This window comes from Nelumbo nucifera, chromosome 3 (genome assembly GCF_055504915.1).
Source record: "Nelumbo nucifera cultivar China Antique chromosome 3, China Antique-T2T, whole genome shotgun sequence".
NCBI lineage: Eukaryota > Viridiplantae > Streptophyta > Magnoliopsida > Proteales > Nelumbonaceae > Nelumbo > Nelumbo nucifera.
The window spans coordinates 15,739,695-15,800,033 of NC_142651.1; the positions used below are offsets into that span (position 1 = coordinate 15,739,695).

A 60,339-nucleotide genomic window follows, 5' to 3' on the forward strand; every position below is an offset into this window, starting at 1 on the left:
TTGGTATAGTTAGTCGGTTTCTCTCTAACTCTGGCAAAGAACATTGGACAACAGTAAAATGGATATTCAGGTATCTTAGAGGTACTTCTCAGATATGATTATGCTTCAAGAATGGTAAAGTCATGTTGGATGGGTACACTGATGCATACATGGCTAGTGATGTTGATTCCCGAAAGTCCACTTCGAGATACTTAATGACTTTTGCAGGGGGAGCAATTTCATGGCAATCCAAACTTCAAAAGTGTGTTGCATTGTCCACTACAAAGGTTGAATACATTGCAGGTACAGAAGTTTGTAAAGAGATCCTATGGTTGAAAAAGTTCTTATAAGAATTGGGTATGAAGCAAGAAAGATATGCTCTCTATTGTGACAGTCAAAGTGCTATCCATCTCTCTAAAAATCCAACTTTCCACTCAAGATCCAAACACATTGATGTAAGGTACCACTGGATTTAGGATGTGTTGGATATGAAGTTATTGAACATTGAGAAAATTCATACTGATGAGAATGGTGCAGACATGTTAACAAAGTCCTTGCCTAGAGACAAATTTGACTTCTGCAAAGAAGTTGCGGGCTTGGTAAAGCCCCCCATATGAGCTGGAGGAGGAGAATTGTTGGGTGTGGGTCCAACCCATATAAGGGGCCCACTCCACCTTTATTTGCTCCCAAAAAGAGTCGTATAGTGGAATCCAAAGGCTCCCACTTTTCTGTTTTTGGGCATAATGTTTCGTAACCACCCGAACTTAGAAAAACAAGAGAGAAAATAAAACACAGAACCAAGGGTTTCTGGGTTTTTTGAGTTTGTGAAGAAGAGAAGAAGAGAGTTGATTTTTTTGCTCCATTCAAGGCCAAGCTCAGAGGTGTTTCAAGCTCGTTCTTGATGATATTAAATGCTGGAGTTAAGACTCCCACTCCAGTTCAGATTTGGTGATTCTTCCTTTCTCTATTTCTCAGTTCAGATTTACAGCAACTTGGTGACATTTAAACCTCTGTTTGTGTTGTATCCACCTTGCATTTGGTGATGTTAATGTTGTTCTTGTGAGCCAATGATTATTTTCTTGATGTCTGTAAATCTCTAGTTGCAACTAGAGAAGACTATTGTACCCTTTAATTTCTAAATAAGTGGAAGACTTTTACAGACCATAGGTCCCGTGGTTTTTCCTCGATTTTGGGGTTTTCCACGTAAAAATTCTGGTGTGCTATTGCGTGGTGACTATTATCTGTTTTTCTGTTACTTGGCTGAATTGTTTACTTGTTATTATTATTGTTGGCAAACCCATTTTGACACACAAACTTAAGGGAAAGGTTATTGCTGTCCTGTACTGTAGTGTATCTTCCCCAACAAAGTTTTCTAATAATTGACACTGGTTAGCATCTGTTAACAGGATGATAGAAGAAACTATTTTACTCTTTATTTTTCTTCAAATTTTCAAAACGGTAACATTTCTTCAACGTTTCTTATTATTTTGACTGATGTAGATTATATTTCTTTTAACTTTAGAAAAAGTGGATATTAATTTTCCTGTAAACTTGGACCTCCATATCTATATATTTCTCCTTAGTCCTTGGTCTATAACATTCTTTGTAAACAATTAGCTCACAACTTTCATCTATAAAATTCCATTTTTTTTAAAGATTTTCTCCTTTGCAATGTCCCTGCTTGATTCCAAACTTGTTTGTGAAAAATCAAAGGAAGTCATGAATCCCTGCAAAAAAGACTATAGTCTGTCTCCTTAAATCCCCCTCTATTCATCATCTGTCGTGTATTTCACTCTGTAGAAACTGAAGTTCTTGCTCTATTTTATTAGAGCTAGGTATTGATAGTCTGTGACTATGAGGAGATAAAGAGAGATCAGCTACCGAGAAAACCACTTGTTCCAATCTCATGATCTCATAGACTTACGAAAATTGTTATATTTGCCTTAGGCTATGTTTGGTTTGAAGGAAAAGGTAGGGAAAGAAAGGTAAAGATGGGGAAACCAATACATTCTATTGCTGCAAGCGACACACGGAATGAGGAAAGTGTCTGCTTCTCCAATGTTGATGACCGATGAACGATGATCGTGGCACTCCCAGTTCGGTTCGATCCATTGCCAATGGGTCAAATTCATGACTCTATTCAACAGCGTTAAACCAACCAGAAATTGGCTTTAAACAGGAGAATTGTAGAGATGGTTCCAAGTAGAGAAGACAACGCCTACTTCTATTATAAGGACTGAGAGGTGAGTTCAATCGGCGCTTGTAAAGATGTTTTGAAAATTTGAAAAATAATGAAGAGTAAAATAGACATTTTAAATCATAAAAATGTCATGGTTAGGAAGCTTTTTTCGTAATGTAAAAGTTCAAGAGATCTTTGTCACTAAGGGTGTCAATGGACCGGTTTTGGACTGGACGGATTGGATGGACCAATAATATATATTGGATTGGATCAATTCGGTCCAAAATATTTATTAGATTGGACTGACCTGGTCCGTTTGTAATAAATTTATATTGGATTCGGTTGAATTAAATCAATATCCGGTCCATTGATATAAGATTAGAATTTAGGTGTCAATGGATCAGGTTTGAGTTGAAATCAATATAAATTAAAATGAATTTGAACAGATTGGACAGTTCAGATATTGAATTGGATCGGTCCAAAATAGTCCAAAATATTCATTGGATTGAATTGGACCTGATCCATTTGTAATGAACTCACATTTGACTAGATGGGATTTGTCACAAATGAAAGTACAGGGGTATTTGTCACTAACCCCACCAAACGCGTTTTTGTACTTTACCCAAAAAAATCTAAATATTTCCCAACTGTCAACAATAAAATTAAAACTCCATGTAACTTTTCATGGTGCTTCATGTGGATACAACCATCAGAAAATTTTGGTCCATTTTATTTTATTCTCTCCCCTCTCTATTCATATCATTCCTCTTGTAGAAGATATATCAATGGATCGGATCTTGGGTCAAACTGGTTTTTGTTGTTCTAAGCCATTATATAATTAATCTATATCTATATTATTAATTTACTATTAAAAGTGTAAATGTGGTTTAGATTCTAAATTTTTTTTGACTAAATATCTCTGTTTTTCAATTTGGTCCCTTTTATAGTTATCCAAGGTCAGAGCGTTAAAAGGGGAATTTGGAACTAATCTTGACAGGATAGGTTTTACTTCTAAAAACCTGAAATCTGCCTCAATTAAATAAAACCAACCCATACTCACCCTAGCATTCTCGACAAATCAAAATGGCCTCACAATAGAGTTCTCATCTACGCCCCAGAAGGGGGTGCTCCACAGCACATCCCCATCTTGTATTGGGAATATCTCCTGATAACAAGTATGGGAGATGATGAGACATTATTGAGAGATGTTCCCAATACAAGGTGGGGATGCTGTAGGGCGCAGATGTGAACTCCTCGACCAATAACGAGCACAAACAAGGTAGGTAGGTATATAGGTTAAGGGTCAAGTTCACTTTGAACCGAAATATGGCCAGAAGGCCTTGCCTGTAGACTGTAGTGTACCATTAATAACAACCATATAGAATTGGGCCGAGCCCATAACATAAGTGGGGTTGGGAGTTGCATACGAGTAAAACGAGTCTATAGTCTATATGGAGCTGCATTATTTTATTTTATTTTCTGGTAAAAGGGAATTCGTAGATCTATAGAAGGCACAATGACCGATAGAATTAACAGATTTCGCTAGGATGCAATTGGGCCTGATTAACCTGAACTGAACCTGAGAAAGTGGGTTGGGTTGGGTTGGGTTAGACTTCGGGTTAGGATTAGGGTTCATCAATAATTTCAAGTTTCAGGTGCCGTATTCCCAATTCACCATACATACATTGTTAAGGTTGACCTCAACCTGACCTAACCCTACCTGATTTGCACCCATAAAAAAAATCAAGAGCTCCACCAAACCATTCCCCTTTAAGAATTTAAGCCCAATGTATTCGGATTCATCCACCTTGAAACTTGAGTTTGTAGGATGGAGATGGATTCTTGTTTGGGCTCTTGGGAATGACCAGATTGGGGGTGTGGGGGGGGGGGGGGGGGGGTGTTTCCTTTTGGTCTAATAATGGAACAGGTTTAGGCCCTTTTATTCAGTACTTGAATGATGAAAATGTTCAAGACCTCTTTTTGAATCAAGTTGCGGATGCTCGTGGTAATTGGTGTTTTGATAATGGTTAATTAATAAAATTTAAGGTGGCCATCCCTCTACCTGTAGTAAATTTAGAGGTCTTAAAAAATAGAGGATTGCAAACAATATCCATTTGTCCGAATTCTAATTGTGATCCAAATTCATTGTATGAATTGTTTTTAGTTTTTACAAAATTATCATACATTCAAGTTTCATTTAAGTTATTTTTAATTCATTGTATTCATAGATTATAGGGTCTACAGTGTATTTTGAAATTTTTAGGGCACCACACATCAGAATTTCAACCAATCACATTTTCAAACATCACATGGTTTAGTTAAAAACAATGTTAAAGATATCATTGTGGTTGTTTTATCATTGGTTCGTTCACATTTGAGTTATGTTTCAACATTTCCATATATCTGATTGCAATCCGTATTTGATTCAAAGTTGATAAATGAATTAAATTAGGATTTACTTATATCCCATTCAATTTGATTCATTTGCAACCTTAAGGCTATGTTTGGTTTGAAAGGAAAAGGTAAGGAAACCTATAGAAGGTTTGTAAAGATTTCCTTATCTTATCCTTCCTTTCCCTACTTTTTCCTTCAAAACCAAACACAGCTTAAAGGAAGCTAAGATGATACATATCCATCCTTCAATGCCAAGGATGAGAAGTGAACGTGATCAATTGCAAGATTTCACAACTACTTTCAAACTGAAAAAGTCTAAGCTCAGCTACCTTTGCACTTCCGATACAAACACAGCAGGCTCATGAAAAATTCTTGTCTTTTTATCAAGTTATTTCGTGGGCCTGCCATGTCTTTAGCCCATTTGCAGAAACAGCTGGAATGACTGCTAGGAGTAACATTGTTTATAAGAAAGTGGAACCGATAATATATGTGGACTGAACAGATATGTAATGCTCAGCAACTAGATACAGAAAAGTGGTTTTTCAGAGAACAAAAACAGTAGTGTTAATCACTTTTAGAAAATTATTTGCACAAGGCTATAAATTTACTTCTTATCTTTTTTTTTTCATCAAGGCTGCATTAGGTCGCATGATATACGGAGGAAAAGGAATGATTTTCTTGGAAAATAACATTTGATAAATTGAAGCAGTTGAAATGATATCCTTTTGAAAATATTGGCTTCATTCGATTGCATATGAAATTAAGGAAATTCGTGGATCTTCTGCATGCATTATTGGTTGCAAGTAAAATGGCTAAGGAAAGGATATCATTTACCAGGTGCAAAATTGTACTTTTTGTCTCTTTTGCACTTTCCAGCAGCATAAATTTTGCATCCCAAAAATTGATGCAAAATTTGCACCATCTTCTTATCTCAGTTCTTTCTCATATAAAATGGGGATCATATCATCGTTCTACCATACTCCTAAATAGTTAACCTTCCTTCTAACTCTCCAATCTCTTTCATTTAAAGTAAAGGTCACTTCATTTTATTTCTCATAAACAAATAAGACAAAGTCAAATATGAAGCAAAAGTAAATCAGAATTTAACACCTCAGACTTTTTGTACTTCTATGCATTTACACCAATTCAAATGAGATTTATACTGCAAACAAACTGAGCCCCGAGTCAAGCAAAACATCAGCAAAATAAGAAATACGGTTCATTTTCCAACCAAGGAAATCATTTATTTTCTTTCATTTGGTGTACAACCAAACGTAGACATTTTACAATAGAGTAATCAACCAAATTCTTATTTTACATGCAGCCAAACACCAAACACCATAAAAAACAATTAATTTGTTTTGCTTCATTCTACATGCAACCCAATGAAGCCTAATTTCAGAGGAGGGTGGGTATGCTCTATGCTGTATTCAATTAACATAAATACAAAGGTGGGTATACAGTACTCACTCTAACAGTGTAAAACGTGTCCTGGTACTATTTATATCCGGGTTCAACCATTCAATAAGAGGACCCTCACTTTCATTGAATGCTTCACTGCTTCTAGCTATATATATAACTTGGTTAATTTTTGGTATGAGATAGGTGATGAATGTGGCCTTTAGGAGGACAACAGAGCTGGTCATGGTTACCTTTAGTTTCATAGTAAATTTGAGTAGGGCCATGCTACTACGGTTTTATCCAAGATGACCATCTTAGGTGTCTTTCTAGCACAAATCCTATCACAATTCATTTATATTGCAGCCATGAATTTCGGATGGCACCTCAGCTGTTACTTGTGCTAAGTCAAGTCTATGTGTCACCGTCTCAAGGGATCGGGTCAAATTACCCTCCATTAGCATCCATCCTTACTAGTAATAAAATCATTGGATTGATGACATTGAGGAATTGATATTTGATAGAGGGATTTTTTTAATGGTTTTGAAAAATGACCCCGAAATGGAATTGTTTTGACCACCGGTTTTTGGGTTGATGATTCAAACGGATGACCCATTTTAATAAAAAATTAAAAAATGACCAAAATCGTTGAACGGGTCAATGGTTCGGCTGCCTGAGTTAATGAGTCATTGACTGATTCAACAGTTTTTTTGTTAGGAACCAGATTTTGGGTAAAACAGAACCGATTGCCTGGTTGATTCTCGGGCTGAACGGTCTGACCATTTAGGTCAATGGCAGTTCGAAAACCATGGATTTCTTTGGTCCTTATGAAAGGGCTTTACTTGTTAATGGTGGTTCGAAAACCATGGATCTCTTTCGTCCTTATGAAAGGGCTTTACTTGTTCCAATTACATTGGAGTTGGAGGTCCAATTAATCTTTCTACAACCCTAACACTTCATCCTTAGCTATGTTGGCCAGGGCTGCAAGTTAAGTTGCCAGCTTGCAAGAATTTCCACTACATTGAGCTCAGATTAGGTTTTAGATTCAAAAATTTAACAAATTCCAAACCCAACCCAACTCAAGTTGCATCTTTACTCAATGCCCAAGAAGGGTTTCATGAATAAGCCAAATGCAGTGTACAATTTTAATATTTTATGCTATCCTCATGGCTGATGCAATGAGAAGTCGGTGGCCTACAGCGACCAGTGTTAGCGGCCCAAATTGATACTTGGAGGAGACAATACAGCCCACTTGATTAATGACTAGAGTGAAGCTTGCTTGCCATATGATCATCACATAATAACTCAAACTAGATTGACAACACTCTAGCTGTTTTGTCTGTCACGAACCGATACTTGTGTTGAGTGAGAAGAAGGATTAAAAAATGGATGGTTGAGAGAATAAGTTAGCAGATGGATTAAGATTAACTTGTGGGTGTGGGTGAACCCTAGCTAAAACTCTTCCTCTATGTTCTAGTTATTGTGCAATAAGTGAGAAGAAATAAAGAGCATGAAGGGGACAATTTAGCCCCACCTAATTTTGTGTAGTTGATATTTATAATAGAGTAGGCCATTAAATGCTTCCAGACGGATCATAACTGGGCCAAATATGTGAAATGGAAACTTATGATAAATCATGTCCCATGGGTAAAGGACTTAATGGTCTGATTTGACACCAATGTTTTAACAGAACCCATGCTACAAGCCCACAATATGGCTACCTCATGACTCATTTCCCAATTGAATTGAATGCGAAATAAGACTCAACCATCAAAACTCATGTCAACCAATCTATCAGCCAATAAAGCCTTTTTCCAACTTGTTTTGAGGTGAATACATTGCTTTCTATATATCAGTCCATGTAGAGAGAGAGAGAGAAAGAGGAGTTGAAATGACCATTAAATGGGTATTTGCACAAGAGATTACCAATGTAAAAAAATAAAAAATAATTGTTTGTTTAACATAATCTGATTGTCATTTTTTTTCCTTGAAAATCTGAAGTACAATCATCTTATCGTGTAGGCTTTAGGTATAAGCCCATATATAGATTTGGATCCATTCGACTGGAAATCGTGATCCCAGCACATGGACTGATGGACATGGCAGCTCGAAGCCCACTAGATATTATAAGGCCTGATCGAAGAAAGACCCAAACCCAACGATGCCTAATAGCTAGCCAGTTCATATCTGGGACCTATTTTTCTTTTAATCATAATTATTTATCTTTCTTCTTTACACTGGTTTTAAATGAGAAGTACCAGTCTAAGGTCTTGGGTCACCCCCATGCGAGACCACATATTTTTTCATTAACAACGCCAGTTCAAGAGGCCCACAGTGATATCCGGGGAGGCAATCCGGACCTGACATTTATATCATCTTATAACTACTTTGCATCATCTCTCTCTCTCTCTCCAACTGCAGCATGAGTGACCAAAAGAGGTCCCGTGTCTAGCCTCACCTCTACTTGTCAGTATTTAGTAGGAAGTTTGTTAAAGAAATTCAGTCTTTTCTTTCAATAAGCAAGTATCCATAGAAGTGGGGTTCCTTTGTTCAGTTGCCATGCACATCTCCCCTTAATTAATGAATGCTTTATCTTGTCTATACAATATAACTTCAACCAAAAGCAAGAAAGAAGAGAGCTGACTCATGGAAGCTGATAGGTAGAGAAATTTGCAACAGTCAATGAGGCCCATTAATCGTAATAAGCTAGAGCAATCAACCTGGCCAACTCCTGGGGGACCAATCCAAGTTGCTCTGCTGCCTTTCACTCGAAACCATTAGCGCTGGGCTGGATGCAATTCAACATGGACTCAAGTCACTCAACCACCACAATACGATCTGAAGTTATGACTACAGGTCCAGGACATCATCGATTGAATTGAATTTTATCTATTCAATCTTTAGAGCATTCAATACAGTAGGCCCTTTCATGTTTCTTGGAGCTAGCTAACTTCCTATTAATTCATTTCTGTTGCCCAAGTCAATACTTTAAACAACTATAGCCTCCTTTACTTGACCGGCCCCCTCAGCCAGCCTTTTTTATTTATTTTTTGACTTGGGCAATATCAAAATATCAAATCCAAAAGAGAATGGTTCAGTTTTGGGTCCTGATCATCTGATCAGTGGTTCAGATAGCCCAGTTTTGGGGATTAGGCACTGGCATTTTAGGACCAATTAATAAGGCAGAGGGAATGGTGTTTAACTTAGGTCTTGGCAAGGACACATTGGTATTTTGGTACTCCCTAGAGTACTGGTAGACAAAACCCAATTCCTCCCTTAGGTTTCCAAAATATATGAGCCCCTTCGTACTCTACCTAAGGTGAGTGATGAATACTAGAGTTTTATACAAGGAAATATTAAATAGAGAGCTTAAATTTTGAAATGAATAGAGCCATTCTTGGTTATCCATCACATGGGAAATTGACTCGTGCCACTTGCCACAGTGGTTCTAAGTCCATGAATAAATGGACTGTTGGACCACTTTATTGGTGTCTTTAAGAACTCTGTCATGGATTGGGCTGAGGAGCTTTCAATACCCTAATAAGAGGATCAAAGACTTGGATGAAACGGTGGACCACTGTCAACTTCAAAGTAAAAAAGTAAATAAGAAAGAAAAAAAAAAAAAAGACGAGAAAAAGTGGGTTTGAATAGCTTCAGCAACGGTTTCTTGATTACAGAGATAAAACCGTTTATAGCAAATTACGTAGGTTCCTTTGTCTTCTCTTTTTATTTTTACTATATGTGATAGCTTATAAAACTATTTCACATAGTGATATTATTACTTCTTCTGGCATGCTTTTGCTACTACTAGTGCTGTTCTTCATAAAATCAATGAAACCAAGGCCATTCTGGCTGGTTTTCTGCTGGTCCGGCTATATGTTTATCTGCATTGCATAATGCAAAACCTGGGCTTATGGGCTTACTTTGTTTTGCTGATAGTGTAACTAAATACTAACTCCAGAGGTTAGTCCAGCTTCCAGCTAAGCTACAAGATCAGTACAAATTGGCTTTTCGTGAAACTTCACAGTTCTTAGTTCTTATTAAAAACACTAGAATCTGAACTATTTTGCATGCCCATACTTTGGGAGAGAGAGAAGCAAATATACTTTACTTTCATGAATTTGAACATTCATATATCCATGCTTATCAAATACTCTCTTTTTTTTTTATCTTTTTCGATAGGCAAATGGGCTAAGGAGTGGGATCTGCTCACAACAAAAATTGTAGTATCCACACATCTCACCATGAAAATGGGACCCACCACATCTGTGATATGCGGATACAGATCTTGTTGGAACGTGTTGGAACATTTTTTGTTGAGCAGATCCGGCCTCATAGACTACATGATAGGCGTAACCTTCCCCAAAACCCCTAGACACTCCAACCCTGGTAAAGGCAAGGACTCGAGCCCATGTCTCCATTACAATCAGTTAGAGACTTTACCAGCAAGTTAGTTGACACCTTCATGTGTATTAAATATACACTAACCAGGTCTGGAAATGGATCAATAATGGGTCTTAAATCTGTGGGCCTAATTGTGATCGGGTCAAAAGATGGACTTATATCGTACTAATGAAACCCAGTACGACTGGTTACTGAATAATCATCAGATGCTGAAAGAAACCCATATATAAGGGGCATATTTGTTATAAAAAGTTTGGGAAAGTTAGTGGGATGCAATCAAACCTGTTTTCGAGGGTTCTACAAGCATTAATTCTTCGTTGGAGGAGTGGTGACTGGAAATTGGTAAGAAAAATTAGAAAAAGAGAAAAGTGTGCATTCTTATTCTGATATATCTGAAAAAATAGAAACCGAAAAACTTTTAATAATATGTCAACCCTTATTCAAGTGGTGATTGATAGAGTTCTCTCGTCCTTTTCGAAATACTATGAAACCAATATGAAGTCTAATGGAGTTGATTCCCATAAGTTGTGGAAGTATGTTGTTTGACAACTTCCGAAAGTTGATACTATCAAAATAAATTTCGATGCATCCCAACTAAACAATGGGATGTGCTCAGTTGCACCCATAGCTAGAAATTTTATGGGTGAGGTGGTAGATTACAAGGCTTACCACTTAGGTTTTTCAACCATTAGCTTGGCGGAAGCATGGGCCGCATGGGAGGCCCACAACTTGGCAGTGAATTTTCCAAACCATTCCGTCATCATTGAAGTTAACTCTTTGTTCGTGATATCCTGTCTGAAGATTTTTCTTCCCAAGAGAGTACATTAAGTCTCAATCTCAATGACCTTCCAGGAAATAGCTTTTATTTTTGTCTGATTTATAGGGACGTGCTACCCCCCGCCTTGTGTAATCCTTTTCAATTTCTATTAAAAAAATTATAATAACTGTTCTTTTAGGTGGAAGTATTCTTAATAACGTTGTAAGTTAAACAATTTAATCAGTCCATAAATAAGCTTGTCTTTAAGATCTATTTAATTGGTGATGCATCATTTTATACATGAATTTAGCTCCTATCAACCTAGAGAGAGAGAGAGAGGGTATTAGTTGCTTCAATTCTTTGAAATTCCAAATAAAAGGATTTAAATTGAAACTAACGAAAACGGGGATTTGATTTAATTTTGAAAGCAAGAGAAAGAGAAGATTTTGAGGAAAAAAAAAAACAGCTTATCTATTTTTAGAAGTGAAAAAGATACTAGACACTTGAATACCAACCAATGCTAATACAGAAGTTACATAATTCAGCTACACTGCTTAAATGTCTTACAGGGTGAACTAACAAAGATGGCAATTTAATGAAGGTCCCTTATCTGAGGAACTGGTTCTATTAAGTGATTCATGAGAATGGAATATGGGCTTGTGAATAGAATGATTATGACTTGTAATAAGAAAGGCCTTATACCCCCATTGAACTAGAACAACTAAACAGATTAATTTTCATTAATTATTTAGGGGAGTGATTTGAGCACATTCCATTAAGTGAAAGAGTAAATGTTTTAAAAGACAAAAAACACCCACGTCTTCTACTTTGCTTACAAACACTGGTTTCTTGGTCTTTTTTATTTGGGATGTATCCAGTTTATTAAAAACCGTTGTGTCCAAATCGATTATTAATCAGTTCGATAAGATAGACCCTGAACCGAAATCAATTATTAATGGGGATTATCAGGTCTGATCCAATAATTACCTATGATAATAACAAATTAAAACTTTATTTTTGATAATATAACCTTAATAAAAATGACAGTAACACAATAAATTGTTTATATATGTTGACAAAAACAAGTATTTTTTACCAAAGTTATCTTATATATACTGTCTATGAAATTTACCCTTTTAAATATAAAATATAACAAAATTTACAATTTACAAGAATCAATCACAATCAAATTATTAATTAGGGCAAAACCATAAAATTAAAACCGATATAATTTGCTTGGTCAGTTCAGTTCTTTTAGGTAGACCTAATCCATTGACAGCCCTAGTAAATAGTGGTCATTCAGAGACTACATCCTAAAGAAAAATACAATCTCTTAAAATAATGAGTCTACTTTTTTTAAGCCTCTGTAACATTAAAGAAAAAATGGGCCTTTTAGTTATTAATCGTTATGAGCCATCTAAAACATGTCTAGCGTTTAATGTATGAGTTACCCATTATCAAATCATACTTATTATCACTTTCAGGCAAAGGCTTAAGTTAGTTGCATTATACTCAGCTGTGATGTTAAGAGGCTTGACGCTTGCATTATACTCGGCACGTTTGAACAACAGTGGATGTGGGTTTATGTATTAGCCTTTTAAAGGCCTCCCGAGTCCCGACTGTAAAAGTTATTTCTCTAAGAGTGCATGCGTTTCGTTTTGAGGCAATGATGCCGACGGTCGACGGTAGGGTTCAGGCGGTTTTTTTTTTATTTTTTATCAGCGTCATGTTCCCGCTTTCTTATTAGTTATCATGCACCCTTCAACTCAATGAAATTAATGGTTAGATTTTAGCATGCAAAAATGTTAAATATATATACAATGCAAATATATACAAAATAATACAAAATGCAAGTTTTACACTCTTCATGTTTAAGGCTCAATTTAAAAAGAATACAAATATAAATATGGTGCGTACAATACAAATACAAATTAATAAAAAATAATACAAAGTATATAGAATGCAAAACCTTATATTTTATATTTATTTGTATTTATACTCTTAGAAAGAATATAAATGTAAATATATAGAATGAAAAACCTTACATTTTGTATTATTTTCTATATATTTGCACTGGAAATATTTATATTTATATTCTTTCCAAACTCAGCCTAAGAAGAAAATTCTCATAAAAATAATTACTAATATAGTAATGCAATTTCTAACTATCTATTAATGTTTTATCTCCAGCAGCAGGATGATGAAGATTAATTGCTGTGGGTGTGTGTGCTTGCCGTGGTAACCCGGGTTTGTGCATGCATGGCAGATCTTTTGTCAGCTTTCAGCAATTACTATGGGCATGGCAAGAGGGAAAAAACAGCCACTTTGGCTGTTTAGAGAAAAACAGTCTCGGCTGTTTTCCAGTTCCCTGCACATGACACATTACCTGGTCCTTAATTGTCTTTTTCTGATTAAAAGAATATTGATTAATTGTAAATATTCTTTTATCCACACTCATGATTATGCTGTCTAAATATACAAATAACTTTGGCTTTTGAGACCAAATAGCTTAGGCCTAGGGTTGTAAATAGATCGGGATCAACATCCGATTCAATCCGATATCCAAATTGTTTGAAAATATTCTGATTGTCCAAATTGTTTGGAAATAAATCATATTCCTAACTTTCCTGATTTTCTCGATTTATTTAGCAAAAATGCCTGAATGGTAGAGTTGAGAAACACACGAGTTTTCAGACTTAGAGAAATTAAAATTAGAAGAAATAATCGATACTTACTTCTTTGGAAAATGTTCATTTTCCACAGCCATTTTACATGCAAATTAACACTTTAAAACAGCAATATTCTTTTAGGAAACAATTAGTTTTTCTTTCTTTTATATGCAATTAATGATTTGTTTTAATCTCGGTGGCCCATGTTCAACAAGTACAAATGCAAATTTGTACAGTATAAATACAAGTAAAATAATACAAAACATAATGTTTTGCATTTTTCATAATTGCATTTGTATTCCTTCCAAACTGAGCCTCAATTTGAAGGAATACAAATGCAAATATATAGAGTGTAAATACATACAAAATAATACAAAATACAAGATTTTACACTCTACATATTTGTATTTATACTTCTTCCAAACTGAGCCTAAATCCCTAAATTTCTCCAAACTATGGACTCATGTCAGGGTTATTTTGCACCGGTTTCTAAATTTTGTTCAAAAGAATGCTCATATCATATATACTTTGTTGATTTCTCATGCTAATAACCCTATTCCAATTGAAACTCTTAACTTGAACCGAGCCAAACAGTAAGGAAAAAACTCATTTTAACTCAGGAATTTTATTAGACTTCTTGTTACTTTAAAAGCTTTAATAATAATCTCCATTTTTTGTAGACCATTTTAAAAAATTTCAATAGTACTGTTTAAGAAATGAAATATTTCTTTTTTGTTCCTCCTCCTCCTCTTCTTCTTCTTCTTCTTCTTGATATGTTTCTTTTTAGTTTCATGAAACTAAACAACAGGGATAGCCCATCTGGGAAACCCATAATCCCCCCAACTCTCTACCAATTAGCCAGTTGGCAACTACAATTATATTCAATAATTTCAAAAGAAAATATATAAAAATGGGAATGAAACTACTTCTGAGTTCTGATACCATGTGCTGTAAGTGGTGTCCCAAGTCTGAACTCTGAAGACGGCCTCTGGGTTCAGTCCATGTTACCCAGAGCAGAAATTTGCTGATAAAACCAGACCGATCGACGACTGATCATTCACCCCCATATAATCCGAAATTTCTTAGCAGTTTCCTAAATCCAATGTTTTGCACTGTTGGGTCGGTTTCGAGGGTCAGGAAACGTTAACAATACAATGGAAAATTAACTTCATCACTAATTGGAATGGGGAAGAAGGCTTAATTAGAGTCATTGAATTGAGTTTGGTCCCCCACTCTTACCGTGTGTTTAGATTTGCCTTTTTACAGGGCCATAAATCCAGGCTTAAAGACACTGTCATTCCAATCTTTTACGTGTAAAATACATTACCCACCGTCGACTCGTCGTTACTACTTCCTGGTATTGTATATCAACTCCCCGATAATGTACATTAATGGTTCTGTGATTTTTTTTATTATTTCATTATTCTATGTACCAAACCAGTACCAGACACTTTGTACTCTTCAATCATACACTTTAATTATCTTTGCTTCTCTATTTAACCTTCAACTCTCGAGTGAAAACCCTGGTTTTTTACATTTCATAATGCACACAAGCCTTATTAAATGTACAAGCTTTGCTTAATTTTGGACCTTTCTCTTTCTTTATGTATATATTCTTATTGCAAATATCATATCACTCTTGATAGATATTCTTCCGCAGCTTTTATTATCCGCCATTTCAGATATTAGTTGGGCATTAATTCTTTTTAATATTATTTAATTTTGTTATTATGCATTTTTTTCATCGGTCCAGATGAGCTGGAGACAAAGTTATAAATACCCGGCTGAATTACCTATCACAAGTGAACACGCCGGTGCTCGCTGTGGAATCCATCTGTAGTGAACAGTGGCATATTCAATCATGATAGATAGTCTAGCCCAATATGCATGATTTTGTCTTTAATTAATTCATTCGCTTTTTTTATATATAATTGGATACATTTTTTCAGAAGAAAATCAGACAAATTTGAGCAATAATCTTTATAGGCTAGAAAACGAGGGCAATCATTTTAGGGTTGGATTGAAACTATGAAATCATAGCCCTCCATGTATTACTGTGGCCCCATCTTAATGTCAATTCGTCCAATTCATTCAAGGTAGGGTCACAAAAATGAATCAATGGTGGCTCAGCTCATAGGATATGACTCGTTATAGTGGGGATACATTATATCAAATCACACGCCACATTTGTAGTTTTTTTTTTTTTTTGAGAAGTGCCCATAAGCCTAATGCAGATTTCTGATTTTCACACGCCACATGTGCAGCCCTAAGTGTGGAACAAGTGTGACGTGTAGTCATTGACAAGTGTTTACCAAGGTTTGGACAAAGGATGAGGCCGGAGCTGGCAGGGATCAAATCAATTAAAGAGGCTGACCCTACTGTCCTTTCCACCCAATACCATCTAAGTCCCTTTCAAAACTGACCACAAACACTAATGTTTGCTATTTTTGCCTTTTCCTGGTGGGTCCCCTCTCTTTTTGTCTTCTCATGATTAAATTCAATCAATCAAAACCAAGCGTACCCCACGACACATGTTCCACTATCGAGAGATGCTCCTTCCTTCCGTTATAAATCAAAAAACTTACCTTTCCACGTGGAGCTCGGTAACATCACAATATGCCGATGCCGATCCTACTTCTTTTCTAAGGTAAAAACAGCAGCGAAGCACAATGCTGCAGTACTATTGTACTAGGGGCGTTTCAAGAAAGTTCAAAGATCCCTATGGGTGGGTCATGGGTGGGGCCTGCTTTAACAACCCCTTGCATGACTGCAACGTGTCCCGATCAAGGTCATCATTGGTGTGTACAGTGTTACGAGAGCCATCGTGTAGATTCGCTACACAGCCCCCAATTGGCCATTTTGCCCCTGTACATATTTTTGGGGCTCGCTTTAGGCTTTACGCTCCACAATCCACATCGTAGTGGTAGTGGATCATTTACTACTTGCCACTCGTGCAAGCTCATTTACTGGATCAAGTCCACTGGGCCCCTGGACTACGGACCCATATTTATGAACAAGACTTGTATTAAATTAGCTGGTAAACAACTGAAAAGACGGTCATGCCCCTGTGTTTCTTCAGAACAAGGTCTCCGTAACGTGATGCCAGGGTAAAATCGTCTTTACATTTCGCTTCTTTATCATCGTTTCTATGATTGGGGAGCGGAATCGCATGACGCATGATATATTGCGGTGGAGTTGGTGATCGAATTCACACCAAACTCCACGGTTCCAAAATAAAGCAAACCTATCTAAAAGTGGCCAGTTTTCTAAAACAACAATAATTATGTCCCGAACTTGTGACCCGGAGTCCACCCATTTACTGTATGAAATAGGGATTCGAGAGCGAGTTAACTCAACGACTCGGTCGGTATTCTTTCTCCTTTGAATTAGGATTTAGCCATTTAGGAGTAGGTGCGTGGCGGCTCAGAGTGGATTGGGAATTTGGCGAGGGAGTTGAGCAATTTAGACTCTAGAGGACTACTCGCGGAAAAACGTATATCTGTTGTTAATGTGTGAATTCCATAAAAGCTTTGTGCAGAGAATAGTCATTTCAAATCCTGGGAATCGAGGTTGATTGGACACTAACATATACCCAAATCCACGCTCGCCATGTAGTAGATTTCAGCACATTCACTACACTGAGTTAACTTGTTCACGGATGGATGGACTCGGTTTGGGTCTTGACTCTTGACATTCGGCCTCGCCCAAAATGGGTTTAGCCGTAGATGTTATGTATATATGTACAAAGACGAAAGTGACCTCGTAGCCTAGGTAGCCTAATCAAGAACTGCCTGGTGCCTGCCAATGGGACTTGAACAGGCCATATTAATAATTTGCTGCACTACGTGTACCGTTGTGAGGCTGCAATGTTGCACTGGAGGCTGGGGCAACCATCTCTTCTTCGTTTATTCATTCTCTTATTATACTGAGTAAAACTGCAACATGGAATATGTATTGCTTCAACTTCAATCAAAGGAATCTAAGGGCATTTTTGTCATACAATTTCGCACATACTCTGATCAGAATTTATTTCTTTATCCCATATATGTCGCTGACCTTTCTTCTTTGCCCATATCTGTACTTATCAATCTCTCTTCCTTCATGGTGTAACCCTTTTCCTGTTGTTGTTGTTGTTCTTCTTCTTCTTCAAATCAATTTTCTTCTTTCCGTTCAATTCTTCCATCTTCTGTGTCATATATGCCACTAAAAGAGGCATAAACCTCTCACCTTCTTCGCCTGTTTAGGATCCAAAATGGGCCGATCTCCTTGCTGTGAGAAGGTTGGCCTGAAAAAAGGTCCGTGGACGCCTGAAGAAGATCAGAAACTCCTAGCTTACATCGAAGAACATGGTCATGGAAGCTGGAGAGCCCTACCGGCCAAAGCTGGTGAACCTTTTTCCGATTCTTTTCTGTGTATTACAAGCCAACTTCTTGATATAACTCGTTTGTCTTAGCTGATCAAGTACATATCTCGTTATAGGTCTTCAAAGGTGTGGAAAGAGCTGTAGACTAAGATGGACTAACTACCTCAGACCTGATATTAAACGAGGGAAATTCAGTTTACAGGAGGAACAGACTATCATTCAACTACATGCTCTTCTGGGGAACAGGTTAACTGTTCTTGTCACACTCTAGATTTTGTTGCCTCCTACACTATGCACATGTTTGCGTTAATATTTGTAGTGTAGCCATCCTCTTTCTTCTTGTAAAAAATCTGGAATATATAGTTATCTGAGCTTCCCTTTTTTTTTTTTTTTTTTGGGGGGGGGGGGGGGGGGGGGTCTTCATCTGTCATTATATTTAGGATATATAGCTTTTTAACCTAGTAATTCTCTACTCCTTCGATGATGGGAAACTTGATAGAAAAAACTTCAAAATCAATACTTGGAGTAAAGAAAAAGCTATGAGGAACAAATAATTCTCCACCTTTCAATTACTTTTCCTTCTTCGTCAGTATTGGTTAATGGGTTGATTTCTGCTAGGTTGTGATAAACTATTGAGTTACGGCTTACTGTACAGATTATTTATATTATTTGTTTAGATGAACTTCGTTTTTGATGGGGTTTTCCTTCTTCCTTTCAAATTTGTTTTAACCTCCGAATTGTAAGTTCAAAATCACACCAACTCTCCCTTTCGGTGCATGTAATACGGGCTTCCTCTTAATTTCTTAACCACTTATTATAACCTGCAACCTTCACAAATGTTGTTCGGAAATGGGTCCTTTAGGCTTTAAATCTCTAATTCGAATTATGACAGAACGCAGAAGGTAAAAGGGGGGGAGGGTCTAGGAATTTAGATGAGGTTTCTTGTCTTTGATCTGAGTTCTTTTCTGCCTTTAGATGGGTAGAACGTTGAAAATGTCTTCTAGGGTTTTATATGTTATAGGGTTTGGCTTTCATCTTGGCTGTTTCTATCTGGGTGCCTTTACTGCAGGTGGTCGGCTATAGCAACACATTTGCCCAAGAGAACTGACAATGAAATCAAAAACTACTGGAACACCCACCTCAAGAAAAGGCTAGCCAAGATGGGAATAGATCCGGTAACCCACAAGCCCAAGAGCGACGCCCTGAGCTCGGTCGACGGTCAGTCCAAGACAGCAGCCACACTAAGCCACATGGCTCAGTGGGAGAGTGCTCGCCTCGAAGCCGAAGCAAGATTGGTTAGAGAATCTAAGTTGAGGTCCAGTTCGTTTCAACAGCAGCTGGGCTCACCGGCTACGGATTTGGCTTCCACTTCGGCTCAGCCTCTCAACAAGACATCAGCTCCTCCGGCGTCGTCTCTGTGTCTCGACGTGCTAAAAGCTTGGCAAGGAGTGTGGTCAAAGTCAACAAAAAGCGGTTTGATGTCTGGCATAGGCAGCGGCCTTGGTCTTGAGTCTCCGACGTCTACTTTGAGCTTTTCTGAGAATGCAGTGCCGATCCCAAGTGTTGGATTCGGTGACAACCCTACGGCTACAGTGGAATTCGTCGGCAGTTCAAGCACAGGTGAGGGAGGACTTGTTGTCAAAGAAGAAGGCGGTGAAGAAGATTGGAAAGGCTTTGGGAAGACGATCCACATCCACCTGCCCGAATGCAAAGAAAGGATGGAAAACTCAGTGACATTGATGACAGGTTTCCATCATGATGCAGTGTTTACAGCCGAGGACTCATGGACTTCGGAATCATCAAAGACGGAAAACGGGCAAGTAGCCGGTGCAAACTTCATTGAAGGCTTCACCGATCTTCTCATCAACAATTCCGATGACCAGAATTCATCGGAAGAAAGTAGAGATTCTGATTATGCCAATGGCAGCCATGGCACCGACGACTTTGAAGAGAACAAGAATTACTGGAACAACATACTCAACTTGGTGAATTCTTCTCCGTCGGATTCACCGGTGTTCTAGGATCATACCGCCGGAGAAGTGACGCAAAGAGTCGTTAGTTTCACAAAGTTGTCAAGCTACGTCAACTGGTCAAGCGCCATTAGAATATTCCTTTGTTGTTATCAAATGTGAAAAAGGTTTTAGTCTCCTCGGTCCCGCTATAGTCTCTAGCATGACCCGTTAAAAACTCAGCCGTTTCCACTCAGTGAAGTCCCTAGCTAGGAAGTAGAAATCGGCAGCTAATCGTTCTAGCGTTTAAAGATTTGAAGGCAACAGTCAAGCCAGTGGAGTCCAACATTTGTTTTCTCAATTCTCATCCAAATAAGTTATAACGTAACCCCAGCGCCAGCGGCCTGCGGCCATGCCCAAGAGAAAATGGAGAAGAAAGCTAGACCCTGGACGAGCCGCCTAGAAAATATTTCTTTAGAAATAGATATATAGAGATGGAGATCATTAGTATATTGTTATGTTCTATACAAACATTTATATGAATCGTCCCTTCCTGCTTACGAGATATGTACGTATTAATGAATGGACTTTACTGCAGTTAGTTTGTTGTGGCATTCCGTTCTCCATCACCAATTTCCAACCCAGATTCACCATCCCACTTGCAATGTTCGCCAGGTTTCTGCTTACCCGTACCGTACGCCCGATCCTGACCCTGGTTGTCGTTGAAGTTTTGAACCCGGTCGGAGACAACTTGAAGGGTTCGTTGGTGGGTCCTTTATCGGGTAACCCGACGCATATCCCAACATGAAAAGCATAACAAGATAACAATAAATTTAAGGATGTGGAGAGAAGAACATTGGCAACCGAAATTAAGCACCGTCCCAGCAGCTCAAGAAGAAGGGAAAAGAATCAAAAATGTTGGTTTGTCTTGTCTGAGCTTTACTCCTCAAAAGCCAAATGTCATATATATGCACAGCAAACTTCGACTTCGAACATTACATGCAGTATAAAATTTTTGGGGAAAGCCGGATCCAGACCCGACCCGTTTTTGCAATTATTGCTAGCTATGGTAACATGGGTATGATATTATTCACCTAGTAGTACCCTTAAGCTTAGATTTATTAATTTCAAAGAGCAGTTCAGGTGATGCCTGGCAGTGTTTGCTTCAGGGCATACTAAAACATGAAATGAGAAGCAGAAGAATAACAGAAGGAAAATAGGTATATAATCAATACCCAAGCATAGCTGCATTTGTTTCTTCATAAAAATAAGTGGAGAATAAAGTCTTGGCGGTAAAACAGGCATAAATATTACAAAAAATTTGTACACCAATAGTTTTCTAATTATCTTAGATGAAAAAAGACAAAAAAAACAAAAAGAAAAGAAAAGAAAAGAAAAGAAAAGAAAACATTCATTGTAAATCAACTCTTAAAGCTCAGTTTGGGAAGCATGCAAGTGCAAACCTAATATATTGTAGAAAATTTTATAATGCATATAATCTAATAATTGGAGCCAATGCAAATGAAATTGCACTGCCAATATTTTGGTAATTCATTATCATGATTTTTTTATAGAGGCTCAGTTTGGAAAGAGTACAAATATATACAAAATACAAGATTTTGCACTCTACACATATTCTTTCTGAGCTAGAATTTCTTTTTTCACCAATGCAATTATTAGTAGAGATTTCCCTTTTGACGTGATGAATTTGATATCATTGGGATTTCTTCATTGATCTGATTCTGCTATTAAGGCTGTGCTTGGTTTGAAGGAAAAGGTAAGGAAAGGAAGGAAAAGATAGGGAAACCTAATACAAGGTTTGTACAGGTTTCTCTACCTTTTCCTTCCTTACCCTACTTTTTCCTTTAAACCAAACACAGCCTTAGTATAAATATAGATAGTTAGATACATTGAGTGCAAAACCTTGTACTTTGTATTATTTTGTATGTATTTGTACTGTGCATATTTGTATTTACACTCATTCCAAACTGAGCCTAAGGTTATGTTTAGTTGTATGCAAATGAATTTACACTGATGTAAAATCATGGCAGTGCAAATGATTTGAGTGTAAATTCTAACCCATTTTTGTTTTAAATTTTAAATTATTTTGTTTGATTGTAATACAAATGAAATAAATTAAGACATGAAGTAGATTCTAAAGTAAAACCCAAAACAAAATTCAACGAGAATTTGCAATTTTTTTTTATTTGCATTCCCATGCATTTGTACTAATACAAATAAAATTATACTGCAACAGTGCAACCAAACACAGCCTAAGCAAAATATGAGTTCAGGCAACATTCAATTATTTTAATTGACTGAGCTGGGTAACCCATAACTGTAGCAGAAGAGCTCTTGCTCCATCATCGTCATCTGGTCATGCCCAGGGAACATCAATCACCATCACCATCGTCATCTTCGACAGTGTCACCCTACATTGTTAAGAGTTAAGGCCGCACCATAGAGTCAAGTTTACACTTGAAACGGACGGAACCAGTGGCCAGATCAATCAAAAGACAAGAGCTTCAAGTTCAAACTTCAAACCAAACGCTCCCGGAGTCCTCCGTGTTGACTTTTCGGGGTGATCCAAGGTGGCGTTTCAGAAGAAATCCAGTTCATTTTCCCTTGTCTCATTTTCCTAATTCATTAGAGAGCTTTACCAACTTTGGACGCAGCCAACTTCTCTCTCTCATTTAGGGCTGTTCATAAGAAGGCCCAATCTGACCAAACCGACCAACCTAGACCGATCCAACCTGAGTCGGCCGGGTTATCTTCAGCATGGGTCAGTTTCAGGTTGTAAAATATCATAAACTGATGGTTCGGGTTAGTTTCGATTTTCTTGTGTAAAATCAAAATCGACCCGAACCAAACCGACTACTTGTCCCTTTATGAAGTTTAAATTAATTAAGCCCCCATAACTAATTGTCCATCTTCAAATCTATTACATTGGCTAGTTTAATGATTGTAATTAACTGTCCTGAAGTCTCCCTACAGAATTCACCCAAATCCCAATTAAGACAATTAAACTTCAAAATGAATATATAATCAAAGGGATAGGTTGGTGGTTTTGGAGATAAAACTTAATTACTGAAAAGATATATAACATATATACCTCTATAATAGGCATTATTATTATATATGGGTTTTGCTCTTCTTCTCCTCTCCAAAGTCCAAACTGTGGACTAGAGGTATATCCTGTTTATCAAAAACAAGCTTTTTCCCGTGTTACTACCTCACATACTGTGGTGCCACAGTCCCCACATATATATTGCAGTTGAGTTTCTGTCAAGCATAGTTGAACTTAGAACCAAAACCGATCCAAACTGACTCAAACCGAATAGGCTGGTTTTACTTAACACTGGGTCGAGTTTGATTTCAAATTCAGATAACCCGACTAGGTCGGATCGGTTAGAAAAACCTCAATAAACCGACCCAACCCGACTCATGAACAGCCCTATTTTCATTTCGTGAATTGGGATGAAAGGTAATAGACTTTTGCAGCGCACTGTTTTGCATTCTCAATTGATTTGTTAATAATAAGAAGAATGGGGTAAGGATTTCTAATAATCTGATTTTGGGAAGGAGCAGAATTTCCGATCCTCGATCCAAACACAATTGTAATTGTTCTTTTATGAGCAAATTAAACTCAGAAAAAGCACAAAGCTGTAATGGTGATAGTAAGCTGATCACTTGGGCCTCAGGCCAGCCTATTGCCATTTCTAGTTTTGCATCCTTTTCAGTGGGCAAACCCTAGTGAAGTGCATCTAGACGATGCTATTCTGGTAGCCAAGGAACTCCATTGATTTATCCAGTCATGATAATGGTCTCATTTAATGGGTTAGGCCCACGTCCATGGCCCACCACAATTCCCTAAACATGGTCCACGGATGGTGACATAGAATAATTCTATGTATTTGTCTCAACGACTCCAAACCATTGTGGCCCATGTGAAAGTTTTCTGGCCCGATAACAACTAAACAAAATCTATGGTGCATAATCTGCACCGTGAAGCACAAAATTTGAACACAATTAAATCTTATGAAATATGAATCATGAATCAATGAAAAATAAATACACCAATGCCATATTTAACTTGACTAACTGAAATTTTGATTTAGAACTGGAGATGCACTCTCGGCCATGAGACACTTTGGCCGGGTGTAATCAATTGCCAACCTTTTCAATTAAAGAGTTTGAACTAAGAACGACTCTGATGCAACGTGTGAATTATTTATATAGGTGTCTTTATTTTGATAATAACGCATTTCTTTTTTATCCCTTGTGTTAAAAAGTATGCATTGTCCATATATCCACGTTTTCAAACAATGCAGAGATGTGTCGGTTACTTCCTATAATGCCCTAACTTCTACTATTCCAACATTATATAAAAAAATATATAAAACAAATTCTAAAAAGATATGCAGGCCCCTCCAATCCTTGGTTAATCAAGACAAAACGAGTTCTGTGGCCCTGTTACGTTGCTTTCAGTGTTTAATTTGCTGTTGTTTTTTTTTAATTTTTAATAATATAATATTTTTATTTGGAATTAATGATGTTAATTGGACCACATCAATTCACTGTAAATCACTCCTTTGTACAGTAAGCAAATGGAAACCCCACCAGGTTTCTTTAGGCTGTGTTTGGTTTGAAAAAAAAAAAAATAGGGAAAAGATAAGAAAACATTTACATATCTTGTATAGCTTTCCCTATCTTTTCCTTTCTTTCCCTATCTTTTTCTTCAAACCAAACATAGCCTTACATAACTTATTTTCTGATCATATATTTTCTCTGATATCTTAATTGATGATCATAATTTGTCATACAGTTCTTGTACATGATCAAGTGATTGGCTTTTGATTGAAATATGAAATATTCTTTCTTGCTGAGATTGACATTCCAACTATTTTCTTTTGTACCATCAAATAATGGGGCACAAAATCTTTGCACCTTTTTTCCATTACATATATCGTTTTCCATCCCACAAAAATCTTTCTATGCTATACAACAAATGTAGCTTAGAAGATTATATATTCTAAAATTATTATTACCATAATTTCATTATATTATATTAAATTATAGAGTCAAATATATAGAAGTGGCATGATAAATAGGGAAAATTTCACTTTAGTACTCTGAACTTTGGGGGTAGTGTCAAGTTAATACCTGAACTTTCAAATGTATCACTACAGTGCCTAAACTTTCAAAAAGTGTCAAGTTGGTCCCTGTCGTTAACTGATCGTCAGTTATCTGTTGAAAATATCAAAACTACCCTTTAAAATAAGACATTGTTCATTGTCTTCTACGTTGATACTGAACTGGTTATCTTCAAAGAAAATGAGAGAAAAAATATGAAATATAATAGAGGAAAACAATAACTGAAAACAAAGAAATAACTAGACAATAATGTGTTTCAGATCTAAAAGTAGAAGATAATGACTTCATTAGTCTAGAATCTCAAACACTTCAACTAGTTCAGTCTCAAGGTAGAAGACAATGAACAGTGTCTTCTTTTGAAGGATAGTTTTGACATTTTCAACAGATAACTAATGGTCAAAGCCAATTTGACACTTTTTGAAAATTTAGATACAGCATTGACACGTTTAAAAGTTCCGATACTAACTTGACACTACCCAAAATTCAAGACACTAAATTAGAATTTTCCCTAATAAATGAAAATAATAATCAATCACGTCAACGACATCGCATGATGTACTTATTTTTGGTTAATTTACATTTCACAATATGCATTTGTTAATCATGTCATAAACATCACATGATATACTTATTTTTTATTAGTTTACATTTTACAAAATGTATTTACATACTAATCATGCCAGACACTTTTACAATATTAAAAATGTCACTAATAACGAACGGTCTCACCTTATTATTAATTAGTTCACTTTTTTTTTTCTTTACAGCTTAATTTAATGGTAGATTTTAACTGAATTACATTTTAGTAAATAATATTAGGGCATTATATTATGTAGTTAATGATTTTTAATATAATCGGCGCAAAATCTTCCAGATGGTGGATTGAAGAAGATGATACAGAAGATAAATATACAAAGTATCCATGTGCGACATGCACTAGATCCATCGTCTCTGTCTAAAAACAAAATTTGTTTACAAGTTAAATTAAATGTGCATTAGATGCATTAGCTGTGTGAGAACCTGGGCACAATGATCAGCTTTTGGCCACATAAAACGGTCAGCTTTTGGCTGCTCACAAAAAGAAAATCTCAGCTTTTCTTGGCGTTGGCGTTGCCCACGTAGAATGAATGGTATATGTCAAGAGCCAAAGACGTACATTGAATTGATTTTCACATGGGTTCTTTACAAGCTTGTCCGGCCCAACCAAGCTTATTAATTGGCCTCCTTTGCCCATTACAAACTTAAAAAGAAAGAAAAAAAAAAAAAGCTTGGACCAGCTAAGTGAGAGTCTCCCGAGATAATTACTATGTAATGAATGGATGGGGACATTGCAGTTTTCTTGTGGCTGGGTTTCTTTCTCTGTAAAAAAAATGGGCTAAATGGTTTTTTTTTTTAATTTTTCAGATTGAAAATTTTGGTCTACATTTTCATCCCTTCTCATGATGAAAATATTTAACAATAAAGTGAAAAGAAATTACAAGAAAGACAAGGATGGGGGGAAATCGGGTTTCGTACAGAAGGTTGGGTGAACAAACTCAAGAATGGTTTATTAGAAGAATGTTTCAAACATTCTCATTTCACTTATTCCATTTAGTTTGACCTTCTCATCCAACCCAAAAGAGACCATAACATGGGCTCAGGTTAGGGGTGATCATTTTAATCCAGTCCGGCTCGTATATATTTAAATTTGTATATTTTATGTATAATGTATACATATGTATACATGTTATTTTGTATTATATTATGTATTTTATATATAAATATTATAACATGACATGTATAATTTATATTATATGTAATATTTTATATTATATAATGTATAAAATAAGTTTATATGCATGCTATGTCATTTAATATATAAATATGTAATGTTTTATATATGAATGACATTGGCCTGGAATCAGACCTGGCCCAGCCTAGGCTCGTACAGACCTGGATTAGGGCTTATGTTTCAGGCCCAGAACCCTAAATTGGGCCCGGGCCTAAACGATAACCCTTATCATAAGTGCAAAGCCCAACCTAACCCAACCCATGATCACCCCTAGCTCAGGCCTACTGGAAGCCAAGGCCCGAACCACTAAACTTTATTCTCAATTTTATCCTTTCCATGGTTTTAATAGTCAACTTTGTCCTCCTCTAATTGTTTTGTTCTATATTTGTCCTTCTGGACTGGCAAATTGTACCATTGATTTTATGCCAATGAAGTACAGTTTTGTATTTTTGGTGGGGTAAGTGTCAAAGTGTATAGATTTCTTCCTCGCTCTACAAAACACAGAGAGAGAGAACTGGGTAGCTGTACGTTGAAATATGGATCCTTTTTGAAGGAGGTACTTCAATGGTTCAATTTGAGTACTGGAAATATTTTTCTTGAATGATAAAGCAGAATCGTTATTCGGTATTGGTGTTGGGTGTAAGGTGTTGCAGCTTCAAATATTTGACAATCTTTAATGAGCACTGCAAGCATGACAAGATGCTCAAGAGCCCTCAATTATGCTATTTGGTGGATTGATCGGAAAAGTTCTCCATCTTCCTCTTGGATTGACATGACTCATGAGAGAAAGCGTTTTAAGTACAAACGTTCTCAAGAAATGCTTGAGAGAATAAGTGTTCTTTTCAATTTATGTTTGGTTTGATAGAAAATTAAGAGAGAAACAGAAAGTTGAGCAAAATAAGCTCGGATCTCTTAAAACTGTGTAAGCAGCATCCAACCGCACACATGAGAGATGTTCCTAATGTGGTGCTGGATTTTCATGCTCTCGAAGAATGTGTGGCTGTATGCTCAAATGCATGGTTCTGAAAACTGCACCGGACAGGTTGACCAGGGAAGTGGCCAGGCAATTGGTTCTGTTTCACCCTAAACTTTTATTAGGCTAAAAACCGTTGATTTGGTCAGTGATTCGCTGATCTGGGTGGTCGAACCATTGACCTATACAATGGTTTTTGGCCTTTTATTTAATTTTTTTTTAAATCAGAACAGGTTGTCTGTTTAAACCGGATTATCTGACCGTTTTAACTCAGGAACGGGTACCCAAAACAGTTCCATGTTCAATCCGGTTTTTAAAACCTTACTCTTGGAACTTGTTAAGAAATTTTATGAAAATCATTGTGAACTTTCCCTCAAATTTCTGCTGTTTTCTTGTTTCCCATCAAACCAAACACAGCCTAAGTCCCAAAGTCGCAGTTGGTGTAGGATCAACAATTGGGATTCGAAGCCCAAAATTTTTAATAGGTGAACAAAAAAACATATAATGAAGTACTAATTGTCCTTCCAAGTTCCAACATCAGTGAAAGAAAAAGGACGGTAGATGAAGCCGGCCATCGGGCCATGGACTGATCGATCTATCATCGAAGCCCTGCAGACGTGCCTTGTGCCGGACCTAACAAGTTTTCTACAAAAACTCCGACCATCTGTGACATTTATTTAAACCCAGGCCCAATAAACACATGGCCTTTAACTTGCAGTCCATTTCTTTTGGATCAGCCCATCCATGACCCAACCACGTCGAGATCTAAAAATAATGTAGTAACCAGGCCCAAGCCTGTGAACTATGTTATGTCTCGTAAGTTATCCCCTGAGTGTAGCCCAAGCCCAAGTGCGTTTGGGGAGTCGGGACTCACCTACAGTCTACAGACTTGATGTGGATTGCGGAAGGGAGTAAGACAGTAAGACTTGCTGCTGGTGAAGCTTCAGCAGAAGCAAAATACAATGCTCAAAAACGCCGTGAAGTGCATGAGCTTTTATTCTCTGGAGCAAATGGTGTATTGGAATGGGTCAAAGGGGGAGATGCAAGGACATTCATTAATGGATTATGGATAATCATCAAGCCTGTCACATTTAGAGTGGACTTGGGATACTTGAATTTACAATACACAAAGTTCAGAGGTTGTCTTATTTCTTAAACGGATTCAATGATCATGATCAGAGAGGATGGGGGATCATTGACAGCTCCTCCAGCCTCAACTTGTAGAAGGTGTAGAGTGTAGAACTGAGTACCTCCCCTCTCCTCTTTGTGAGTCAGCAATGTAGGTGGCATTCGGTAGTGAGTAAATGTCGTGGATGGGACCGTTTTGGTCCTATCCACGGTAAGATATGGTGTTCTGCTATGTGTGGATGGTTTCTGTCCACAAAATAGCGTAAACAAAAATGGACCACACCCCAATTTATCATCTATAGTATTTTTTTGATGATGGACAATTTGTGGAAAGGTTTCAATGTAATGCACCTATGTTACATTGGTCCAATTACTCTCATTTTATTTAATCTTTTAATAATTTTTTATATTTTATCAATAAAATAATAATTTTTAATGTTAATTCTAGCACAAGTCCAATGGTTCTCCTTCTCAACTCTTTTTTCATTATTTAAACATTAACGTTTTTAATATTTTTATCAATAAAATAATATTTAAAATATTAATTTTTTATTTTTTAATATTTAAAATAATATTGTTTTAATTATTTAAAAAATGCAATTTTTACATATATATTGATGTCTTTTTTGAATTTATTTACCATTTAAAATGCAAAAAGTAGACATTTATAATCGACTGTATTGATCTCCCATAAAATGTATATGAGACGTGGAATCAAAAAATTACACCACGCCTACATAACATCACCATGGGTGTGAACTGGTCTTGTCCACACAATCCATCCACAATTCAGAACAATTGTGGATTGTGGTGTAGTGTGGTGTGGATTAGTCCATGCCACAAGGTGTGGTGTGGAGTGTGGAACAGTCCACACCCACCAATTTCTCATCCGCACTACAAAACACCCCCGAAGTTCATCAATGTTGATGGGTTCTTGTGGGAACCCTGGGCATTCAGGCTTGTCCCTACCATACCCAAAGTAAACAGAATTTTAATTTGAAGCATGTCCACCCCCACATCAGTTGTTTACCCCTTCATTAGCTAATTATTCTGCAAGAGACTAGGCAGACCAAGGAACCTAACAAAATTCAGCTTTCAGCCCCCTATCTATATGAGCCAAGCCTCTTGCCTCTGGAAATGTCTAAAAGTCTGGTATAGACCTTGCTATTAAATTTGATTTCTACAAACTATGAGTTTGCATTTGAAATCAGAATTGCAGTTACAGTTTCTATACCTAATTATATATTTAGGTTTTGTCATCTGACTAGTCCATAACTCCATATTCAGCAATCAGCATTGTTTCTGATTAACTGGGCCTCCTGGTCTCTTACCTGGCTTCTTGTTATAAAGATCCACTAGTTCGCACCAGTCTCAACCACAGCTACTTCAAAGTGAAATTCAGCCATCAGGGAACTTGTTATCGTGTTAACCTACAGTGGAAAACTAATTCTTTTACTCCAACCATATATGATTAATAAAATCACTATGACAGTTTTTGTTTTCCCTCAAATTTTCACTGTACTTCAAGTCTTAGCTGCATTTCTTAGAAATTTTGAGTGGGCAACATGCTGGCCCCTCTTACCCCTGTCACCATACGTTAGATGTGCACTTAATACAGTATTTGTTGTAATAAATGCAGAAATTGGATATTTTGATTGTCTATATTATTACATACAAGGTGTCTACGTTCCATAGACCAGTAAGAGAAAAGAACCAAGGAAAAGAATTTAGGTTTTCCGGTTTCTAGCAGTGATGACATCAGAATTTTTTTATATGTGCATCTGCAAGTTTGTACTGCTAGTCTCAAAACACATTCCTTTCCTTATTGCTTCTTCTCCTTTTTCTACTAGTCTCAAAAACCTAGGGAAATCCAACAACAGAATGTTATTCATGCAAGCCTAAGGAGCATCCTTCTTATATGTAACCAGCTTCAATAGTAAATAAGTGCAAAAATAATTATATGCCTATGTACTCAGGGTGTTATTGACTTGCTACCATTAACAACCTTGAAGGTCTGAGAACAATGTTTGTATCAAAGTCTAATGAGAGAAATTAATGGGTATTCTACATGTTTGTTTACCATCATATCATTATTAATGAAATTATGGGTTTTGATGCTCTTTCGGCTCAGTTTGGAAGGAGTACAAATGCAAATATGTAGATGCAAAACCTTATATTTTGTATGTATTTGCATTTGTACTCCTTCCAAACTGAGCCTTCAGGAAAAAAGGTTAGACTTAATCAGATAAATAGGACAAGACAGTTAAAACATGACAGACCACCTCCCTCAATGACCATTGTAGAGCAACAAGATGCATATCAGCTTGACTCAGTGTAACCAATTCTGTTCAAATGAGAGGCTCAAATCATAGTTCACCAGAAGGATACCTCAAACCAAAGTTCAAAGCTGAAGTTCATCAATTTGTTTATATATGAACTTGTGGGGTGTACAAGTTTCAGGAAGCTAAAAAATGTGCAATTACAAATAGCCACTTAATAAGCAAGACAACCAATTGTGTAAGCAGTTAACTAATTTTGGTTAAACCAATTTAACAATTTCTGTTTTAAGTTTTATATAGAGAAAAAAAAACAAAATCTTCAACTAATATGGCTTACACATGAAATCCTGTCCATCTTTTAAAATTTCTAGCTTCACTGCCATCAGAAACCGCCATACCTATTCCTGTTCTCCCCCCTTTCCCAACACCTCTGTAATACAACCTCCACTCATCAGGGCTGCCCTCCAGCTGCACCAGACATGGGGATCCAACCCCTTTGTTATCCCATCCATCTTCATCAGCGGATGGCTTCAGAACGGCATCCTCTCCACACCTCCTCCAATCCTTCAATCCATCTGGAGACACTGCCAAACCAATACTCCTCTGCCCATCTGCAGCAATTCCTTCATATGCCATCAGATATCCCCCATCCCTCCGGTTTCGTACAACATGTGCATTTATGACACCACACTCATCAAAAGACCCATCCAATCCTCCTCCCATGATCTTCCCCAATTTCACCCACCTAATCCCATCCCTCGACCTCGCAATGCCTACTGCAAAATGTCCACATCCCGCATCAAACGAGTGATAATACATTCTTAGATCACCATTGCTGTGAAAAACAACCCGAGGTGTGGCAACAAAAAGAGAATCCCACTCCACACCAGATCCAACGTCAAAAAGAGCACCACTGTGGTGTTCCCCTTCAATCCGAGCCCAGTGACGGCCATCTTGACTGATTGCTAGGCCTGGCAATGACTTGAGAATGCTGCCTTGGGTATCTTCGTTGTCATTTTTGTAGACTCTTTCTGGGTTTTCTACAGTGATTCCCGGAGCGACAGAAAAGTCCACCTTCTCAGAATTAAATCCAGTGTAATAGAGCCAGTAGACAGCATTTGATCCTCTGACTTTTGTACTGGACATGATCACAACTTCGGAAGGTCTGATGCACGCAGTGTCAAAGGCCCACCAATCGTTGCTGCAGTTCATTACCATCCCTGCGTCGGTGCTCGATCGAACATGCCCCGTACCTCTCTCCCAATGAATACCATTGCCCGATACTGCCAACCCAATAGAACCGGAGGTGGGGTTATCATCCGAGCTCCCATGGTACCACATATACCACCGCTCTGCATCGTCACTGAGATATCTTTTCACGACAGGAGATCCAACCTCGCGGCTGTCCCAGCAGCTGTTAGAACCCAAATCAAACACCAACCCAGTAGAGGATGAAGAGGAAGTAGGTGTTTGGATCTGTGCGGGGGTCGAGGGTTGTTGAGTAGTCGAAGTGGAACCTGTATCGACAGTTGGGTTCCTGTCAGTTGTGTTATCGCTGCCAATGTCTGGTTTTGTTGAGCAACGAGTGAGATAGGGAAAACCATTTCTAGGTATAGGACTTGGGCACTTCTGGCGAAGAAACACAGTACCAGTGCCGGTGATGCCGCAGGTACAGAGAGCGAGCATACCTGGCCTGGTGGAGGCCCCTGGAGAAATCAAAGTTGTTGGCTTCGCTGTTCTGCGGGTGGTAGAAGAAGCAAGGACCCTGACGATTTTGAACGTTGCTGCTGTTGCCGCTGCAGATGTTGTGTCCATCGCCCGAGTGAAGGAAATCAAAATTAAATTCCAAAATTCCAAACCAAAAAAAAAAGGATGTAACTCGTATGAGTCGGCTTTCGGCTTTAATAAAGAAAGAAAGAAGGAAAAGATAATAGAATAGAACAAGAAACGAATGAGTGTACAGTATCGCTGTTTGGAGGTTAGAGGGTTTCGAAAGAAGCAAACGGGTGAAATAAAATGCATAAAAAAAAAGGAGGGCTTTTCAGTTTCGCCTTTCGGCCTAAGAAAGAAGGAAAAGATAATAGAATAGAACGACAAAGAAACGAATATGGTGCCAAATCCGGCGCTTTATGATGGATGATGCCCAAACAGTCAAACATTTTCCTTATGTACTTTTCTTTCTGCTCTTAGCCTCTTATGTTCCAAACTTTGAATGGACTCGATTGAACCCAGATGAATCATGAACTTATCCCAATACAAAGTGGAAGTAAGATCATCAAAATACATATTTACAATAAATTTCAAATTCCAGTGTGAGGACAGAAAAACTTTCCCGTTTCCCCAACTTATTAACCACTGTCTTAGCTTAATTCAAGGAGAGGGAAAGCGAATGCTGGAAAAAAAAAGTGAAAATTAGAGAAAGGAAGGAAAAGGAAAAGAAGTAATTGACTAATTGTTCTGCTGGGTATTAGGGATTTGACCAGCATAAACCTGTATCAGTATCACCGTATGGATAACAACATTGCATGTATAATTCTTATTTTTATAGGCCATGAAAATAACATTAAATTACTGAAATAGTCGTTTAAAACGCCATTGAAAAAAATGCCAAACGCTTCTTTAGTCTTTACCTCTTCTCCGTGATGATAAGAGGCATGAAGGGCACAAATAGAAGAATGTTAAATGCGAAATAGACCTTTGAGCTATCATTGAAGAGAAACAGAGTGGAAAATGACAAGGCAACTGTTAGGTCTTTAGGGTCACCTGTGAAGAAGAATGCTGCCTCTACTAAACAATGAGATTGTGCAATTCTTGGATTTACATACAAGTGAAAGTGAAACCCATGAAAATTGAAAAGGCATGTCCAGCAGTCCAAGCATTTCTCAAGTATTGTATTGGAAAATGAGTTTTCCCTAAATTGGTTTTCATTGTAAAAGAAATCCTTACAAAGTGTGGTGATTGAGAAAAGTACACCCATCACCTTTGTAGGGCTATGCATTGAGAACATCTTCCTATGAATGAATGACAAGGGAGATATTTGTGCATGTTTGTAATGTCTTTGTGGGTACTGGGTAGGAGATCCGAACTTGATTAAACTCAAAAATTAAGCATTATGTTAATGTTATATGCCAAAATACCTTGCTTTCCAGATTTTCATGCTACAATTCAGGTGCAAATATTGACACTTAAAACACCATGGTATCGAACACCTATTTGGTCAACCATAAATTCTAGGTATGGATCGTTTATTTCGTCATTTTAAGTTATCCTGGTATCCTCCGCATAAATGATAGTTAGCTGCTGCTGTTGGATGCAAAACAGAAGCCTGCAACAAAATATATAAGAATATACAAAAAATTTATTGATTTTCTACTCTACCCAAAACTGAAAGTTATAATGACAATACTGATCAGATAACAAATACAAGCAACTAGAACTGGTCAAGATCAAACAGCTTAAGTCCCCAGCTCATATCCTCGCAATGCCTTACATGAGGAACAAGTGCACCTGTATCTACCCCACTCTTTGCTTTGCAGTCATAAAAAGGTGGTGCATGGAAGCAAGGCTCCATTGACATTGCTCGATGACAAGGTGGATCGGGGGCAGTCCGATTTTCAGGCTTGTATAGGATCCATGGCTTCAAGCCTCCCAGACCCTGAGCCACATAACCAAAGGTTGACCAAGAGCTTGTGACCAAGACATCAGTCAAGCTCAGAAGATACATTTCAGCCCATGCTTTCCTATTGTGCATCTGCTTCTCAGCCTGTTGATACTCTTCATGGCTTGGTTGGTAGACGCTGACCACCTCCCCAGTCACAGTAGGGTGCTCCCAATACATGTTCCTTACCTTTTCAAAGTACCCGGAGCTTAAAGATGTCATCAGGATGGCAATTGACCTTTGGTTTCCTGATGGTCTGATGATGGGTTTCTGTACATCAACTTCTGGCAACACCTTCTCCCTCAGGGAACAAGATAGTATCTGATCTAACACATGCTGGAATGGGCCAGTATCAGTATCAAAGACTCTAATCTGGATTCCCACCCTTTCATCTGCTTTAGACAAGTAAGCTTGATAATACCTTGTAATCAACCCCCATACTGCATTTGAGGGATGGAAAAGATAGCGACCCAAGTGGTGAAAAACTGTTTCTTTGTTGGGGAAGAGGTTACTTAGTTCTTGCTCGAAGGATGGGACCAAGAAGAGAGATGGGACGAAGTAGTTATCAGTTTTCATGATCAGCCAAGGTACTTTTTGAAAAAGAGATTGATCTTGGTCACAGAAGAAAAGCTTATCATGATCATTGTAATCATGGACAAGATGAAGATATAGAAAAGGAGGTACTGACCCTGTTGAACTGTTTATGACATTGTTCTTCAGCATATTACCATAGCAGTGAGGGTGTTCTTGATTGAAACTGCTGAACTGATTAAGGGGGAATTCCAAAGGGAGTAGCCAGGATGCCCCTGGAAATGGTTCACAGAATAGATCAGTCATGTCAGTCCCACGGTCAACAAGTAGGACCCTATTTGTGAGGAGAGCATACAAGAATGCTGAAGCCAATGTTAGTATCCTGTTTCCTAAACCACTAAATGATATCCATACCACATAATTACAATCTGTGGTCCCAGTGCTCTGACCAGACTTGAGCTGCTCCAATGTCCTGTTGTAGGACTCTGTATAGGCTCCACAACGTCTATGCAGAGATTCATACCTTCGCAACCTAGACACAAGGTACGAGGAAGGTTTGTGTGGTGCTGCCTTGCGAAATAAGACTGACTGGAACCTGCTTAGACAAGATCCTTCATCGAACTCATCAGCTAGGAGACCACCAAGTAATTTATCTTTAGGTGCCTCAACAGCATGAGATATAATATCTTCTAAACCTGAATTGGCAACTTTTTTTCAGGGGGAAGGGTGGAACAATTTTGCAATCTAAATGAGAGAGGGAATACCATAAAATCAAATGGACCAAGCAACAAAAAATTGAAATGAAATTGTTTAGTCATGTTACATCTAAAATTGGTGTTTGAATGACTAGAAACAACAAAAGAACAAAGGCAATAATAAACTAGTCAATGCATCTTATATTCTTATTTGGAAATCACAGTTACCTCGTCTGACTTTACTTTCAGTCATAATTCAAAAATTTTATATCATAACATGTTAGGTACAGGTAATATCATATAATGATAGTATGATACCACATCTAATTTAGCCAGCACTAAGGGAAAACATATATATGGTTTTCTTATTGATAAAACCGTATGAGTTGTTATATATACATAGATCTGGAGAATAAATGAAGGCTGTGGAAATACATGTCATCTGTAAATTATGTTCTACTGTGGTCTGACGAGAAGAAGCTCCAAATCATACCATCCAGTCAGTAGAATAGTCTATTTTATGTCAAAATCTGTAAATGGAATATTGAGGTTCAAATGTCAAAATAATGACAGGAAATTCTAAACTTGAAAGCTAATCCATTTGAAGTGTTTTTCATTTGTTGTTGTTGTCTGAAAGATTCTGATCCCATTGGGAAGACATTAGCTAAATAAACAGATTGAATGAGTAGCACAATGTTTTGAACTATATTACATCTATGGAAAATAGCATAGCTTAAAAAGCTAATAGTACAATATGAAACTGAACAGTTTAGAAGGTGTTTGCCAATGTATGTATAATTTTGTTTTTCAAAACCAAAAAATAAAAAATAAAACAACTGCAGCCTCAGCAAAATCATATTACTATTTTTCCTAATAATGTAGCAGTTGTTTGAAAAACAAAACCATTCACATTAGCACACATCCCCTTAGATGGTAGAAAAGCATGTAAAGTTCAGTTTCTATTAGAGAATAAAAAGCTATTCAAGTACCTCATCTAACAGCTTAAGATTTTAGGTTGAATGGCTCCTTGAAATGGTATAGGAGCCTGTTTGACAAAATGGTCCAGTGTTCAATCTTAGTCATCCCATTATAATTAATTAAATTTCAGCATAAGGTATGGGTGGGCCTGTTATCCACACTTCAAGCCCGATCAGCTTTTACACAAGAGAGTGTGTTAGAGAAATAAAAACCTATTCAGGAACCCCACATGACAGCTTAAGCTTTTAGGTTGAATGGTTACTTGAGAGAGAGTGGCTCCAAGAACACTCATCAACTGGGTTTATTTAGTTTGTCATCTATAAAACTAGAGTTCGAACATTTACACTATACAACTATATTAAAATAACCAATATAAATAGCTCTTCCATCTTGTCTTAATACGAAACAGACAGACAGAGAGACAATGAAATACCAGGCAATGAAATAAAAAAAGAAAGAAGAAGAAGCAGAAGATTGGTGGTTAAAGGCAAGACCTTAAGGCTTAGTTTTTGCAATGCAGTTTCATTTGCACTGGTGCACAAGTGTGGGAATGCAGCTGAATTGAATGCAATTTTGATTTTTTTTTTTTTGTTTCAAATTTCACTTTCTTTGTTGGCAGTGTAAATGAAGTAAAATAAAATCTAAAGCAAAAAACACAAAGCAAGAGTGAATCAGAATTTATACTTGTCTAGTTTGCACTGATGCAATTATATATTTGTTTCATAATTCTGACATGCAATTATATTAGTGCAAATGAAATGCACTGCAAACGAAAGGAGCCCAAATGACCAACTGAGCACCATCTTGACATAGAAATTCCACCCAAGAATGGGAAGGCAAAGTTAATCCCATTTAAAAGGTAAGCAAAGAGATAAGTACTACTATACTAGAAATCAGCAATTCATAGTTGACCTTAGAATTGTAATAGATACGGAAAAGCCATTATTTATTATTTAGTTTTTAAATAAACAGAAATAAGTACCTTCTTCAGTTTTTACTTCAAAAACCCTTGCCTCTGCAAATCCCCGAACTCGATCCGACGCTAGGTCTCGATAAATGACGGAGGCTGTAAAAAAAACTGACGAAACCATCAAACCTGCAGCCAAGATCCCCATCAACTTCATCATATTGAACCCAATCTTCCTCTCCGGAACTCGGGAAACAATGGCATTTGCCGGATCTGTGAGCTTTGACGAATATACTTGCGTCCTGAACCTCTTCATATCCATCAAATTCTCAAGTGGGCATCACGAATTCCTACTCATTTCCCACAGAGAAAAAGGAGACTTCTTGGATCTGATCTTGCAGAGGAACCACGACTATGATTCTCAAACAGTTGGCGAGTAAATAAAAAATAAAATCTTTCAAAAAAATAAACTGTGAAGAATGCGAGGGATAAGTTCAAGTAAAACGGCGAATTAATAAGCTGGCCGAGAACTTTGTAACAAAGATTCTCGGTTGTCGGAGAAGGAGCTTTACTTGCTTAGATTTCCGGGACGAAGCTCTACTGTAAGGATTTTGAAGCTCCTGCAACGCAAAGATATGGACTATGGAGTCAAGTGTTGCAGTGAGCTATTGACTGACTTGTTGATGAGATAAAACCATTAAACATTTACCAGATGGTTTGGTTCGTTGGTCGCTTGAGCTTGATGGAATGCCTGAGGACCAGAACCTAAAAGGTAAACCTCAATCGAGAAACCACTGGACCAGGATCTTCTTTCGAATGATTAAAATTGTAGGTTTCAAGGACAATGATGAATAAATCTGTATTACCCATCCATATATAAAAACAAAAATACTTGCGCCCTATGAATGACTTGAATTACCGTGTCATTGAATTGTCGGCTCCTTCTCGCTGCTCACGAATACCGCGTAAATGGAATTATGGACCCACTACCGGTCTACCACTAGAGCGCTCAGGATATGCTACCTACAAATCGTTCCCACATCCTTACCAACAAAGCACCACCGCCATCATCTTCCCTTGAATGACAAGAGATATTCCAAATGCGCATCTCTAATGTCACGTGGGCAGAGATGCGGGAACAACTCGTGGATCACATCTCCTCCCCACACGCGGACGCCGCACAACACCGCATAGCACATCTCCGCCACCCATAATACCAAAATAGATGATGTTATCGTTGGAAGATATTCTCAATATACCGCGGGGATGTTATCATTGATTCCGCACCCTATTGAACAGCTAAAACTTTCACTTAATCCTATATCAAAATACTCTCCACATGACATTGCAGTAAATGGGGAACATCTCCTGTGCTTCTATGCTATTATCCATAGGATACATGGACCCTCCAATAAATGAGTTGGATCTGCTCACAACAAATACTGTCCCCATGCACTTCTAATATGATCCGTGTCCGCACATCTCATTACGAGACTAGAACTCACGTGGTGAGACTCATCATGTGTACAATGTTAGAAACAATACAAAGACCTTGTATTCCCTGAATTTTCATTTTCAATAAAACCACCCTGTACTATGGGGTTAGTGACAATTACCCCTCAACTTTCATTTGCAATAAAAAAAACCCAGAACTTTTATTTTGTCATAAATACCCCCTAGCTATTAAGTCAAATGACAGACTATGTTAACTTAACAAAATACTTAAGTGATTTTGTTTTCTTTTCCTCACTTTATTATCTTAAACCCTAATTGACAAAAAATACCTCCATTATCTTCAAATGAAACCAATTAAATAATCATTTCACTGACATAGAAAAACAAGTTTATTTAAATTTTTGTTTCATTTTCACTAACATGAATGTCTTTCTTCATCTTAAAATATAAAAATCGCCCACTCATTTATCCAATAAATTAAGAAAAACCAAACGAAACCTTGTATATATTGAATCCAACCAGAAATTTGCAAGGATCTAATAGAGTAAGCAAGAGGACTTCAATATTGTATTTAAAAAACCAATCGAATCATAAAATTGTTCAAATAAATAAGAAAATGGTAGTTTGGAGATTTAAAATTTTTAAGCTGTTGAGTGAGGATATTTTTTGAAGTTTAATTGATGGAATTCTAATGGAGGGGTATTTGTCACAAATGAAAGTTCATGGGGTAATTGTCATTGACTCCATTGTAGAGGGGATCTTTTTCACAGACTTAGTCTGGAAGGAGTACAAATACAAATGTGTAGAGTGTAAAACCTTGTATTTTATTGGGATAATAGTAGATAAGGGCAACTTTTTGCCCTTAATATCAATAAAAAATACTATTTTTATATAAGAACCAAAACGAGGTATTTATTTTGGGAAAATATCAAATAAAGGCAATGTCATTGTTCTTCATCTTCATCTACCTGTGTTAAGTCCTCCAATGATGGTCTACCACCCTATCAACTAAAACTGTGTAAATTCTCTTCCTCGACAATCGTGTAGCAAATGCAGAGAAAGATGATCAGAAACTTCAGATTCACGAACCTCCTCACGGTGATGGCCTATAGTTTACAAATTTGTGCTTCGGATGCAGACAACGTAGTACGCTGGTACTTGTCGCTGTAGGAACTGCAGTGAATCCAATCGAGAAGACGGTGTACACCGGTACTTCCTCCGTCGGTAGTTCTGTTGGGTTCACATCAACCGATGTATTATGGGTTTCTTCTTCAGGTGCGCAAGATAGAGTGGGGTATAGCCTTGATGGATGAGTATTTCCATTTCAACGTTAATGGAAGTTGAGATGTGTAGTTCTTCAGAGATGGATACAGAGGCAGAGCAATCTATGAGAATGCCTCCTCTGCCCCCCCTCCTACACCGTCGAAGCGAGTGAATACAGAGGCAGAGGGGGAAGACAAGCGACTGCCCTTTTTTGATATTTTTCTAATAAAAATTACCCCATTTTGATTATTATGTAAAAATATTATTTTTTATTGATATTAAGGGCAAAAAGTTGCCCTTATTTTGCTAGAATCCCTATTTTGTATTATTTTTATATGTATTTGAATTTTACATTTTGCACTCTACATATTTGTAGAGTGCAAAACAAAAATGTTTGGTTCATGTGAGTGCAAAGTGGTTCAAGATTTACACATCCACTTTGCATTCAATTCATTTGTTTTGGAAGATGCAAATTTCATCAATGCAAATACAATTGTTCCTTGCTACCAAATGGTGTTCTAGCTACTCCCACCATTAAACAAATATAAAAAATAATAGACCATTAAATAAATATAAAAAATAACAAAAAAACCTTTTGTTAAAGACTTCTTTTTGAAATTACAGAATCTAGAAAATCTCTTGTTGAGTGCATTCTTGAACGCAAGAGTAGGCTCAGCTTCTTATGGTTCTTCTGTTGAAAGACTAATGATTAACCTGAAAACATGAAAACGTGTTCAAGGTTGCTAAACATCCCTTCTGCACTTCTAAAAACACCTGAAAACATCACCTGGAGCAGAAGTTATAATTCATTGACATTTGTAAATCTCAATTTTCAATGTGAACTTTCTGAGATTATTAGAGTTCATTGAACAAGACATACACCAAGCATGGTAGCCATATTTGGGTGGATCATGCCAGAACCTTTTGCGATTCCCCCAATTCTTATGCAAGTTCCTCCAACCTATGCAACCCAACAATTGCGATCATGGATATGACATCACGTTAAAATTGTCAGGAGCATGAAAATTAAGTACATACAAAATAATGCTCCACAAAGTACTGTTTTTATGTTACTTCTCCGTTCAAGTAATTAATGTGTTATGCCAGCATGACTTCTTTTATTGAAGATGCAACAGAACTCAGAAGGCACAAGAAATATAATAAAAATGAATAATATATCTTGGTGCAATGATTATGAGAATGGATGGATTTTCTTTTCCAAAAGAAACTAAGAGCAAAACTTCTTCAAGGTAGACATTAGAAAATATATGTATAAAGCACAACTTGACTGTCATTTTGTATTATAGAAAGCCGGTCTTACAAACTTAAACTAGACACTAGAGTGAAATCTTGAAGTTTCTTTTTTCTTTGCTTTTGGGGGGCAAATAACAGTTCTTAAACAATTTTATCAAAGAGTTTTTCACAAGTAACAGTAATTCAATAGTTTCATTAAAGATAGGGAAAACAAAGCAATTCACACTCAAATTACACGCTAGAGCCTAAGCTTCCAAATCATTCAATTCTACACTGCAATTTTTTATTTTTACATTGTTTGCCTCTTTCCCTGGTTCGCCCCAAAGAGCCCACTAAGGGTCTGTTTGTTAATAGCTAAAGTGGCTGAACTGAAAAGCTTATTGCTTTGTCTTTTAGTGAATAAGAATGAGGATATGAGATCCTAAATGGATGAAATCTGAAGTTGGGTAGATTATTATACCTTGATATTTTAGTATTTAATTCTTTTATCCACCAAAAGACAAAGCAATAAGTCATTAAGTTCAGCAACTTCAGTCATAAGCCATTATCAATGGCCCCTTAATTGTAAAAGAAAATAATATTACTAAACCTGTAAAACATTACCACAAGAAGAAGCACTATACAAGTATGGGAAAGCAAACTCAGAAAGGGGGAAAATCCTAAACAAATGAAAAACAGATCAACCCATGAACTATGGAATTCTGGTCTTGGTCAAAAACATTTTTTTTTGAAAGATGAAGAAAATTTTATTAAGACCAAATCAAAGGTAATACAAAGAGTCTTCACTAGAAAAGGTGCAAGATGCAGCCTCAGCATAATCAAATGAAAAACAATGGACTGTCCAATTCATTGTTTATAAAGGAAAGATGTTATATAGAAGTGTCCATCAAGGTAGATATCTGATAGGCATCGTGTAAAGAACTTAATACAGTCAGGAGAATCCATGCAAACAATTCATAGAGGTAGAACAAGGAATATGGAGTATTTTATCAGCTTATACTTTTCTATAGACAATTGATTCTTCCCTTTTTTCATCTTGCCAAGTCAGACAATGCAACATGCATCAGATTCTGATTCCTATGTTTGCATCCATGCAATATTACTTAATTTCCAACTAGGCATTATAAGAACTCCAGTGGTCCAACCAATGGTGAGCAAACAAATCAAGATGTTGAGTTAGAGAACCTCCAAATGATACCTTATCATGAAGTCCCCTCGAAACCTTGTGTGTGGCTCGACCAGTAGTTGTATCAGCTTCTCTGTTCTCGTCTACAGTCACCTGACCAACAAAAGAGAGGCTTTAGTTTAAAGAGTCCCATATCATCCAAACTGTCAACCAAATAGATGTACATACCCCATCACTGCCAGTCCTTCTGGTTGTAGACGAAGTATAATATGCCCCATTGGCACCTCCATAAGTAACAGTGGAACTCTGAAAGCTATAACTACGAGCCTGGGGATGCGCTCTATCTGCCCTGTTATAGTCATTCCAATACTGAACATGCTTGCTCTTCCTCTTTGAAAGATAAAACACAATGAATCTCTACTTCAACAGTATATATAATAGCAACTACAAGAGTATATATATATAGTTTCAGTATGCAATTACAGCAAGGACTTAACCTTGAGATTCATCATCTGGATCCTCAACATACGGTTCCTTTGACCTAGAATACTTCCTAGGGTTTTCAGTCTTCTCTTTCGCTTTGGCTCCTTGTTCTTCTTTGGACTCATCTTCAGATGTTATCTCTTTGATAATCGGCCCCTTTGGTTTACTGGATTGTGGAGCTTGATGCTCCAGGAATCCAACTGGATGCATATCTGAGTCTCCAAAAAACCTTGAACTTGACCCAAACATGCTCAGTCCCATCATACTAAATTCAAACATGCTTTGGAATGGACTAGTAAAGAAAGGATCACTGAAAGGGTCCTTCCCCCCAAAAAAAACTAGAGGTTAGACTCCTATGGATACCAAAGCCACCAAAACCACCAAATTCAGCAAAAGGATCGCCAAAACCAAAGAAAACACACCTCTCTGCTATTTTTTTTCTAAGTGCTTATTCCCTGAGAAAACCCATAATAAGATAACATCCCAAGGAACCAAAAATGAAGGAAGATTCAATGAACCGAATAGATTCAAGATTCAAGAGGAAAATGAAGGAAGATTCAAGAAATCCCATAGGACGAAGAAATATCAGACATACCTCTCAGGAAAAGGCAAATCAATAGATTTGGAGTTCAGATCTCTCTTCCGACGAGGGAAGTGACCTAAAAATGAAAAGAAAATCAAAATGAGAGTCCAGATCTCTCTTACCTCTATCGCAGAACCTTTCTCTTCTCTATCGAATGCTTGAAGAGAAAACAGTCAAAACCTATGCTTATTTACTTCGACCAAAATCGTGGCAAAATTTCCTTAGTTTTTTATAAAGCAATATTTTCACCTATTTTCGATGCAAACCTTGGTCTATACACATTTTTGCATAAAAAATAGGCGTATTTTTGAACTCTTACCAAATGAATGCAAATCTGAACCAGAATGCAAATTTGCAACCGTTCAGATTTGCACTCCAACCAAACGCAGCCAAAGGAAGGTTCAAGGGGGTAATTGTCACTGACCCCATAGTATGGGGGGCTTTGTAATTTACCCTTCGAAAAACTTCCTCACAACTTCAATTATTTTCCCTGCCTGAGAATAATCTAGAAGGTGAGATTCCAAAGCCATTATTTGAGTTGAAACAACTCACTTTTCTCCGGTTAGCACAAAACAAATTCACAGGTACCATTCCAAATGCTTTCTCAAGATTCAAGTTCCTTTCATATTTGAAAGGAAGTGTAGGCATAGAGGAGGGGAAGTGTAGAGATGACACGAGTACTGATCAATTGTTTGAGAAAAATGCCATATTTGAGTTAGAAAGAATTAATGCGCAAAGGGAAGTATCTATGAAGGTGGAGAAATGCCCTAATGCATTAAGAAAGATTTAGAAGACAGAAAACCAATCAAAAGAGGCAAGTTTCAAATGTTTTTGCCAGGTTGAAGCTGGGAGTATTGGAGAGGGATTAAAAAAAGAAAGGGAAGAAGAAAGATAAAGAAATAAGCCCATATGAGAAAAGAGTTTTCTATATTAGACAGTGGGCATGATGAGAAAATGGATAAAGCTTAAGTTGAGCATTTCATCAGTTAGTTGTTTGGGTTCAGGGTGTTTTTCTTATGTGCTTTTTGGCAGGATCTGGAGGGTCTGGGATATACAGCTTATTGTTTGTTTTAGTTGTTCTAGGGGTTGGTGGAAGGGATCTCTGTGATATCTGTAGTCGGTTATGGATTTGTTTCTTAAGGTGTTTTGTTTTGCATATAGGGTTATTTTTCTGTTTAAGGGGCTATTTGTTAGGGCAGGCCTGTCATATTCTGGGTCTGTTCTTGCTGGGTGATTTCTTACCTTTTTCACTTATAAAGTTTACTTTTTATTTAACTTCAAAAAAAAACTTAAATCTCCAAGGAAACAAGCTAAATGGGTCCATTCGGAAAACCATGGAGCATCTTAAGCAACTAAGTATTATCTGAGTTTTCAAAGAACATTATCTTAAATCAATAGGTGAAAACAAATTGTCCATTTCAATTAAGACACAAATCAATTGCCATTTCAACAGACAATGTAAAGCAGTCTTACTTGATGTTCTCTATGAATTGCTTGTGAACAATCACATGATGTTCTTTTCTTTGATCAGTAACAATCACATGATGTTCTCCACTATGACATGTTCAACAGACAATGGTTTGGGCATTTTCTTGCCCCATCTATGACATGTTCTCCACTTAAGACTTTACTACTGAAAATGATAAAATTCATTTATTTGTTTCTTTCTTTTTTAGTTTTTTTTTCTAGAATTTGCATACATGAGGAAAATTACAACTTAGGTTGACATTTTCAGCTTTGGACAAGTGGTGATGGAGTTCCTAACCAAAAGAAGTCCCATTGGGCCAATAGAAGAGAATGGGTTGTGAATTACTCTTCATCAATTGGTGGATTAGGCTCTCAAAAATGGAGCAGAAAGGCTTTTTCAAGTGACTCACCCAGATCTAGCTCACTATATCCGCCCAAAAGGAGCAAAAGAAAGTGATCGATCTCCTTGAATTGGCCTTGTCTTGCACTTTCTTGCCGAAGAAGGCAAGTAGAATTAGCTCTCACCAGAGGATCAGAGATACATGAATGAGGTCTTGTCTGCCCTTTTGAAGACAAGGCGAGTAGAATTAGATCCAAGCAATGACACTTTCTTTCCGAAGAAGGGATAAAAGCCCCTAGACCATGATCTCATGAAAGCATTCTATGGATGTTTTCAAAGCTACGAACTTACCAATAAGATCCTTACAATCCACTAACTTTGATTGGGACTTGACCATTACTGAGATAAGAGCACATCAACAACTGTACAGGATCAATGATCTTCATGATAGTTTAATACATTTTGTTGTAATGGATTTGAAACTTGTAATTGACCAAAACATTCAAATCTTATAACAATATTGGGAGGATCACAGAGGTGATGTAGAGTTGCTGACATCTTAATGCCAAAAATTGCAATCAATCTGATTTTTTTTTTTATGAAATTTCATTAAGAAAACAAAAAGAAAGTACACGAGGAAGGTGATAAGAAATCACCAGAGAAAAGAAAGAACAATCCCACCATCCAATACAACTCGCACACAACCTACAAGAACCTGACCAATACATCACACGACAACTCTCACACAGATCAAAATGGAAACTTCTTAACCTTCTCCATCATTCCACTTCTCCACCTTCCTTCAAAATAGTCTTCTTACATCTCTCCTTCCTATTTTTCTCAAATCCTTTGAAGGATTTTCTAGTGAATGCCTCTACACCCAAGATAAAAAGGCCCAAGGCCTTGCCAATCTGACGAGATTAATTTTCAACCATGCAATCACAGGCTTCTGCTTCTGTAATGGATTTTTTTTGGGGAACAAATACATAAATAATGTGATTAGATTTTAATATGATTAAAAATCCATTCATTCTCACATACACAAGCTAATAACAGTTCAAAAGAAAATCAATTTGGCCTAAGTCATTGGTGGATCATACTGCAGAAATTCCTCTATAGTTGGTGGGAACTCAAACACTCCAAAACCACTATCATCTTCACCAGCACAAGCTGCTTTACCCAAGAGCAAGTGAACCAATCTCAAGGGCTCCTTCCTTTCTCCATCACCACCACTTAAGAAGTACTTAATCCACCCATCCAACCTCTCCATTTCCTTCACACACTTGGGTCCCCTCACCCCAGCAATCTTTGAATAAAACCCTCCATGACAAAAGCAAAACCCATCACTAGTTCTCTGTTTCTGCTTATCCTTTTCTTCATCTTCATTTTCTGTGGTGCAGTCTGACAAACTCAGGAGTTCAATCAACTGCTCGATATCGTCCTTGTTGTCTTCAGCCTCACCAATGACCTGGTCTTGTTTTTCCATGTTTGGTGGAGGTGGGTCTTCATGGGTCACTGGGAAGTCAAGAGAATGGGAGAGAAACTCTGGAGGAGGTTCACTGTCATGGAGGGCTGAGCTGCTGCTGCTGTTGGGTTGTTGGTCGTGGTTGAGGTAAATAGGAGAGCTAAGAGGGTCAGTTGAATTGCAACTTGTTCCTATTCTAGTTGATGAAGAACAGTGTCCATGAACCTGCGATGAACTTTCTGATTCCAACCTCTTCTCAACCTGTTCAGATGTAAATTGTAATTAAAATGTAACAAAAATAAATATAGTTTGATGATGGGGTTTTGATATTATATGACTATTTAATATTTACCTGCTTAAGAGAAGAGAAGAAGCTGGTATGGAGTGAAGGTGGTCGCATCTTTCTTCTCGATTTACCGTTCTTCTGTTTCGTGTCTGCAAATATAATCTCCCTCACAGGAAAAGGGGAAACCCTTTTAGAGGCTTTTTGGACAGCGAGACACCTCCCTACACATGAGTGCAAGGTTTAAAAGGCTAAAGGAGGAGGTAAGGCAGTTGGGTGTGATAGGGGAGAGGCCTAAGCCTCAAACAATAAATAAATAAATAAATAAAAGTTTGTGGATAATCTATAAATAATAGAGAGTTGAAAAACAAAAAATTAAAGTAAGATAAAGCAAGAGGTCCTTCAATTCAGCCATTTCAATTGTAATGAAATGACCCCTTATTTACATTCGGAAGTTCTTAAGTCCTGAACCCAACTCTCCTTTTGTCCCTTTGTTCTTTTGGATGGTCTAACTGATTGAGTTTTAATTTGTATTCAACTTGTTGTGTGCTGGTTATTATAATTTATAGGTAAAATTTCTATGTCCCACGAACTAAGTATAACTTTTTCTCAATTACTAAAATTTAAGGTGGGGACCCTCCACTTCAAAGATTTGGCATTACCAATTTCAATTTTTAATAAGAGAGAGTTTCTTTTCAGTTTTCACACTAACAAAGGTAACCTGCGATCCTTTCAACAGCCCCTAATACAACAACCCTGGTTTAATTGAATCTAAGATTCTTCTCAACAACGTTGCCAGAAAGACATCTTCTGTCTTTCAACTTTTGAACTATACTTTTTTTTATAATATTTAGCAAGTTATTCATTCAAAACCAAAACTTCGAAAGAAAAAAAAAATGTGTTGTAAAAGTTGATATTCATGGCTATTTTCTAGCTTTCTAGGTACAGAAACCGGAAAAAAGTGGCGAGTAATGAGAGTCCTAATCTTAAGCCACAATTGCAGATAAAAATGGCTTTAGCTCATTCGTGTTTTTCACCAACTACAGTATAGAAATCCACATCGCAATTGGCAAGTAAATAACGCCAAATCTTCAGAATGTACATTCTCAATTTCTCATAAACTTTTTCTTAAGATACAAATAAAATAATATAACTCTATCATTGAAATGCCAAACAAATAAAAGAACCCTGCCATTGAGATTCCATGAAGCAAAAGCAATACATATTCAACGTTATCTTAGTTCCATCATGCTCTGTCATTGAAATGACAAAACATAAGCTTGTTTCTTAGTTCCACGGTGCTTCGTTTTCTTTTTTTTTATCTCAACATAGAACATTTTCGGACTGATTTAAGAAGAACAAGCCATTAAGATTTAAGGATGAAGCAAGAAAACATAATATTTGTTTACAAAATAAAACAGAGCACGATGGAACTGACCATGGAATATTGAACAGCAAGACATAGCATGAAGAGAGAAGGGAACTACCGGGCTTACTTGCTGTTCTTCTTCACCGGTAATGGTTAAGAATGCCATCACCGCCCGTAATGGCCGATACCTTGTCCGTTCCACCGGTTCTGGAACAATTAAAAAAAAAAGAATACATTAGTTTTCAGGGAATGCAACGGCCAAACCAAGGATTAAAACGAAGAAGAAGAAGAACCATGGCCAGTATCCGGACGAAGGTTGCCGCCGGTCGCCGGTTGCTCTGGTCACTAGCCGGTTGAAAGGTAGAGAACCCTGACCCCGGACGGGAGTGAGAGGGCGAGGGAGGATAGGGACTGCGGACGAGAGAGACGTTTCAAAATCTGACTATAATAACTGCGGACGAGAGAGAGACGTTTCAAAATCTGACTATAATAATTTTAGGGCCCAAACGGCTGCCGTTAAGAGGCGAGTTCCGTTAATTTTGAAAGCTGAAGACATTAAACGACGTGGCGGCCCGGTCCATGTATGCGAGTTCGAGAACCAGCGTGCAGCGTGGGAGTGTAGAACTCAACAAAACACATATGACATACCTCGTTCCCAGTCGCGGGAAAACCCTAATTCCTCCTCTCTCATTCTCATGCTCAATGCAACCGGAACCCCGCAGAGATCTTGCAGCTGAGAAGGCACTCGACGTCAAGATTGGTTCTGACTTCTGATCATCATTCCGACACTGGCTCAGTTTGGCGCTTAAGTTCCCGCCAACACAGAGTTCAATTCAATCTCTTATTATTCTCAACGGTTCAATTTTATCTATGCATTTTTCTTTTTCTACTTTTTAAACCTCGAGAGTGTAAAGGTCTAAGTTCTATCTGTAATCCGTCTTGGCTTTCTTGCAAGGGTATTCAAGATTCAAGTTCCGATGCTAATACAAGTCAAGATTGTTCGCCATGATTCAATCTTTGCCTTTGCATCTATTTACTATTTAATTCTCGACAATTTAGAATCTAAATTCCATGTGTCTTGGCCTTCATAATCTTCTAAAGGCATTTAAAATACGTTCATTTCTCTTTCTTTTTAACTTTTACATTTTCACAATAACTTTTACATTTTACATTTAAAATACGTTCTTCTAAAGACATTTAAAATAGTTTCCTTCTGGCGGTATGCTTCTGGATCCCCCCCTCCATGGTTGGTATAGCCCCATTTTATTTGATTACGATAGGATCTCGGTGGCATTGATCCACTATTATCCCGGAATTAAGAAAAAAGCTACTGTTACTCTATGTTACCTATTTTTAAAATTATTCATAATTTAACGGTAATATTAATAATCAGGTTTCTATCTTTGTTCTTGTTGAGGTATCATTTGTGATTGCTATTTTTAGACTTTTCCTTTAATGTTTGTAATCTAGTCTGATACTGTGGTTGATCCATGACTCATGGTTATTGTTTTATAAATCGACCCACAATATACAGTCTTCCTTTCCTCTTTGAACTTATTCATCTATTTCAAGAACTCTGGATTTTTTGGATACAAATTATCATCACAAATTGCATCTTGATTATCTTTCTAGTATTTTATGTTTCTTAATTATTATGCCTAAAATGGCTTTAAATAGAACGGATTGGCAAAACAGGATTCATGTAGCCGACCCCATATAAATTAGGATAAGGCACGGATAATGATGATGATGAATTATTATGTCCTAAAATCAGGAGAAGCTGAGAATAAAATAGAGTATATCTAGTAATGCAAGGTTGTGTTTGCTTTTCTCTTATTAGTTTTATCAATTAGATATAGAGGATGTTCAATATTTATGATTTGCTTTTCAAAACAAAACAACTGGCACATCAGCAAAAATAATATGATTTTGATTATATGGCAATTGCTTCTATTTTGGAAAAAAAGAACATACATGTTAGCTAACATCTCCATAGTTTTTGACTTTTGTGATTGACCTTCTCTTTATTGATTTCTACAACATTTGGTATATCCTTTTCTCTTAATAACTTTCAAGTTTGGTTGGATCATCCTTCAATTGATAAGGAGCAATTAGAGAGGAATTGCTTAAACTGAACTTCCTATAAATCTCATCTTCTATTTTTTTTTCTTTTCCTGTCATGCTTTCTATTGTCCTCTTTCTGGATTTTTATGGCTTTAATGTTTGTACTCTCTATTCTCATTAATACGTCTAACTTTTCCATCTCTATTTGGAAATTTCCTCTGAAACAATAGTTCTGTTGGCTTTCTGTATCATCGGTACCTTTCCTTTTATTTTATTATACTTTTGAGTATTGCATTCATTTCCTGCTAGTGTTAAACTATAGGCATGGGATATGCCTACTACTCCTCTGAAATCATTCTCATCCTCTATGTTTACTTTTTTTAACAGTGAATGCTCAAGGAGATAAAATCCAGAGCTTTGATTGATCTGAAATAATGGCATTTATGACCAATATGTTCAGAAACACAATGGGATGTTTGGGGCTTAGGTTAGGCTATAGAAGGTGGATTCATTCTGTTCGATCTGCTCCTTTGGAGAGGCTAATTGGCAGTTCAACTGAAACACCATGTGTTTTACCTGAATTCAACAAAGATTTGGAAAGCAAGCTTGATATCATGCTTCCCAAATTCGCTTTTGGTGCCTCCATGGAACTCATGGCTGTCCCAAAGAAAAAGGTCATCAATGTTTCTCCTTTCTCTCTTCATCCCCCCCCCCCCTTTCCTTGTGCTTATTCTTCTCTGTTGATGTTGATTCTTTGAGCTATTTAAATTTTTTTTTTTAGAATTTATTTTGGTACATAACAGGATCAGTAATGATCTTTTTCTGGAATTTGTGTCAAATGTGTAATGGGTAAAAAGAAGTTATTGTTATAAGTTTTTTGAATGAGTTTTACTTAGTTTAAAAGTTGTTCCATCTATAACGTCTATAGTTTTGCAGTAAAAGAGAACAAGTGAACAATAAGTTTGACAATAGAAATTTTGCCCTTGTTTTTTAGTGTTTTTCTCTTTTTTATGTTTTAATGCTCAAGGATTCTGTTTTCCTTTCTTTGATGTAATTCTATTGAAGGTCTCACATGGAGTTTGGTGTGACTGCATACTTGATTCAGGAAGATGGTGTCATAGTTATGTTTTTTTTTTAGAGAGAGAGAGAGAGAGAGCAAAGGTAAAACAAGGCACTGTGCAGAGCCCATTATGTGGCCTATCCCTGAAATATTTGTATTCCTACCCATGAATACAATCTACCCCAAAATCCTTTCATCAAATTTTCTTCTTCACTATATTTATTTTCAAGAAGCCTTCTGTTTCTTTCTGTCCAGATCATTGTTGCAGGCCCTACACTCCATATAAGCTTCCCCCCTTTAGATAAGCCTTTCAGCCACCAGCACCATAGTAAAGCTCCCAAATTTTTTGGAAACCAAAACTCAACTTTGAACAATCCCAGAAACTTCATCCATAGAGTCCTTGCTAGTCTGCCATGAATAAGAAGATGATCCAAATCTCCAGAAGCTCCCCCACGCATTACACACCTGCTGGGTTCCATCCTTAGTGCTTTCCTTCCCAATTCATCTGCTGTTAAGCATTTCCCTGAAATTGCCGTCCACATCAAAAAAGCAACTTTGGGGGGAGCTACAGTATTCCACACTCCGGCCTCTGGAAAGCTTTCCATCTCATCTCCATTAATTCTGCTATAGAAAGACCTAACTGAAAGCATTCCTGATTTTTCCCACCTCCAAACTCTTTTATCTCTTCTTGACATTATCTGGTGTTATGGTGCAAATTTGCTGCATCAGCTCCATCCACTGTCCTACCTCCCACTCATTCAGATGCCTTCTGTGAAAACAAGGCACCACTCAATTGGATTTCCTTCCTGAGAGAATGTTTCAGCTATCAAACAATCCTTATTTTGTGCAATTCCAAACAATGTGGCAAATATCTTTTTAAGGAGTTGATCTCCACACTGTATGTCATGCCAAAAATTGATCCTCATACCATTTCCCACCACAAACTTGACTCCTTTTACGAACTCACTTAGAGGTCTCGGAATGGCCCTCCACCCTGCACACCCATATGATGAATTTGGCTTTGTTGGTTCCCAGTTCATATTTACTAGCACCATACTTTGCCATTATAATTCTTCTCCACAATGTATTAGGCTGTTCATACAATCTCCAATACCACTTGCTTAGACAGGCCATATTAAATTTTCTTAGCCTCCTCACCCCCAGTCCTCCTGCCTTCTTGATTTGTAGACTTTACTCCACTTAACCAGGTGCAATTTGAACTCTTCCTTCCAGCCTTTCCAGAGAGAATCTCTCATTTTCTTCTCAATTACCTTAGCTGTGCTTGCTGGAATTGGAAACAAAGATAGGAGACATGTTAATACTTGGTAAGGAAGGCAAAACACTTTTAATTAAGGTTAGTTTTCCTCCACTTGATAAGTATCTTACCTTCCATGAAGTCAACCTCCTGTCTGTTCTTTCCACTGCTGGCTCCCATTTCTCCTTTGAAGTACATTTCTCTCCTAAAGGCATTCCCAAATATCTTGTAGGCATTTTACCTACCTTACACCCCACACAATCTGCTAATTGCCCAGCATCTACATTCTCCCCTACTGCCAATAGTTCACTTTTTATGTACATGTATCCTTTATGTCTTCATCTATTATCATCTTTTTATCTCTATTTTCTCTTTCTCCTTATTTTCCTATATTTTTTAGAGATTTGATCATCCCAAGGCTATCCTACATCAAGTTTCTAGAACTTAGATTCTTTTTATCATCAAATTTCAAAAGATGGACGAGGAACTAAATAGCAATGTTTTAAAAGCTCAAGGCGCAAGGCGAGGCATGTGCCTTTTCGAAGCAAGGTGCAAAAATACAAAAAAAAAAGCCAAAATTTTCAAACAAAAATCCCAAAAACTAAAAAAAAATGACAAAAATATTAAACATAACATTAATAAAAATTTATAAACTTAAATTTTTAAATAAATGTTTTAAAAAGCCTATTATCTAAAATTAAAATACATAAACATAACATGTAAAGCATATTCACATTAAAATTTAAAAAATAAAATCAAACATATAAAACATTTTCAAGCATGTAAAATCCACTCTTATTTCTTTTCAATTGCATTACTTCAAATAGCTAATGTGATGTAAAACATCTTGCATTCCTGATTCTATGAGCCGCCTTTGTACCAAACCCCTTGAGGCAAGCCCAAAGAAGTCTATATTAGGGTCTTAAAATCTTAATCCTTACATAAAAAATGATTTTATAATTTTAATTGCCTTTTAAGAAGATATTTTATTAGGATGAATGAATGAACAACGAGCGAACGAACTAGAGCAGAATAGAATCTCCTATTTGCTAATGTTGTTCATTCATTCATCCTAATAAAATATCTTCTTAAAGGCAATTAAAATTATAAAATCATTTTCTTGTGTAAGGATTAAGAATTTAAGACCCTAACACGGACTTCATTGGGCTTGCCTCTAGAGGCTTGGCTGAGGATCAAAAGAACAAAAAAGCGCAAAAAATAAAAAAGGCACATGCCTTGGCTGAAGCGCAAGGCGCTCACCTTTCGAAAGTGTTATGCCTAGGGCCTGGGCAAGGTGCATACCTTAAAATGCACCTTGCCTTAGCGCCTAGGCATGCCTTTTAAATCACTGGATAATAAAATAACAATGTACAAGCACCCTGATTGCCATTGGACACTTGTTCAACTACATGCTTATACAACTATACAACTTTGGCGTTCTATGGATTATGATCCACATGTTTATAGCACATGTCTGGAAGGGCTTTGAGAGACAAAAAGATTTATAGATTACTTTTTTCTCTTCCAAATATGGAAAATGCTTAAATTGGTGAGATGCTAGATAAGAGTGGTGACTGAGATTTTGGGGGAGATCTAGGTTTGGTGTTTCTTTATTCTTAATGAACAGTTTGAGTGTTTTCCGTATTTTTTATATTTATTCAAATAATTTATTTTAAAGTAACTTAAGAGCTATTCTTACTCTGAGATTTAATTTTCTTGCCTAAGGATTGATCAAAAACAATTGCAAAAGTCTGTCTTCAGCAACATAGTAATAAAATGACATCAGTTATTATAGTAGAATAGATCTTTGCAGTGGATATTGATTAACCTGAACAATGTACTGAACAAGGATTAGTAAATTTTGTTCTCCAATTACTTGTATATATGAGTCTGGACATGTCTTTTCTTATTTGATGCTTGTTGTTGAGGTTTAGAAATTTTGAATAATAAAATATTTTGAAGCCTGAAGGTGACAGTCAAGGATTACATGCAGGTGTCTCCTCATAAGAAAGGTATAAGAAATGGACCAAAGGCTTTGAAACCTATACCAGTAATAATTCGCTGCAAGTAAGGCAATTTACTTTTTGACTATTAAAGTTAGCATTTTTTTGTAAAGCCTATAGAGTTAAAATGAACATATCTTGAATGTTATGATGAAATATGGCATATTTCTTATGTCTATCTGTAACGCTTTTTTATATAGCATTTTGTGATTCTCAGTAAATCAATTTGAACTTTGGTCGGTTTTTAAGCATAACAGAGTAAACTTTATGCAACACATGATTGACTTAGCAAATAGTGGGTACAGGACTAGGCATGATGTATAATGTGATATATTTTTGGAGACTTCTGTGACTTGTCAATGGGTGTTGCTATGAATGTGAACATGTAATATATGTCATTCTCAATGGAATCTATCCCCCATGCCAACCCCCACCTGGAAAATAAGTAAATAAGCTGATCTCCTTGACTCAGGCCACTACCACTGATCTAACTTAGATGAAACACTGGCTTGTCCCATTGGGTGTTGGCCCTGGAGAACTTACTATTGCTTTTGTTGATTTTAAGCTCAAGCAGGTTCTCCAGTTCCTAGCCATTGAGCAGTTTTTTTTAGGGACCTTCCCAATAATCAACCTGTGGTACTGTACCCAAGTCTTGCATATGTAAGAATCTCTGTATGTAAATTGTGTTGTCAATCCATCATTGACCAGGACACTTGAACTATGAACTAGTAACCCAGATAGCTAACTGGGCCCCTTGATTTTTCTGATTTTGATTGTTTTAGCAGGTTTTATAGTACCTACAAGAGGCATGGCTAAACAATATATTCACTTTATGGTGTATCCCATCTCACTTGTTGTAACCAGTGTTTTAAAAGGTGTGGGAGGCGCAGGCTAAGGGCCCCCAAAATGCCCTGAGGAGTATGCCAGAAGCGTTGATACCTCTGAGGCATATGCTTCAGGTGCAAGAGGCATTGACACTTGTTGACACCTCTGGCAGCTTATACATAACGCATGCTTGTTTTGTCTTGTGTGCCATGTATATTCAACCTGACTATCTGGATATGTTTTATCTCTGAAATATTTCAATTGGAACTTGGTCTTTTTCTTACTTTGCATTCTTTCTCACAGGATTTGTGGTCGAGTTAAGTTGCCACACTTCTATTGTTGCAGTGGAATTAAAGAGATGCCAGGTAACAAGACTGGTTCCTCAAGTTGATAAGCTTCTATGGCAAGTCAAGCAAATTTAAGGCAGATAAAAAGGAGCTTATTCACTTGCACTTTCTTAAGTTTCTCAACACCTGGAGGATATGAATTGTAGTATCAGTCCATGTACCTAGTTGACTGTTCAGCATAACAGATTAGGTGCTACCAATAATATTTTTGCTTTTAGCATCTGTATGCATGTGTGTGCTGCCATGGGGTTGGGTATACAGCTCTCTCACCATTCTACTCTCATCCAAGCCTTATCCCAACTATATGGTGTCGGCAACTTGAACATGGATCCTGTTTCACCATTCTGTCTATTAAATGCCTATCCATTGTTAAATTATGTTAACTTAAATAATTTCTAGGAATGACAATGGGACGGTTTCAGGGTGAGTGAGCATACTCTCCACCCCCGTTCCGAATTTTTCAAGTAACTCCCTATCCCTGTCAAGGAGAAAATGGAACCTCCATCCCCAATCTCTAATGGAAATGGGTTCCCCATTGGGGATCTGAATACCCGAATTCCTTTCTTTTCTTTAAAAGCTTGCTCTGGGCTTTTGAAGGGCAGAGGAGCCCATATATGATAGGAAAAAAGATTTATTTAAAAGAAATAAAAGATCGTTAATCTAAATTGGTTTAGCAATTAATCTAAATTGAATGTAAATCTCAATAAAACCATAACAGCCACCTTTTTTTCTCTTTTTTGAGTTTTATTCACTTATCCACTCCAAAAAAGTGATGGATAAACCCAAAAAAATAAAGCTTGAATTAAAAAGTTTCCCCAGATACCTTTTTTTAAGGAAAACGGCATGTTATTTTTCATATGATGAAGTTCCAACAATACAACAGTAACAATCCAAAACCTACAGCTACCCCAAACAGATTTAAGGCACCAAGGTAAATATAGAAATTGAAAATTGCCCAACATACAACACCAAATAGAAAGCTAAACCAGAAAATAGCATAAAAGGCACTAATAGTTTTAAGTGCAGCAGCACTTGAACCGGGAGGGAAAACAATCCATTAATGGTGGTCCATCATCAAGTAGGCATAAGTACTTACAAAAATAACAGCAAGTATTATATTTGGGTTTGGGGTGGGGATTTCACTCTTGTCCCCGGCTGATTGGGTATCCCGATTATTCCCCATCCCTGTCCTGTCAGAGCAGTGTCCGGACTCCATACCTAACCCCATTGAGTCATGGAAACCAGGTACCAATGGCAATGGGAAAATTGCAATCCTAATCCTAGCGATTGACCCAAAAACCGGAGAGAAAAATGATTCTATTTCCTGGTTGGTTTTTAAAACATTGCCTTTATGTGACTAAAATGGAATGCTGGTGAGATGTACCTACCAATGATAATAGGATTACAGAGTCGACGCTTCCCCTATGGGATGGCTGATAGTTCTTATCCTAGGGTGCCCCCGAGGCCTGATCTGAGTGGATCTTATTAGAGAAGCTATTTGTGACTTGTCGGATCAGATGACTAGTATGGTGCCTAAATGAGATTATTGATTGATTGACAGAATCGAATGGATAAGAGCGTCCAATTGATCTTTGAAATGGGTTATATTCTTATGGTGAAGTCTGCACTCTGTACTTTTGTGGATCTTAACTACCGTGCCCATGAGGCCCATGACAATAATACAACCCTTCAACATTGGTATCCAATGACCATGGGTTCCATTTGGTTATAGTACTGAAGTAACGAAAGAAGAATATGACTATTTATTACCACCATTTCAACAAACCATATATATATAATAAAAAATTATAAATATATAAGATATTATATTTTAAATAATATATAATATATAATAGATTATAAATATATATTTATATATTATGCATTTTTTTAATTAATAATATATACAAATATATATAATATACATAAATATATATAGAAATATTATGTATATCGGTTGATTCGGTTAACCGTCGGTTTTTTATATTGGTTAATCGAAATCAAATCCGTACTTTCAGTTTTTTACAATCACTGAACCAAAATCAAACCGACTAGTTCGATTAACCGATTTTTCGATTTAGTTTCAATCTGTTTTTTAAATCGATTCGTTTTTTTCACTCACCCCTAATCTGGATTGCCTTTGGGCCTATCTCGGTTAGGAGTGTTAGTGGTATTTGAAAATCTGAATTTAATTTGATATCCGATATTGATCGAATCGAATTTGAATATTTCAAATAGTTTAATTTGAATATATATTTTGTACTGATTAAATTTTCGAATTTAATTTGAATACATGTCGATTCAATAATTATCCAAAATCAATTATTATAATGTAAATTTAATTTAATGTATACATTATTTACAAAATGTCTTGTATTTTTAATAAAAGAAAGATACGTATCTTAAAAACTCGTCCAAGTGTCTTAACTTTTATATTATATACATTATTATAAAAACAAAAAGACAATTAATTACTCCTGCTAGTGATAAGACCGCTCGGTTCAGCTCCTTTTCATCAATTGGCAGATGATAGATAGGATAACCTTCTTCATCTAATCTCATCTCCCCCATTCCCTCCCTTTTATCTCCCACTCTCCATTCCCCTTTATAGAAAAGCCATGAAAAATCAAATATAGAAAAGCCAAATCAAAATCGGTAATCTAAATTGAAAAATCCGGTTGGTTTTGGTTTTTTGGTTCGATTTCAGTTAATTTATAATAAAACCTTGATTAACTGAACCAACCGTATATAGGTTTGGTTTCGATTTGGAACATTACCCATTGGTTTTCATTTTCAAAATATTGTTTTTTTTCAATTTTTTAATATTGAAGTTTTATTCATCTTTTATCTTTTAAAAAGGTGTAGAAAAATATTAGGGAGAAGTATGGACAGCCATCGTAGATTTCTAAATCTCACTGTAAATCTATAAACATTTAAAATGTCAAATACTCACACTTTATACAGCAACGCCCGCCCGTGAATTGGCATCAACTGACACCTACCCCAATAGTACTTTGGGCCTACAAATTTTGACCCTGGGCTGAACCTTCTTTTTCCCAAAATATTATTAACTTGTTTATTAGGGGGCCGTTTGACAAGTCTTTTTGGAAAGATCTTTTGGTAGCTCTGACAGTCGAAAGACGCATTGAGCTTTTGCACGAAGATTTGAGTAGCCCGAAGCTAGTTTGGCTACTGTGTCTTTCCACACGAGAATAAAGTGAGAAAGACACAAAAAAACTCTATTTAGAGCTTCCTAAAATCAGCCTAAAATGGACTTATCGGGTTTTTTTGATGCACCACCTTTTGATGGCTAAATCTTACAAATCAAACTGAAAAAGAATGTAGCATCATCTACTCGATTTATAAATAGCCAAAAGACCACACGGAAAGACACACCAAATGACACACCAAATGAAGCCTAGATAAAGGCTATTCCTTTATGGTTGGGTCATGTCGGCCTCTTCACGCTGTTGGCATACTAGGGTTAAATGTTATCGAGTCACCTCGGCCCCTTGGTGCGACTAGAGACAC

At 36.9% G+C, this 60,339-nt stretch overlaps 5 protein-coding genes across 20 annotated transcripts; 2 read left to right on the plus strand and 3 right to left on the minus strand.

Moving 5' to 3' along the window:
* The first annotated feature begins 17,847 nt into the window (after positions 1-17,847).
* LOC104597969 (transcription factor MYB16-like) lies at positions 17,848-20,706 on the plus strand. The gene is made up of 3 exons (XM_010259791.3): positions 17,848-18,165; positions 18,260-18,389; positions 19,213-20,706. The coding sequence occupies exons 1-3, from the start codon at positions 18,033-18,035 to the stop codon at positions 20,162-20,164; spliced, it is 1,215 nt and encodes a 404-aa protein (XP_010258093.1). The 5' UTR covers positions 17,848-18,032; the 3' UTR covers positions 20,165-20,706.
* A 10,925-nt stretch (positions 20,707-31,631) lies between these two features.
* Positions 31,632-34,594, minus strand: LOC104603010 (Arabinanase/levansucrase/invertase). Its single transcript, XM_019198064.2, has one exon. It carries the CDS (start codon positions 33,417-33,419, stop codon positions 31,731-31,733), a length of 1,689 nt encoding a protein of 562 aa, XP_019053609.2. The 5' UTR covers positions 33,420-34,594; the 3' UTR covers positions 31,632-31,730.
* A 141-nt stretch (positions 34,595-34,735) lies between these two features.
* On the minus strand, positions 34,736-39,035 carry LOC104597974 (galactoside 2-alpha-L-fucosyltransferase-like). 5 transcript variants are annotated; one of them, XM_088901863.1, is made up of 4 exons: positions 38,876-39,014; positions 38,739-38,786; positions 38,242-38,555; positions 34,736-36,293 (listed from the first exon to the last, which is right to left on the minus strand). In XM_088901863.1, exons 3-4 carry the CDS (start codon positions 38,486-38,488, stop codon positions 34,828-34,830), a joined length of 1,713 nt encoding a protein of 570 aa, XP_088757989.1. In that variant the 5' UTR covers positions 38,489-38,555; positions 38,739-38,786; positions 38,876-39,014; the 3' UTR covers positions 34,736-34,827. The 5 variants fall into 5 exon arrangements, with proteins under 5 accessions (XP_088757989.1, XP_088757992.1, XP_010258105.1 ...); XM_088901866.1 differs by having other exon boundaries at positions 34,736-36,281; positions 38,876-39,010; XM_010259803.3 differs by having other exon boundaries at positions 38,242-38,786; positions 38,876-39,035.
* Positions 39,036-41,357: 2,322 nt separating this feature from the next.
* Positions 41,358-49,706, minus strand: LOC104597999 (uncharacterized). 10 transcript variants are annotated; one of them, XM_088901870.1, is made up of 8 exons: positions 49,548-49,688; positions 49,373-49,461; positions 47,955-48,109; positions 43,762-47,863; positions 43,493-43,608; positions 43,337-43,417; positions 41,765-41,845; positions 41,358-41,598 (listed from the first exon to the last, which is right to left on the minus strand). In XM_088901870.1, the coding sequence occupies exons 4-8, from the start codon at positions 44,024-44,026 to the stop codon at positions 41,587-41,589; spliced, it is 555 nt and encodes a 184-aa protein (XP_088757996.1). In that variant the 5' UTR covers positions 44,027-47,863; positions 47,955-48,109; positions 49,373-49,461; positions 49,548-49,688; the 3' UTR covers positions 41,358-41,586. The 10 variants fall into 10 exon arrangements, with proteins under 10 accessions (XP_088757996.1, XP_088757995.1, XP_088757994.1 ...); XM_088901869.1 differs by having other exon boundaries at positions 41,358-41,658; XM_088901868.1 differs by having other exon boundaries at positions 41,358-41,671.
* Positions 49,707-49,855: 149 nt separating this feature from the next.
* Positions 49,856-57,034, plus strand: LOC104598038 (Ribosomal L32p protein family). Of its 3 annotated transcripts, none has more exons than XM_010259916.3 (4): positions 49,856-50,110; positions 51,706-51,992; positions 55,627-55,700; positions 56,765-57,034. In XM_010259916.3, exons 2-4 carry the CDS (start codon positions 51,753-51,755, stop codon positions 56,850-56,852), a joined length of 402 nt encoding a protein of 133 aa, XP_010258218.1. In that variant the 5' UTR covers positions 49,856-50,110; positions 51,706-51,752; the 3' UTR covers positions 56,853-57,034. The 3 variants fall into 3 exon arrangements, with proteins under 3 accessions (XP_010258218.1, XP_088757999.1, XP_010258227.1); XM_088901873.1 differs by having other exon boundaries at positions 51,779-51,992; XM_010259925.3 differs by having other exon boundaries at positions 49,856-50,080.
* Positions 57,035-60,339: the final 3,305 nt, after the last annotated feature.

What these genes read in the sequence shown, in the direction of transcription:
- LOC104597969 (XM_010259791.3), top strand. Translation starts at nt 18,033, where the DNA reads ATGGGCCGATCTCCTTGCTGTGAGAAGGTTGGCCTGAAAAAAGGTCCG. An exon ending in AGCCCTACCGGCCAAAGCTG is followed by an intron (nt 18,166 to 18,259) that starts GTGAACCTTTTT and finishes ATCTCGTTATAG; the next exon opens with GTCTTCAAAGGTGTGGAAAG. An exon ending in CATGCTCTTCTGGGGAACAG is followed by an intron (nt 18,390 to 19,212) that starts GTTAACTGTTCT and finishes CCTTTACTGCAG; the next exon opens with GTGGTCGGCTATAGCAACAC.
- LOC104603010 (XM_019198064.2), bottom strand. Translation starts at nt 33,419, where the DNA reads ATGCATTTTATTTCACCCGTTTGCTTCTTTCGAAACCCTCTAACCTCC.
- LOC104597974 (XM_010259803.3), bottom strand. Translation starts at nt 38,488, where the DNA reads ATGGATATGAAGAGGTTCAGGACGCAAGTATATTCGTCAAAGCTCACA. An exon ending in TGAAGTAAAAACTGAAGAAG is followed by an intron (nt 36,294 to 38,241) that starts GTACTTATTTCT and finishes CCTGAAAAAAAG; the next exon opens with TTGCCAATTCAGGTTTAGAA.
- LOC104597999 (XM_010259850.2), bottom strand. Translation starts at nt 49,420, where the DNA reads ATGGCATTCTTAACCATTACCGGTGAAGAAGAACAGCAAGTAAGCCCG. An exon ending in TTGCTGTTCAATATTCCATG is followed by an intron (nt 48,110 to 49,323) that starts GTCAGTTCCATC and finishes ACTCATGTGTAG; the next exon opens with GGAGGTGTCTCGCTGTCCAA. An exon ending in TCTTCTCTTCTCTTAAGCAG is followed by an intron (nt 47,864 to 47,954) that starts GTAAATATTAAA and finishes ACATCTGAACAG; the next exon opens with GTTGAGAAGAGGTTGGAATC.
- LOC104598038 (XM_010259916.3), top strand. Translation starts at nt 51,753, where the DNA reads ATGGCATTTATGACCAATATGTTCAGAAACACAATGGGATGTTTGGGG. An exon ending in TGGCTGTCCCAAAGAAAAAG is followed by an intron (nt 51,993 to 55,626) that starts GTCATCAATGTT and finishes GATTACATGCAG; the next exon opens with GTGTCTCCTCATAAGAAAGG. An exon ending in CCAGTAATAATTCGCTGCAA is followed by an intron (nt 55,701 to 56,764) that starts GTAAGGCAATTT and finishes TCTTTCTCACAG; the next exon opens with GATTTGTGGTCGAGTTAAGT.